At 45.1% G+C, this 71,590-nt stretch overlaps 4 protein-coding genes across 15 annotated transcripts; 3 read left to right on the top strand and 1 right to left on the bottom strand.

The window, feature by feature from the left end:
- The first annotated feature begins 26,620 nt into the window (after positions 1 to 26,620).
- LOC135707112 (uncharacterized) lies at positions 26,621 to 29,395 on the top strand. The gene is made up of 3 exons (XM_065228843.1): positions 26,621 to 27,595; positions 28,193 to 28,669; positions 28,832 to 29,395. Exons 1-3 carry the CDS (start codon positions 26,621 to 26,623, stop codon positions 29,393 to 29,395), a joined length of 2,016 nt encoding a protein of 671 aa, XP_065084915.1.
- Positions 29,396 to 41,540: 12,145 nt separating this feature from the next.
- On the bottom strand, positions 41,541 to 46,141 carry LOC135707190 (uncharacterized). The gene is made up of 2 exons (XM_065228940.1): positions 46,055 to 46,141; positions 41,541 to 42,684 (listed from the first exon to the last, which is right to left on the bottom strand). The coding sequence occupies exons 1-2, from the start codon at positions 46,116 to 46,118 to the stop codon at positions 41,555 to 41,557; spliced, it is 1,194 nt and encodes a 397-aa protein (XP_065085012.1). The 5' UTR covers positions 46,119 to 46,141; the 3' UTR covers positions 41,541 to 41,554.
- A 280-nt stretch (positions 46,142 to 46,421) lies between these two features.
- On the top strand, positions 46,422 to 48,060 carry LOC135707189 (UDP-N-acetylglucosamine transporter-like). Its single transcript, XM_065228939.1, has 3 exons — positions 46,422 to 46,721; positions 46,802 to 47,320; positions 47,385 to 48,060. The coding sequence occupies exons 1-3, from the start codon at positions 46,706 to 46,708 to the stop codon at positions 47,906 to 47,908; spliced, it is 1,059 nt and encodes a 352-aa protein (XP_065085011.1). The 5' UTR covers positions 46,422 to 46,705; the 3' UTR covers positions 47,909 to 48,060.
- A 185-nt stretch (positions 48,061 to 48,245) lies between these two features.
- Positions 48,246 to 64,073, top strand: LOC135707191 (NALCN channel auxiliary factor 1-like). Of its 12 annotated transcripts, none has more exons than XM_065228947.1 (3): positions 48,572 to 48,735; positions 61,771 to 62,170; positions 62,883 to 64,073. In XM_065228947.1, the coding sequence occupies exon 3, from the start codon at positions 63,560 to 63,562 to the stop codon at positions 64,040 to 64,042; it is 483 nt and encodes a 160-aa protein (XP_065085019.1). In that variant the 5' UTR covers positions 48,572 to 48,735; positions 61,771 to 62,170; positions 62,883 to 63,559; the 3' UTR covers positions 64,043 to 64,073. The 12 variants fall into 12 exon arrangements, with proteins under 12 accessions (XP_065085021.1, XP_065085022.1, XP_065085019.1 ...); XM_065228944.1 differs by having other exon boundaries at positions 61,771 to 62,209; XM_065228942.1 differs by having other exon boundaries at positions 61,771 to 62,271.
- The last annotated feature ends 7,517 nt before the right edge of the window (positions 64,074 to 71,590 follow it).

Below are 71,590 nucleotides of genomic sequence, written 5' to 3'. Positions count from 1 at the left end.
AAAAAACCCTAGCCAAGGATACAGAACAGAACAAACCGAAAACTGCGAAACCAAGGAATGCCCTCCCTCTGACCCTCCCCCCCGACGCCGCTTTAAGGATTCTACGCTCACCTCCTCCTCCGGCACGGGAACGGCGTCGGTCACTCATTCCGAGGCGTGTGTGATTCCGTCGTGTACCGTGTTGCGAGAGCGAGATAGAGTTTATGTGTGCGAGTGTGCGAGGGAGGATTCAAACGTTCAAATCCGGTTCAGTCCGGTTTACTGAGTTTTCGATCTGTTCCGTTCCGTTCCCCGGATTCCTGGTTCCTGAGGTGTCTGTTGTCTGTTCCTAGAAAAAAAAAGAGGGAAAAATGGGAACATCAGGTCTGTCAGGTCAGCTGATCGAGATGGAAAAAAAAGCGTTGCTATAAACATCAACAATTACCGCACAGTAGCAGCAATGAGCAATGTGATGACGCATTGTTGGTTTCGGTTCGAAAATAAGCGTACAGCAAAGTGGCCCGCAAATGGCCAATTGCAACGTTCGCGGTAGAATAGCGGAAAAACAATGCTCTCTTTCCCCCGATGGATGCGCTAAAAATAGTGAGGTTACAAGTTGGGAAAATATGATCGGCCGGTCGAAAAATAGAACCGAAAGTGCCAATTTGAGGGAGTTGAATAATCCGCGCGCAATGTGTTCTGTGCGAGTGGGAGGTGTGAAAATAATTGCTTTTCGCTACTGGTTCGATTTTTGTTGATGATTGGTTGTTGAATTCTCATCTTATTTCAAGACTCCGAATATTAAATGTTGTTGCGACACACTCTTGATGGTGAATACAGATTTTATTGCTTCAAGCTAAATTTCGATAGTTGTGAAGTTCAGGTTCAATTAGTTCAAATTTGAGTAATCACATTTCAAAAGGTCCATTCTGCATTCATCGACTTTCTCTTTTGATAACGACGGCTATACAAACAGATTTCACGCTATTTTTGCAACATTGTAGTTGAGATCCTCCAGCCTGCTTTCCCAGGACACTATTTGTAGCAATAGCCCTTCATCACTTTTCAACGCTCCATCTTCACGCCACTCTTCAACACAACCAAGCTCATCGTCATCTGACCCGATACATAGCAGTACGGAAGCGCCTGACCCCCGCCTAGCTCAATCGAGCCCGCAGTCAAGCCACCCAAGTCGTCCCGGCCCTGAGTCTAGTGCTGGCGATGGGGTCTTCCAAGCTGCCTATCATCGAAGACAACAAATCAAGAAGACTGGCAACTCTTCTATTTTCTCATACGAACGCTATGAGACAGGTACAATCGCGTCATCTGCTGCTCAAAGGTAAATGCTTCCAACGAATTTGATAGCAAAGATTACATACTTAGAAGAAAGGTTTGTGTATTTGCTAATTTTTCTATGCGTTGCTTCCACCTTCACTCAAGCGCAGCGCAATTGTATCAGTCGCTTGGATTCTGGCAAAGTTGCCAGTCTTCTTGATTTGATGTCTTCGCTATCATCCTTGCAGTAACACGGCAATTCTCGCTCTGAAGAACTCTCGTTCCCTAGGAGTTCCAGTACATTCGATGCCTGGATTTATTATCAAACCGCGTTATTATTATGCTAACGGAGACAGAATTAGACGACAGCATCAATTCCCTGCAGATTGTTGGAAATTCATTCAACGTTTTCCGTTGTGATCGTTCTCCTTTGCGCTGCTTTGGTGGTGCGCTCATAGCCGTTGCCGAACGACATGGAACGTGCCAATATTCGTGGTCGTCGATTCCTGATGTGCATTATTTACATTCCACCGGACAAAAGCCGCCGTATGAAGCTAGAAATCCTGGGACTTAGTGAAGTCTGCTGGCCGACCTTTGGAGAACACAAGCTGCCTTCGGTATGCGAGGTGAAAACGCTCCACGACATCGTGGAGTTGGCTTTCTGCTTAGCGCCCAAGCACAGGCTGCGCTCATCAAGTGGGAACCTATCAATGAGAGAATAATCGTTGTCAGATTCAGAAGACCGGTCCGAAACCTTACCATAATCCAATGTTATGCGCCAACCGATGCTGCCGAATTGCAGGACAAAGAGAATTTTTACAGTCAACTGAATGCTGTCGTGGATAAGACTCCAAGAGGTGATATCAAGATCTACACAGGCGACTGCAATGCGAAGATCGGCTCCGACAACTCGGACTATGAGCGCATTATGGGACGTCATGGTCTCGGAGATATGAGCGAGAACGGCGAGCAACAACGACATGGTGATCGGGGGTTCGCTCTTCCCCCATCGCCCGGTGCATAAAGTCACATGGGTCTCCCGTGATGGACATACAGAGAACCAAATCGACCACATCTGCATCAGCCGAAAATGGAGACGGAGCCTTCTTGATGTTCGGAATAAACGCAGCGCTGACATCGCGTCTGACCATCATATCCTGGTCGGTGAGATCCGCCTACGCATTGCGCGGGTTCAACGGCGGGAGGAGAGACTCGGGCGGCGATTCAACACACGCCGACTGGAAAACCCAGCAGTGAAGAGATCGTTCGTCGAAGAACTCAAGGCTCGCGCAGCTAATATTCCGGAAGGTGGCAGCGTAGAAAAACAGTGGACGAGCATCAAGAATGCCTTTATTGAAACAAGCGAGAACAACCTGGGTGAGCTGCGCACTCAGAGGAAGGAGTGGATCACCGATGAAACCTGGAGGAAGATCGAGGAGCGGAGAGAAGCAAAAGCCGCGATAGAGCGAGCAAGGACCCGAGGAACCAAGAACGAGGCCCGTCAGCGGTATTCGTCTCTAGAGAGGGAAGTTAAGCGTTCCTGTATACGGGAAAAGCGAGCCTGGGTGGACTCCCTGGCTGATGAAGGGGAGAAATCTGCAGCAACTGGCCCTCTATGATGCTTCACGACGCCTGAGCGGGGCAAGGATGAACCCAAGGATGCCTGTGAAAGACGCGACTGGACAGTTGCTCACCGACCCCACTGACCAGTTGAAACATTTGTTTGAGCACTTTGAACAACTTCTCGAAGTTTCAACGGTAAACCAACCATCAACATCTCGGCATGATCCGCCAAGGGTGAGGCGCGTTACTCGCGTCAACACTGAACCTCCATCATTGCAGGAGATAGAAGCAGCCATCCGAAGCATGAAGTCCAACAAGGCCCCGGGGGTCGATCGCATATCAGCAGAGATGCTCAAAGCTGACCCCATGCTATCCTCACAAATGTTGCATCAACTATTCGTCAATATCTGGGACACCGCGACTTTTCCGGCCGACTGGATGCAGGGCGTCTTGGTGAAAGTCCCCAAGAAGGCATCATGTTACTGTGTATTGTTCTCAAAGTTCTGTGTAAAGTTATCCTCAATCGGATACAGGAGAAGATCGACGCGACTCTCCGACGACAGCAGGCAGGATGCCGTGCTGGAAAATCCTGTGTGGACCATATTGTCACGCTCCGCATCATCTTGGAGCAGGTCAATGAGTTCCAAGAGTCCCTGTACTTGGTATTGATTGACTACGAAAATGCTTTCGACCGACTAAATCACGAAAACTTGTGGGGCGCTTTGAGACGCAAGGGAGTCCCTGATAAGATCGTCAATCTCATCGAAGCGCAGCACGAGGCTTTCTCATGCAGAGTGTTGCACAACGGAGCTTTGTCTGACCCGATTCGGGTAATCGCGGGGCAAGGATGTATATTATCACCGCTACTGTTCCTCATCAGAATCGACGAGATCATGGTTGGAGCCGTTGACCGTGTACCGAACCGTGGGTTACTGTGGCAGCCTATTACCATGGAGCATCTGAACGACTTCGATTTGGCTGATGATGTTGCTCTACTAGCACAACGGCGCTCTGACATGCAGAGTAAGCTCGACGACCTTGTGGAACGCTCCTCTGAAGCAGGTCTAACCATCAACGTCAACAAGGCCAAATCGTTGGATGTCAACACGGAAAACCGTTCCAATTTCACGGTAGCTGGGCAGGCAGTGGAGAAAGTCGCAAGCTTCCAATATCTTGGCAGCCAGATAGCGTCGGACGGTGGCACCAAGAGCGACATAGGTGCATGGAGACGAGGGCTGCTTTTGCCAGTTTGCGAAATATATGGAGAGCGTATCAGATCAGTCGACGCACCAAAATCCGAATGTTTAACTCGAACGTGAAGTCTGTGCTGTTATACGCCAGTGAAACATGGTGTGTATCAACGGAGAACACTCAGAGGCTGCATGTGTTTATCAACCGATGCCTGCGGTACATAATTCGTGCCTGGTGACCCACAATTGGATCTCAAATTTCGAGCTTCATCGTTTGTACCATCAGAAGCCGATAGAGACAGAAATTCGTGAACGGAAGTGGAGGTGGGTCAGCCACACACTACGACGGAGCGGACACGAAATCTGCAAACAAGCACTGGACTGGAATCCAGCAGGAAATCGCAGCAGACCCAGAGGCTCGTGGCGGCGGAGCCTAAACAGTGAACGTTGACCGAAATTTGACTTGGGCACAGGTCAAGGCCAAAGCTAGTATTCTCCCAGGATGTAAATCTTTCACAAAGGCCCTTTGCACCCCTGGAGGTAAGTAAGTAAGGACAAAAGCCGCAATGTCGATCTGATTGAAGAACACATCGCTACCGTTCGTGAACTCTGCGACAACGCTTCTCTGGATGACATTGTACTCGTCTGCGGCGATTACAATCAACCTCGTACTGCCTGGTCTGAGGATGAAAATTGCATTCGTCTTGCTTCTTCGACGCTTTTGACTTCGGTGAATAGAATTGCATAGTGAAGTGAAGGTTAAACTTAACCTAACTTATGCTAAATCATGCAGGAATAGCGTGAAAATAATTGTCTAGGTTTTGGATTGTCCGTAAAGCTACACATGCAAACCGATTTTTGTGAGTAAAACCTAATGAATTACTCTAAAACCAACCTAATAATAAACTTCCAGCAAAAGCTACATTACAACAAAGAAAAGGACGTTGTGATTTGCTTAAAGAAATCGAACCTGCTTAACAAACGTTTGAAAAATCGTCAGCAGATCGATTTACTTTCATCGTGCAATCGATTCCAGAGATGTACGAAGACCAAACACTACATCACGCTTAGACGCTCGACGAAAATCGGTCAGACTGCACGAGCTGTGACCGCCCCAATAGTGCGGAAGATATGGTTGTCAAATGTGGAGGCACTTCTCGTGCGCCGGTGTATCGGATTCGGTTGAAACCCGTTTATGATCTTGCCCACATTGTTAGGTGGACGACTTGGCCAGTAATGGCTCTGCATCTCGTATATCCCGTGTATCACGTGCATACGGGAGATTGGCGCAGTCCGCTAAGTTGAATCTGCAATTAGAAAAACTAGAAGAGCTCCAGGCCATCCAGAATAAGTTTGTAGAGGATAAATATAAGCTGCTTGAATCCCAGCTAGAGTCCGGAGTAAACGCAGTCGAGTTAGTAGGCAGTCCAGCATCGCCAAGGTAAAGAGGTGGGTAGACAAATGTGCAGAGCAGGCAGGAGCCACTCCAGGTCCAAATTCGTTGGCCGGAGATCCCTCATCGCTGCCGCCAGTGCCCACCAACCTGGAAGAGCCAAATCTTACTACCTCTAGTGGCAATATTGCATCTCAAGGACAGCAAGTAGCACCAGGTACTCAACGCCAACAGAGTCCCCTCAAACATCCTTCATTGCCCAACCAACGTTCTACACAACATTTATGTCGCCTTAATCAAGTGACGATGAAGCTGTAAACCATCACTTTCAATTGAAACCCATCCTGTCTTCTCTTCGAGCAGATCCCCGTCAACATCAACAGAACCACTTTCGATCAGTTTCCATGCTTTTTGTTTTGGCTCGACTTCGTGTTTATTTCTTCTTTCATTGTCAAATGAACTTACTTTTGCATTGAAGCGAAGCTGTTCGATCTAAATTCGCGCAGTTTTTATGCCTTTTGTTGATTGTTCACTCGGTTCATTTAAGCGTATGCGCATAGATCTGTGCAGGTGGATGTCAAATTTATCATTGTCGGGGGGTTTGTTTACCCATCAATATGGGTATTTTTTTAATCGGGATGACGTCTAGAGATCGAAAATTGATATGTGACACCGTTTTGAAGCCCAAGATGGCGGCTATCAAATACCTATCAATAAAGGTATTTTTAGAATCGGGATGATGTCTAGAGGATGAAAATCGATATCCGGCGACATTCTGAAATCGAAGATGGCAACTTCCGACTTAATAAAAAGTGGAAATACGTACAGTGAAATGCACATCAATAAGATATTTTTGTAATCAGTATGAAGTCTACAGATTGAAAATTGATATGTGACGCCATTTAGAAATCTAAGATGGCGACTTCCGATTTGCGGAAAAGTGTCAAATACCCTAATATATGGTTATTTTCAGAATGAATGAAATTGATGTCACGCCGTCTTTAAATCCAAGATGGCGGCTTTGGTTCAGAAAAATACTGGGAAATGCTGTCAAATACCGATCAATGTGGGTATTTTTTGAATCGGGGTGACATCTAGAAGACAGAAATCGATGTCCGATGCCATCTTGAAATTCAAGATGGTGGCTTCCGATTTCGGAAGAAGTTTCAAATGGTCTGCAGATGGCATCGAATATCGATTTTCAGCATCTACGCGTCGTGGGAATCGGAAAGGTCCAAAAAATACCCTGATATTACGGTATTTGACACTTTTTATGAAACCTGATACATCTATACCGCCATATTGGATTCCAAAATGGCATCGGATATCGATTTTCGGCATCTACGCATTGTCCCCGTTCCGAGAATAACCATATTGTAGGGTATTTGACACTTTTTCTGAAACCCGATGGCCACCATATTGGAGTCCAACATAGCGTCGGATATCGATTTTCGGCATTCACGCGTTATCCCCGTTCCGAAAATATTCATATCTTAGGGGAATTTGACTCGTTTAATGAAACTTGATGGCATCTACGCGCCATCCTGTTCCGAAAATACCCATATTATAGGGTATTTGACACTTTTTCTGAATCCCGATGGCCGCCATTTTTTGATTCCAAAAGCAGTTTTCGAGCCATTCATTGCGTCAATTGGAACAAGTTTTTGCTACAAATGAAATGAACTGAAGCACTTGACGAACGAAACAAGCGACAGTCAAGTCAGGTTTGAAAGGAGGAATGTTCATCGTGACTCGATAACCAGAAACACAATGGCTTACACGAAAATGATATTGCTCGAAATGAAGCGATTCTGCGGAGAGTTCAGTTTTCTTTTCTTTGTTTCGAAAATGCATAGCCCTGCCTTCAACGATGCTTAAAAGGTGCAGCATACGCAGCCGTAAAAGCCCTGAATCGGTGCCTCATGTATTGGAAACACTTAATATGCTTTATGGAAGGCCTGATGTGCTAATTTCTGCCTTCCTAGACAAAGTGCGTTCAGCTCCAGCTCCGAAAGTCGAGAAATTCCAAACCACCATCGATTTCGGAATGTCCATTCAGAGCCTCCGCGGGACAAACCGCGCACCTGTCGAATCCATCACTGCTAGTGGAACTGGTCGCTAAACTTCCTCCACATTTACAAATGGAGTGGGGAACGTATCTGCAGAGTTTTACAGAAGTAAATCTTAAAACTTTCGGATGCTTTACGTCTAGCGTAGTGAGATCAGTGAGTAAAGTAACAATGTATTGCGGTAGCAGTGGTAACAGTGGAAGATCAAATGTCATCGAGAAGAATGAAGCAAAAACAAAAGGAAATGTCAACACCCATCTGAGCATCCAGAAACCCAGTTCCGGAACGAGTTCGTCTACCAATTTGGAAGAAGAAAAGCTGTGTCCAGCTTGTAAGACCACGGGTCACCGCATCCAGGATTGTCGAATGTTCAAGGCACTGGATCGCTGTAAATCAGTTCAGTCCAATGCCTTAACTCGCACGGAAGAAGAAGCTGCAGGAAAAGAAGACTGGGTTGGTGCATCTATGGCGGTGAAGGAGCCAACGAAGCGACAGCTACGGTCAACTGCCATTCCTGTGTTTGCGCGTCAGATCAAGCTCTGCACGATCTTGTCAAAGATTTTTCACACCACGGATGTCGTCGGGACGCAACCAAAGGTGCATCTGTCATCCGAGGAAGACAAACGGGCTCAACGGATCCAGGAGGAAACAACGGTTCGAATCAGTGGCCACTATGAAACCGCTCTTCTGTGGAAATATGACCACATAGAGCTTCCTGACAGCTACAATATGGCTCTCCGACGACTTGAATGCTTGGAGAGGAGAGTGGAACGAAGCCCAGTACTCAAGCAAGCTTTGCAGAAACAACTAGAAGACTACCAACTCAAGGGCTACGCGCACCGCGCAACTGAGGAGGAGCTAGCTACTGCCGATCCAAGACGAGTACGGTATTTGCCTCTAGGAGCGGTAATCCTTTCGCATGATTTGGGACGCTAAAGCTTCTGTTAACGGGATTTCTCTCAACTCGGTACTTCTGAAAGGTCCAGATCAACTGACGTCACTTCCTGGCGTTCTAGTTCGCTTTCGCCAATTCAGCGTGGGCGTTTCAGGACATTTAAAAGAAATGTTCCATCAGATATACGTGCGCAAGAAAGATCGCCATTCTCAACGATTTCTGTTTCGCAGAGACCCTTCCAGCACTCCGGACATCTATCTCATGGACGTCGCAACATTTGGTTCAACGTGCTCCCCGGCGTCAGCCCAGAGAGTTATGAAAGCATTGAGGAGGCAATCAAAGAATCCCGAGAAATGCGCTTTATTCACGAGTATGGTGGTTTCGAGTTGAGGAGTTGCTTGTCGAATAGTAGCGAGGTATTGAGCGGCCTGAAGAACCACAGTCCAAAGAAGACAAGCAGCTGGCAGCAGACAAGTCAAACGACTGTGAACGTGTCCTCGGACTGTTCTATGGTTGACACAAGAGGACGCCTTCAGTTTCTCAACCCAAATGAAGCAAGAAATTTGTGATCTGATTCGCACCGGCGAACGTCCGACCAAAAGACAAATGCTGAAGTGCCTGAAGTTCCTGCATAGAAAGATCCTGTGTGAAGTGTGGAGAGCAGGAATTCAGTGAGACGAGAAAGTGAACGAGGACTTGCACGGAAGGTGGATCAATTGGACGAGCCTGTTCGAGGAGATTCGAAAGCTCAAAATTCCTCGCTGCTATTTCCCGGGTGCTACTGGCGAACGCTACAGAGATCTACAGCTTCATATATTCGTTGACACAAGCGAATCAGCGTACTGTGCAGCAGCCTACTATCGTCCGTTAAACTCCGAAGGAATCCCTGAGTGCATGTTTGTTGCAGCGAAGACTAAGGTGACCTCTCTGAAGACGCACTCGGTGCCACGACTGGAACTGCAGGCCGCAGTGTTAGGAACACGTCTGATGCAGTTTGTGGAACAAAATCACACACTGTCCATCACGAGGAAGGTGCTTTGGAGAGATTCTGCTACGGTGCTTTCCTGGATACGAGCTGATCATCGCCGGTACAAACAGTTCGTTGCGTGTGGAATAGGCGAGTTACTTACTGTCACCGAAGTAGAAAACTGGCGTTGGGTTCCATCCAAGCAGAATCCGGCAGATATTGCGACAAAGTGGGGGAAAAGGTCTTCACCTACAGAAGAAGAGTTGCGTCCTTGTTACGCTCATAAAGAGGTGCAATCCCAGAACGTCTGGTAGATCTTCAACGTTTTTCCCAGTTGAAAAAGGCCAATCGTACAGTCGCTTACGTCTTGAGATTCATGGAAAACCTGAAGCGGAAGGCCACAGGTAGGCAACGCTCCGTAAGCCCTTTAACGTCAGAAGAACTACAGAAGGCGGAGAAACTTCTTATTCGCGAGAACCAGAGGCAGAGCTTTCCGGACGAGATGGTGGTGTTAACACGCAACAAATCGATCCCGGAAGGGGAGCATATACCTTGGATGAAGACGGAATTCTTCGTGCGGATAGCAGAATAGGAGCAGCCCCAAACGTTGAAAATGATGTGAAATTCCCGGTGATTCTCCCTGTAAGTCATAGGTTCACAAATCTGGTACTCGACGGCGGTGGACGGCGGTGAACAAAATAATGAAGGCGTGTCAATGCCATACGTGCAGTACATGTTGAAGTCGCTCACAACTTCGCTCCAAGAGTCCGGTGAACTTTCTCCAAAAGTTCGGTGGACTTTCTCTAAAAGTCCTGTGGACTTTTTTCAAAATTCCGGTGGAATTTCTCCAAAAGTTCGGTGGACTTTCTCCACAAGTCCAGAGAACTTTCTCTAAAAGTCTGGTAGACTGTCTTTAACAGTCCGGTGGACTTTCTGCAAAAGTTCAGCGGACTTTCTCCAAAAGTCTGGTTGAATTTTGTCCAAAACGCCCGGTGCACTTTCTCCAAAAGTCTGGTGGACATTCTGCGAAATTCCGGTAAGCTTTCTCCAAAAGTCCGGTATAATTTCTTTAAAAGACCGGTGGACTTTCTGCAAAAGTTCGGCGGACTTTCTCCAAAAGTCTGGTTGAATTTTGTCTAAAAGCCCTGTGCAGTTTCTCCAAACGCCTGGTGAACATTCTGCAAAAGTTCGGTAAACTTTCTGCAAAAAATCGATGCTGCAAAATTCCGGTGAGCTTTCTGCTAAAATTCGGTGGCCTTTCTCCTTAAGTCCGGTAGACTGTCTATACAAGCTCTGTCAACCTTCTGCAAAAGTCCGGTGGACTTTCTGTAAAAAACTTTCTACAAAACCCCGGTGGATTTTTTTTAAAGCCCAATGAACTTTCTCCAAAAATCAGGCAGATCTCTTTAAAAGTCCGGTGGACAATCTGCAAAAGTTCAACGGACTTTCTCTTAAAGTCTGGTGGACCTTTTTTAAACGCCCGGTGCATTTGCTCTAAAAGTCCGGAGGATTTTCTCCAAAAGGGCAGTGAACATTCTCAATTTGACCGGTGGAGTTTCTGCAAAATTCCGGAGGATTTTCTTCAAAAGACCCATGGACATTCTCCTTTTGGACTTTTTGCAAAAGTTCGGTGGACTTGCTCCAAAAATCCGGTGGACTTGTTCCAAAAGCCGGTGGATTTTCTTCAACATTCCAGAGGATTCCTCCTGGTGAACTTTATTCCAAAAGGACAACGGGATTTCTCCAAAAATACTGTGGACATTTTCCAAAAATTCAGTGGAATTTTTGTTAGTTCAAGAAACTGTCTCAAAATTCTGTAGAACTTCCTACAAGCGTCCGATGAATATTATCCAGATGTTCGATATACTGAATAGTTCGGTGAACGTTTTCAAGAAGTCCGGTGAATTTCTTCCAGCAGTCCGGTGAACGTTTCAGAAGCCCAGTAGACTTTCGCCAGAAGTGCTGTGGACTTGATGCGGAAATTCGGTGGACTATTTCAGAATTCGGAAATACTTCCTTCAACCGACCTGTGGATTTCCTCCAGAAGGGTGGTAGACTTGTTCCAGAAGCCCAGTAGACTTCCTGCAGACGTTTGGAAGGTTTCCTCCAGAATTCCGGTGAACTTCCTAAAGATGTTCTGTGCATTTCCTCCAGAAGTTGGCATCGGTGTGTATCGGCGCAAACAGCTCCAATGACGGCAAAAATTCTAAATGTTGTTAACATTGAAGACGCACCCAGAAAAAGCTGCAAAACGAATTTCCTAGCAGAGTGGGCCAGTCAGCTCCAACAAAGATCTAGGGATTTAAATTGAGGATGGATTCAATGTACTACGTTAGCTAAAGTACTGGAGAACTGAGAATACAGCAGTTTAGTTCAGGAGCATTTTGTATCCAGAATCAGAATCCTACGTTCGGCTCAGAGAACTTCAGAAATTGATTCAGAAGGCCCTTCAGGCTATTCACTGGACCGATCGGTTGTACTCCAGAAGCCGGTTCGAAGGGTCAGTGACAGGAAGGAACTTTATTTGCTGTTAGTCAGAAGAATCTTGGTCTGGTAAATTTGGAATCCAGAAGCGAGTTCAGGAGATAGCTATTCATTTCTTGATTTGGTCCACGGTCATTGTGGATGAGAGAAATTGGGAAAGGGAAGAATCTGATGAATTGTGGGACCGGGGATAGTTTCAACGATCTTGAAAGACAATCCTGTGGGAGTTCAACATTGGATTTGGTAGACGTCCAGGATAAGACTGACTAAGCTAGTTCAGGTGCTTTTGGGAACAGTTTTGGCAGGTAATATTTTACATGACTTCAAGGGTAGGTGGTTTAGGATGACTGCCCGAATTTTGGTCACGTGGTTCTGGGACAGGTAATTTTTAGTACAAAGACCTTTAAACTGGAACATATCCCTTAAACTTTACGAGCTGGCCCAACGGTCTTCGAGGATAGGAACATCAAGAGCGACAAATCTGGTTGACTTGTGGGAGTGGTTAAGCAAGATTCCAATTGAAGAACTCTTCGTGGGTTAGTCCCCAGATGTTTTCGGCTGTGGGACTAAACTGTCAGGACTTACTATATTACAAAAAAATTTCTAAGTAATGAGTAGAGAATTCACACTAAAGGTTGAAGAGCAGCTTTTAGAAATTCAGAAGACATCAAGCTTTCACCGGAGTCCAACAAGAGAGATAATATGAACATGTTTAAAGATCACCAAGACATTCAAAGCACTCCAGAAACAATTTCAAAATTTTCCATGAATTAATAACAGTTCCAGATCTAGCGAAATTCTAGATAACGTTTAGAGCAATACGAAAGAAATTCAAACACGATTTTATGCGTTTACAAGGGTAATTTAAGAGAATTTTTGGAGCTAGAGGTCTGCAAAGGGAAATCTAGAGAACTTCTATGGCTTATCCAGAGGTATCAAAAGACAGAGCCAAATTATACCCCGAAGACGTTCAACGGTTCAACGGTCTTCGAGAATCTGTCCAGAGGAGTTCCATCAATGCTTGTAGCCCAGAGGTCTTCGAAAATAAGTCCAAAGAGCCCCCGGGCAAGTTTGTAAGCCTATGGTCAAATAATCGTAGCATGCTGTCTAGGAGGCTTCCAAGACATTTGCAAAGGTCTTCAAAGGTAAATCAAGGAGATTTTTGGGTCAGTCCAAAGACTTCCCGATACCATCGACGGACATGACTGTACTTGCGCTGTACTCCTTTATGCTAGTACCCCGATTCAGGTAGAATATACAAGGAGTGTGACCATGTCGGCCATAGGTTTAAGCCAAATTCAAATCATTTCAAGGTAATGTTTAAGGTTCAATTCAGAGGACGTTCAAAATTCTTTGAGAATAATTTTAAAGGACTTTTAATAGTTTCAAGGATCAGTTTTGAAGATTTCAGTCAATGTTTACTCCAAAGGTCTTCAAAGACAACTCCAGAGAGATTTTAGATCGAGTCCAGAGGTCTTCGGAAGCACCTCCGAGTCAACTTCAAAAGTCTTCAAAGATAATTTCAGAAGATTTTAAGAGTTCTAAGAGGTCTGCAAAGGCAAATTCAGAAAAATCTCGCGGCTTTTTGTATAATTCGTTTATTTGTTTAGGCTCATTCGCGTTAGCTTCACGGATCCGAAGTTCAGTTTAACAGTTGTTTAACCAAGTTTTCTTAAAACAAATGTTAGTCGAACATGGACCGATTACTCGCGGCTTTCTTGAGGTGGTAACAGGTGGAAGTGGGGCAAAGGACAAGAAATAGAACCATTTTTTCAACCAATTTTTTCCAAAAATCCGGGGGACTTTCTCCAAAAGTTCTGGGGTTTCCTCCTGGTGGTATTTATTTCAAAATTGCAATGGATTTTCTCCAAAAGTCCCGTGGGCATTCTTAAAGTCAAATAATTTCAAGAAGTAGTACAATGGTCTTCAAGGATGAGGCCTGAGCGGTTCAATCTATGACTTCAAAGGCATATACTGAGGGCAATTGGGTCAAGTTTAGAGATCTTCAAAGTCTTCGAAGAGGATTGTAAGATCTAGTCTTGGGGGATTTCGATGGTCAAAGGCGAGCCTTGACTTTCTAGAAATCATCGTAAGAAGTAATTGTGTACTAAAGCTGTTAAGCCGTAATTCCAGCTATATCTAGAAATCAGAAAGTCCCAGGAAATCTCTAGGATCAGTTCAAAAGCCTTCAAAGACAAGTCGTTAAAATCAGTCCAAGGAAAGACAAGAGGGTTTTCATGAATATAGGTTCTCAAAAAAAAAACGGGCCATAAGGAATATAATTAATTGAAAGTTCAGAGGCCTTTGAAGACAGAGGACTTTGGTCAAGTCTTGAGTACTACAATGAGTATGACCCGAGGATTTGAAAGCTATTTTAGACCGGTTCGCAAGTAAAAAAAACCGTCAAGGAGAAGGGCAGTGATCTTCAAAAATCAGTTTAGAAGATCTATTAACTCAAGTCTTAAGGTATTCCTGGTTGTAATCAAAAGGCTCAATCGCGTTAGCCTTACGGAGCTGATATAATTTTTGGTGTTTAAGTATAACTTAATACTACGTCTAGTAAGGGTGGACCTATTACTAGAGGTTGGCATTTTTGTGGGAGGATGGGAAACATCACAAGTTTTTAAATATAAGTTTTAGTACAGTTGAAGAGCTAATTTTGAGAACTTCCAAGACAACTGAAGAGGTTATCAAAGATAAGTCAAGGAAACACCACAGAGGCCTTCAATGAAAAGTCCAAATCACTCTCAGGGAAAGCCTAGCGGTCTTCAATCATTAGTCTTGAGGGATTTTCAAACTTGCCCTCCCCACGCCTATGCTGGAGAAACTTCAGGCGACACTCACCAGCAAAAGCCGACGTGCGATGTTTTATATTATTAAAATAAATGCACCCCCCATTCTCTCCTTCAAGTCCCTCCCCGTTCCCATTTCACATCCAAAAGAATGTTCTCCCATCCTAAAAAGAAAACCCATAAAAGAAACTTTCCAAATTCTTCTGCAGGTTTTGCCTACTGCTCCGCCACCGCCACATTTATTTAAGATAAGACATAATCAACAATAGTACGCCACAATACTCGGTTTGCGGCTGCCGCTCTCCATCCTAGGTCATGCCCAATGCTCGCTAGATCACGCTCTACCTGGTCCGCCCATCGTGCTCTCTGCGCTCCACGCCTTCTTGTGCCAACCGAATCAGTAGCGAACACCAACTTTGCAGGGTTGTTGTCCGGCATTCTTGCAACATGCCCTGCCCACCGCATCCTTCCGGCTTTGGCCACCTTCTGGATGCTGGGTTCGCCGTAGAGTGCAGCGAGCTCGTGGTTCATTCTTCGCCGCCACTCACCGTTCTCCTGCACACCGCCGAAGGTCGTCCTTAGCACACGAAAACTCCGAGTGCTTGCAGGTCCTCCTCGAGCATAGTCCATGTCTCGTGTCCATAGAGGACCACCGGTCTTATTAGCGTTCTGTACATGGTACATTTGGTGCGGGGGTGAATCTTTTTTGACCGTAGTTTCTTCTGGAGCCCGTAGTAGGCACGACTTCCACTGATGATGCGCCTTCGTATTTCACGACTCACATTGTTGTCAGCCGTCATTAAGGATCCAAGGTAAACGAATTCCTCCACTACCTCGAAAGTATCCCCGTCTATCGTGACATTACTTCCAAGACGAATCATGTCATGTTCGGTTCCGCCTACTAGCATGTACTTTGTTTTTGACGCACTCACCACCAGTCCAACCTTTGCTGCTTCGTGTTTCAGGCGGGTGTATAGTTCTGCCACCGTTCCAAATGTTCTTGCGATAATGTCCATGTCGTCCGCATAGCACACAAATTGACCGGATTTCGTGAAAATCTTACCCCGGTTGTTGAGCCCGGCTCGTCGCATTTCACCTTCTAGAGCAATGTTGAAGAGTAGGCATGAGAGTCCGTCACCTTGTGGATAGTTCACCCGAAACCCTTACGCAGTTTTGCACACCGTCCATCGTTGCTTTGATCAGTCTGATCAGCTTCCCAGGAAAGCCGTTCTCGTCCATGATTTTCCATAGCTCTGTGCGGTCGATACCGTCGTATGCCGCCTTAAAGTCGATGAACAAATGATGCGTTGGGACCTAGTATTCACGGCATTTCTAGAGGATTTGCCGTACGGTGAAGATTTGCCGGTCAGTGAAGCCGGCTTGATAACTTCCCACGAACTCGGTCATTTTAGGTGATACGACGGAAAATGATCTGGGATAGCACTTTGTAGGCGGCATTCAAAATGGTGATCGCTCTGAAGTTCTCACATTCCAAATGGTCGCCTTTCTTGTGAATGGGGCAGATCCCAGATCCTGACTATCATCCGGTGCAGGCAGGTGGCCAACTTTTCTGGGCCCATCTTGATGAGTTCGGCTGCGATACCATCCTTACCAGCTGCTTTGTTGTTTTTGAGCTGCTGAATGGAGTCCTTAACTTCCCTCAGCGTGGGAGTTGGGTCAGTTCTGTCCTCTGCTGCACTGACGTAGTCGTTTCCTCCATTGCGCTGGTCTCCCGTGCCTACGTTCTCCTCGCCATTCAGGTGCGCATCGAAGTATTGCTTCTACCTTTCAATCACCTCACGTCCGTCCTTCAAGAGGCTCCCGTCCTTATCCTTGCACATTTCGGCTCGCGGCACGAAGCCGTTGCGGGATGCGTTGAGCTTCTGGTAGAACTTCCGTGTTTCTTGGGAACGGCACAACAGTTCCATTTCCTCGCACTCCGCTTCTTCCAGGTGGCGTTTTTTCTCCCGAAAGATGCGGGTCTGCTGTTTCCGCTTCTGTTTATACCGTTCCACGTTCTGTCGGGTTCCATGCTGCAGCATTACCGTCCGCGCTGCGTTCTTCTCCTCCAAAATCGCTCTGCACTCCTCGTCGAACCATTCATTCCGTCGACTTCTTTCCACGTACCCGATGGTGCTCTCGGCTGCGTCGGTGATGACTGCTTTTACTGTACTCCAGCAGTCCTCTAGAGGGGGCACATCAAGCTCGCCCTCCTCTGGCAACGCTGCCTCGCTCACAATCTCACCACCGAACCCTGTGTGAAGTGCATACGGCGGTTCATCTGCCGTCTAGGTTCTCCGGCCGAAATCTATTCGAACAACGGCACCAACTTTCAAGGCGCCGATAGACTGCTGAAGGAGCAGTCTATCTATAAAATCTAGTTAATTCTGTTGCCGATACAAACACTAATTGGAGACAAATTTTTTTGAAGGTAAATTGCAAACAAAGGCAATATCTAATAAATTCCACATTTACAGCTTCGAGCAAACTCATATAAAAATAACGAGTTTTGCTGCACAGAATCTCCGAAAATTACTTCGTCAACAATCAGCTTCCGTGTTCCAGTGCAACGCCTCAAGCATCTGCCGGCTGTTTCCAGTTGAGAAGCACTTCTGATACTGCTGGTTCATAAAATCTCCGGGACGCACAATAGACCGCTCTTTGGAAGCTCCTGGTTCCTCCAGTCCAGTCTTGCCGATTCCTGCCAGCGTTCAGCATAGTCGCCCTGAACGTGTGGCTGGATATGAATCAGGAGTCTTCCACCTTATATTGACTAGTCACTGTCTGATGCCGATCAAATTTTCAGCAATTCGTACTATGTTAGCCATTGTGATGATGCCTCTGTAACTCCCAATCCTGGGAACCCGCAACGCGCCGTAGAAAGCCCCAATCCCTCCGTCACAGTCCTGCCATCAGCAGCCTTCGTTCATCATAGTCGTTCCGGACCTGCTGTCGGATGTGCAGAGGGGGCCTTCCAACCCACTCACTATGGTGAGTATTCAATCAGACTTGATGATGGTCAGTTATTGCCTGATGTATCTGTGATTTCCAGGGAGAGTAGTCGTTCGATTCTTTGCCGCAAGAAACGTGGTTCGATTATCGAACGCTTTCCAGTCAAGTCTTCGGTCCTGACTACGAGGTCTTCCGTTGCGATCGGAATCCTAACATCAGCCGTAAATCTACTGGTGGAGGAGTCCTTGTAGCTGTCCGTGGCGGGCTGAAGGCAAATGCCATCGAGAACGGCGACCCCGGCGTAGTGGTTAACATCCATACCTCTCACGCCAAAGTCACGAGTTCAAATCTCACCCCCGGACAAGTCACGAATGACCCAAGAGTGTTAAAGTGACTATAATAAAAAAAAAGATTCATGGAGCTATGTGGAGCAGGTTTGGACAGCCATCAATCTGGGTGATCGCCCACTATTTCTATGCGCTCTGTACATTCCACCTGATCGAGTGTTGACAAAGACAAAGCTTATGGTATTGTTTGTATGGTGTTTTTGCGCTGGTTTGATTAATGGTTTTTTATCATACGGGTTAGCAAAAAATTATTTTCTCCGTTGTGTATCGTTGCATAAACACGTCAGCAATCATCGAGAAGTGAAGTTCGTCGTGGAAATATCGTCTATAGTGTATATTTCGAGTTGTGAAATTAGTGCTGAATCAATTTCATATCGGAAATCTTGTGTTTACTGCTGTGTTATTGTTATCAAGATCAGAACTGCTGAATCCACCTCCACCGTTCGAGTGACGAGCGTATTAGAGCATCTCCACACGCGTGTTCAGTTGCTATCATATTCATCATGAGTTCTGCTTGTGACAAATGCGCAAAACCTGTTAAAGGCGATGAAGAGTCCGTTTCCTGCATGGCTTTCTGTGATAGGATAATACACATGAGGTGCGCGAACACGAAGCTGAACAAGGCTTTTCTAAACATTATCCACTCAAGTCCGAACTTGTACTGGATGTGTGACGAGTGCGTAACTTTGATGAAATGTGCCAGATTTAAAACAACAGTCTCGTCGTTTGGAAGCGCAATCAACTCTATTACCGAGGGGCAAGACATTGCACATGCTGAGATCAGACAGGAAATGGCCAAACAAGGACAGCAAATTGCTCAGTTGACGGGACGAATCGCGTCATCCTCTCCGACAAATCTGGATTCCGGAAATATCACCCATCAACCCCCATTGAAACGTCGCCGTGATGAAGCCCTACTGACTAGCAAACCACTTGGTGGTACTAAAGCGGTGACTGATGCTGATGTTCGGACTGTTCCTGAGCCTGCTGAGTTGTTCTGGCTGTACCTCTCCCGTATTCACCCTAGCGTGAAACCGGAATCAATTGAGAAGCTAGTCAAAACTAGCGTTCAGTGCGAAGATCCGGTAAAGGTTGTGCCGCTTGTGAAAAAGGGATCCGATACGAGTCGAATGAGCTTTATTTCGTACAAGGTCGGAATGGTTACAAAACTACGCGAAATTGCTTTGAGTTCGGATACTTGGCCAGAGGGGATTTTGTTCCGCGAATTCGAGGACACAAGTTCAAAAAACATGTGGTTGCCTCGTTTGAACACGCCGACCATCTCAATCTCTCCTGTTCCGGGTTCTTCGCATTATTCCACTCCCGTCGCCGGAATGGATGGCATTTAACTCCGAGATACATGCAGTGTTGCACAATCGAAGCTGCAGCATCACTTGATGAAGTCGATTTTATTCCCAATTCCTGTATACCAGAACGCACTGCCTGTCGCACTATGGGGGACCTCGTTCCGCTCGATCCGGTCGCGCACGCTGTTTCCAGTCATCATAGTCGTTCTGGCCCTGCGGTCGAGTATGGCGGTGAGGTCCCCCAACCTTCATGTTCAGGTAAGTATGCTTCCAGTAGCAACAGGTATTTGTCTGATCAGTTTTCGAGTTCCAGTGTTACGCCTTTAGATACCAAATCCTTCACCGACTTCCTCCTGTTGAGTAGCATTTCTGTTGCAAACGGCATTAAACAACCACTGTACAGCATGAGTCACCAAACTTCACGCCCGGGTCGCACTATGGACTGCATTTTGGAAGCCCCTGGTTCCTCTAGTCCAGTCCCGCTGATTCCTGCCAGCGCTCATCACAGTCGTCCCGCTCCTGTGACTAGATGTAGATCAGGGGTCCACAGGCAAGTACAAATGTGATCAAGACAATTCTTCGCCTGATATGCCTTCAATTTACAGCACGTCTTGCATTTCCAATGTTGCTTATTTCAATCCTGAACATCACGGTCTGCAGTCCACCACGGCTTCCTTTATAACACCGATTCTGAACATACTGCACCGAATCGTAGCTGTCACGTTTCTGAAACTGTCAGCCCAGAACGCATTGCCTACCGCCCCATGGAAGCCCCTAAGCCTCTCAACGCAGTCGTGTGTACTGATTCCTGTCAACGTAGTCGTGAGAACGGTGAAGGGGTCTTCCAACATTCGATTTCAGGCAAGTATGCGTTTATTGAAACCAATTCTTCGCCTGATCAGCCTCCACGTTTCAGCGCAACGTCTTCTTTACCACCGACTGAACCTTGCCTTTCCGAAGGCCAACCTATGTTATCCGATGGACTTGTGGTGTATTATCAAAATGTTCGTGTCTTGCGAACTAAAATTGACGACTTATTCTTGACTGCTGTTGAGTCCAACTACGATGCAATAGTTCTTACCGAGACCTGGCTAGATGATCGAATTCACTCAGCACAATTATTTGGCAGTAGGTTCTCAGTTTTTCGTAATGACCGTAACCGGATGAACAGTGCCAAATCACGCGGTGGTGGCGTCTTGATTGCGGTTTCCAAACGACTGAACTGTTGCCTCGATCCTGCTCCGGTTAGTACTTCTCTTGAGCAGTTATGGGTGAAGATTACGACGTTACACAACATGATAAGCATCGGCGTTATGTACCTTCCTCCTGACCGTAAATCTAATTTGAGCTGCGTTGAGAACCATATCAGTTCCATTGGTGCTGTATTGTCCCGATCACATCACAACGATCTAGCTCTGCTATTTGGCGACTATATTTCCGCGAATGATCATCCAACCATTGACATTCTTCGGTCGTACATACCTGCTTCCAACTGGTTTCCTTTTTTGTATGGTTTTAGCCTGCATGGTTTAATGCAAATTAATTATGTACCAAACAGAAACTCTCGGCTGCTTGATCTTGTGTTGGTGAACGAAGCCGCCGCAATAGAGTGCAGTGTCGCTGAGGCATCCAAGCCTCTGATACATCGAGACGCCGATCATCCAGCGTTGGAAGCATTCATCAATCGATCAGTTTCTGTTCTCTATGAAAACATCGTTGATGTACAAAGCCTGGACTTTCGTACAACTGACTACGTCGCATTGAATCACTCACTGGCCCAGGTAGATTGGCAGTCGCTTGACTTGTGTTCGTCCATTGATGAAGCCGTTAACTATTTCGACGAAGTTGTTAGCCGATTAATAATGGATTGTGTGCCTCTGAGGAGACCAGCATTGGACCTGCATGGTCCAATGCTCGATTACAACACTTGAAGCGTGTGAGATCGAAGGCTCTTCGAAAATACAGCCAGTCCCGTAATCCATTCACCAAGCGATTATTTTCGTTAGCAAGTAATTGCTACCGAATGTACAACCGTTTTCTATACAAGAAGTACTCAAGACGTATGCAGACCAATCTCCGGCGTAATCCTAAGCTATTCTGGACGTTTGTGAAGACAAAAAGGAAAGAGGATGGGCTACCGGTTGAGATTCATCTAAGCGATAAAAGAGCCAACACTTCTTTAGAGAAATGTAACCTCCTGGCTGAGCATTTCAAGAGTGTTTTCAACGATTCAACGGCATCGTTAAGCCAAGTTGCTGAAGGGATCAGAGATACTCCCAGTGACGCGTTCAGCTTTGATGTTTTCACGGTCACATTGGACCTCGTCGACTCTGCCATCCAGAAGCTGAAATTCTCGAACGCTGTTGGGCCTGACGGCATTCCATCGTCCATACTCAAAAGATGCTCAACAGAGCTTTCCTCTCCGCTTTCAAAGCTGTTCAATATTTCGTTACAACAAGGTGTATTTCCCTCTCGTTGGCAATCTACGTTCATGTTCCCGATTTTCAAGAAAGGAGACAAACAAAATGTGGAGAATTACCGAGGAATTACTTCACTTTGTGCCTGCTCGAAAGTATTCGAGATAATTATCAACGACGCTTTATTTGCCAGCTGTACCAACTACATTTCTCCTGACCAACATGGTTTCCACCCCAAACGTTCGGTCTCAACAAACCTCGCTCCTTTCATTTCCCTTTGCCTACGGAATATGGAGGCAGGGGCACAGGTGGACGTCGTATACACAGATCTCAAGGCTGCTTTCGACCGGGTTGATCATGCCATTCTAATTACCAAACTCGAGAAGCTTGGTGTTTCTCATGGACTCACAACGTTTGTTTGAATCGTATCTTACCAATCGAGAGCTTTGTGTGAAAATCGGGTCTGATCAATCGGAATATTTTTCTAACAACTCAGGCGTTCCTCAAGGCAGCAATTTGGGACCGCTGCTATTCTCCATATTCATTAACGAAATCGGTTTGATACTTCCAACTGGCTCCCGGTCATTCTATGAAGACGATGTCAAGATGTACGTGGTTGTGCAATGCTTCACTGACTGCCTGCGGTTGCAGCACCTGATCGATAGTTTCGAAGAGTGGTGCTCTAGGAATTTTCTCACGTTGAGTGTTCAAAAATGCAATATCATCACTTTCCATCGCAAGCTAAAACCTATTGCATTCAATTATACGATCGATAACCAACCTCTGCAGCGTGTGGACAACGTTCGTAATCTAGGAATTACACTTGATTCTGCGTTGACATTTAAGCTACATTACACGGATATCATAGCCAAAGCTAACAGGCAACTCGGATGCATCTTTAAGATCTCTTATGAGTTTCGGGATCCTACCTGCCTGACAGCTCTATATTGTTCTCTAGTGCGATCGATCTTGGAATTTGGTGTAGTAGTATGGTGTCCGTATGAAACAGTTTGGATAGCGAGGATCGAGTCTGTTCAGAGTAAATTCGTTCGTTACGCTCTTCGCCCTACCCTACGAAGATCGTTGCCAACTACTGGGTATTGAAACTCTTGAACGTAGGCGGAAGATTAACCAGGCAGTTTTTGCAGCAAAAGTGCTGATAAGCGAAATCGACTCTCCCGGGATTTTGGCTGAACTCGAAATCTATGCACCTGAACGAGTTCTACGATCGAGAAGTTTCCTGCATCTCGGACCCCGTGCAGCTAATTACGGATTACATGATCCAATAAGGTCTGCCCGTTTCAATGAATTCTATGTTTTTTTTTTTTGATTTCAACTGCACAGTGGAAACATTTCGTCAACGGATTCAACGTAGTCTGCTGGATAGGTGACGATACGGTTCGACACATGCAACTGCTTTCAAGCAGCAAATTGTTGCAAGACGGTGAGTAGCTATCCATTAATGTACATCTGATGAATTTTGCTACCTGTTTAATTTTTTGTTCCCGATCAACTCTGCGATGACGGCCTCGACTGATCCAAGGACAACTCCATGCCATAGGACGAGGTTATTTTTTTTATGATGAAGACCATAGTATTTGTTGCGAACGCCCCTCGTTTGTGAGCCTACCTCCAAATCAACACTTCGGTACCAACTGAACAAGCGAAAGCTGACAAAACGAGATAATGGAGAAGAACAAAGAGTGCTGATAACAAAGCTGAATTGGTGTGACACGATGTCGAAAAAGATTATCTAAATTTATTTGCCTAATTTTCGCGTATATATTTACATTTAAACCTAAATTTGTTTGCATTTAAACCTAAATTTGTTATTCTACACATGCAGTGAGTTGAACAAATAACAGTTTTGTTTATTGAAGTGCTAATTAAAATGAAATTTATTATCCTAGAAATTGTTATAGGTTAAATTGATTTGCACTCTGCCTTGAGCCGCCTCTAGACAGAAAAGAAAACTAAAGTTATTCTGCACAAACCGGATTCCCTAAGCCTAGCGTTACATAGATCCCATTCCGGGTTAAACAATGAAAGAAGATTACAAAACGTAAGTTATAAGATCATAGTAATTATTGTATTCTAAAACGCATATTTTTTTTAGGAAACTTTAACGCAACACATAATAAATACGTTTAAAATTTCGGAGCTGACTTCTCTATTAGTTGCATAAGCAACATCTTAAAGTTTCGTTTTTCCCGGATCAAGTATCTATAGCGATGCCACGTCGGCCGCAACCACTGGAAGAAGACAGCCTGGAACAGAATTGTCCTCTCTGTGGGTTGCCTGATTCTAGCCAGATGGTCAGCTGCGAAGAGTGCCAACGGTGGTTTCATTTTGTATGCGCTAATGTGAGTGACGATTACGATTGGAGCTGTCAGAGATGCCGTAGCGCCAGATTCCCTGCTCCAGTACCAACTGCGTCATTCTCGATGCCGCCAGTACATATACCAGCCGTTGAATCCGAAACGCAGTCATTAGTACCACCTCTAGTCTCGCTTCCACCAGGAGGACCAAGTACGTCCTATGAAGCGCTCCCGTTTGTGAATGCCCAACAAGTCAAGCATACATTCCACCAGTCAGCCAGACGACATCGACCTATAATAGGGCGTACGATCCTAGGTATACCTGTGGTAGTCACGTATACTTTCCGCAGATTGAACCAATCATGACAACTGCTCCGTCCGTACCAACATTACAGCCGAATCATGTTTCTCAGATGCCTATGGATTTGAGGCTCCGTTACCTGGAAGAAGAACAGGCTCTCGAAAGGAGACATCTGCTACAACGGTACCGTTTATTGATGGACGCACCACAAGTTGAGCCGCCGATTACAACAATTCCACTGGTTGGATTACACAGCAGTGATTCAGCACACCCAACCAGTCAGCATCAGTCATTCCCGGATTTTCCACGAGTGCATATTGTGCAATCACCTCCCGCTCCAGTTTTTCCAAACCCACAGTACCATTCTTCCCCGGTTCAAAACCCACGAAGGTCTAGCAGGCCGCTTCAGACTGGTATCAGTTCGCAATTCCAACCTTCACCAGTACAACAAACTCGTCCGAGCATTCCAGGATTCCGTAATGAAGATCATCTGCAAGCAACTGGATTCGGGAACGAATCGGCTTTACTCAACAGAAGTCAAATGGCTGCGCGCCAAGCCGTATCTAAGGACCTCCCGGAGTACAACGGTGATCCGGAACAGTGGCCGTTATTTATTGCTACATTTGACAGTACAACACGTATTTGTGGCTACACCCCGGAAGAAAATATGATACGGTTACAGAAATGTCTCAAGGGCAAGGCACTCAAAGCAGTGAGGTGTCAGTTGTTACACCCGAGGAACCTAGAAAACGTTTTGACAACCCTCAAAATGTTGTTTGGCCGTCCCGAGATTATAGTTCATTCCCTCATACAGAAGATTCAGCTCCTGCCAGCACCGAAAGCTGAGAAACTTGGCACACTGGTCGACTTTGCTATCGCCGTGAGGAACATGGTAGCGACAGTGCAAAACTGTGATTTGGAAGAGCATCTCTGCAACATCTCTCTTCTACAAAGTCTTGTGGATCGCCTACCACCAATGATCCGCCTCAACTGGGCAACTCACCGCCAGAATCTGTACCGAGTTACACTCTCACAGTTCAGCGACTGGCTGTATAATCTCGCTGAGGCGGCTAGTAGTGTAACGATCCCACAAATTCAGAGTGTTCCTGAAAAGCCCCGGCATGCACGAAAGGATGACGGTTTTTTGAATGCTCACACTGAAACTGCTCCGAAACCAGAGGTGGATTCAAATGGTTTAATCAATTCAAGCACTTGTGCCGTTTGTCAAGGAAAGTGTGAAGCCGTAGAATACTGCAAACAGTTTTTGATTCTCGACCATCCTTCGCGGTGGAATACGATACGTGAGTATAAGCTATGCCGGTGTTGTTTAGGAAAGCACCAGGGTCCGTGTAAGTTTACTAAAATGTGTGGGAAAAACGGATGCACGTTCAAACACCACCGGTTGCTGCATAATGATGCCAAGGATAAGCACTATTCCCCTACTTCTACTGCAGAGTCGAAAAGCGGTCCAAGCCATCAAAACGCCGCCGAGCATACCTGCAACACTCATCGAGGAAACAGCAATTCCGTACTTTTTCAGTACATTCCCGTCACGCTTCACAATAAAGGAGCACGAATCTACACCTTTGCCTTCCTCGATTGTGGGTCTTCGTTAACGTTGCTAGAAGAGGGGCTAGCGTCGGAGTTACAGCTGCAAGGTGAGAAGCATCCGCTATGTCTCCGGTGGACCGCTGATACATGCCGATACGAGGACGCGGCCATGAGGGTATCACTCGAAATTTCTGGGACACGTAATGAAAAAGTCAAACATCGACTCGCTGACGTTTACACCGTGAAGGAATTGAAGCTACCTTCTCAGTCCCTACCATTTGAGGAGCTTTCCACGAAACATGCGTACTTGCAAGGGATACCCGTGGACTCTTACACAAACATGCAGCCTCGTATCCTAATTGGTATGAACAACATACGAGTAGTTCATCCGTTGGAAAGCCGTGAGGGTGCAGAACACGAACCCATAGCAGCCAAGACCAGATTGGGATGGATGGTGTACGGAACGTGCCCTTCTGGAGGCAGAGCGTGCTCAAATACCGCACCGCATAGTTTCCATATGTGTCATCACTCTTCAGAAGCTGACGTCGAACTGAATTCAGTGGTCAAGGACCATTTTGCACTCGAAAACCTGGGCATTGCGAAACTGGAAAAGCTGCTTTTGTCAACGGAAGATGAACGCTCTGCAAAGATGATGCGTTCAGTGACGAAGTTCGAGAATGGAAGATTTCGAACAGGACTGCTGTGGAAATTCGACGACATTCGGCTACCTGACAGTAGGCCGATGGCATTGAGACGTCACCATTGCCTGATGAAAAGAATGGAACGTGATTCGAGCTTGGCTGAAACACTTAGAGCCAAGATGGACGATTACATGCAGAAGGGTTACGTTCGCAAATTGTCTCCAGAGGAATTACGAGAACCCAAGGATCGCATATGGTACTTGCCAATATTCCCTGTATTCAACCCGAACAAGCCAAACAAAGTTCGGATCGTTTGGGATGCAGCGGCGACTGTGGGTGGAGTCTCCTTCAACTCTGTCCTCATGAAAGGACCAGATCTTCTGACAGCGTTGCCGTTTGTGCTGTACAGATTCCGGGAGCGGCCGATTGCAGTTTCTGGGGACATCGCTGAGATGTTCCTCCGTATGCTGATGAACCCACTTGACCAGCACTGTCAACGGATTTTCTGGTGCAACCGGGATGGTACGACTGGCGAATACGTCGTTACGGTGATGACGTTTGGCGCTAAGTGCTCACCGAGCTGCGCCCAGTTCATTATCAACGAAAACGCAGCACGATTCGCAGTACAGTTTCCAGAGGCTGTTGAAATCATCAAGAAAGGCCACTACGTCGACGACATGTTGGTAAGCGTCGACACCGAAGAAGAAGCAATAAAGCTAGCGAAGGATATCCATTACATCCATCTACAGGGCGGGTTCACCATGAGGAACTGGATTTCAAATTCTCCATCAGTTGTGCAAGCGCTAGGTGAAACTGGAACAGCTGAGAAAAGTTTGGACGTGAACAACGAAGCAGTACTGGAGAAGGTCCTCGGAATGTGGTGGGACACCAAGACGGATACCTTTCGGTACAAACTTTCCACTGAACGGAACCAAGAGCTTATTTCTGGCCTCAAACATCCCACGAAACGAGACGTACTACGCGTAATGATGTCGGTGTACGACCCTCTCGGCTTGATATCCCACTACATGGTATACTTGAAATTGCTGTTCCAAGAGATTTGGAGAGAGGGATCTTCATGGGATGACGAAATCGGCGTGAGGCAGTTGATGAAGTGGAAGAACTGGCTGCAACTTCTACCGGAAGCGGAATCGGTGCGAGTTCCACGATGTTACCATCTATCTTATTCGCGTGGCAGAGAACGTACAGTAGAATTGCATACGTTTGTGGATGCCAGTGAACTTGGATACGCTGCGGTTTGCTATTTTCGGTTCATTGAAGGAGATAAAATCTCTTGTTCGTTAGTCGGATCGAAAAGTAGAGTTGCCCCGATCAAATTTCTATCAATTCCACGGCTTGAACTCCAGGCAGCGGTGATAGGCACCCGTTTAGCACGAAGCGTTGAGGATGGACATTCGATCAAGATTGATCGACGGATTTTTTGGACGGACGCCCGTGATGTAATTTGTTGGCTCAAGTCGGATCACCGAAAATACTCCCAGTTCGTCGCCTTTCGTGTCGGGGAAATATTAGAAGCTACAGATATCGGAGAGTGGAGGTGGATACGAGGAAAAATCAATGTTGCCGATGAAGGTACGAAATGGGATCGTTTACCGAGTTTCGACATCAGCTGCCGCTGGTTTGCGGGTCCACCATTCTTGTCGAAGCCGAGATAGGAATGGCCCGAAGCATCAATCAACGAAGAAACTGCAGAAGAACTCCGGCCGCGATTGCTACATCACCACACCCAGATAGCCGGAGATTTTCTGCGTCCGGAAAACTATTCCAATTTGAGCCACCTACAGCGACTTACCGCTCTCGTGCAGCGATTTCCTGTCAATCTTCAGCGGAAACTGAAGGGTGAGAAACTTCTTCGAGGACCACTGACCAGCGAAGAACTGCTAGCGGCGGACAATTATCTGTATAAGCGCGCTCAATGGGCATGTTACCAGGATGAGATGGCGACATTGTCCGCAGGTAAGCCAAATTTACCCAAAACTAGTTCTTTGTTCAAGGTCAGCCCGTTTATTGATAATGCGGGCGTGATGCGCATACGTAGTCGTATCGACGTTTGCGATTTTGCTGACGAAAAGACGCAGTTCCCGATTGTACTACCACGTCGTAACCCGCTCACAAATTTAGTGCTTCAGAACGTCCACGAAAAGTACCACCACCAGTGCAACGAAACCTTCGTTAACGAAGCTCGGAAGAAGTTCAACATTCCAAGAGTACGTGTGGAGTGTGACAGAGTCCGTAGAGAGTGTTCCCGTTGTAAAATCCGACGGGCTGAGCCTGATCCTCCTATGATGGCGAACCTCCCGAAAGAGCGACTAGCAGCCTTTGTTCGACCCTTTTCTTACGTAAGGGTTGACTATTTCGACCCGTACCAGGTCACCGTTGGGCGGCGGTCCGAGAAACGTTATGGAGTGTTAGTTACTTGCTTGACTACACGGGCGATCCATATCGAGATAGCCCACTCTCTCTCAACGGACTCGTGCATAATGGCCCTACGCAATTGCTTCTCCAGACGGGGAACTCCACTGCAAATAATAAGCGACCGAGGGACCAACTTCGTGGGCGCATCAAAGGAACTCATGGAGGCATTAGCGAACGTCGACAATAACAAAATAATGGCTGAGTTCACTACGGCGTCTACTTCGTGGAGCTTCAACCCACCTGCGTCGCCACATATGGGTGGCATATGGGAGAGGATGATACAGACGGTCAAAAAGGTTCTAGCCGAAATCAAACCGAAACGTTTACCAACCGACGAAGTCCTAAAGAACCTGATGGCTGAAATAGAAAACGTTGTAAACAGCAGACCATTGACTCATGTTCCTGTCGACGATGAATCGTCTCCCGCATTGACACCGAACCACTTTTTAGTTGGATCATCGAATGGTTCTGTGGTGGCGCTAATTAATCAGTCACCCTATCATCTGGCTACCCTGTGAGGGAGCTGTCAGTTGCGAACTGAATCAAAAAGTGTAAACCACGTGAAGAGGAATAAAGTTGGATTTTATTGATTAATTCCGTCGCGTTATTACTTTCTCGTCATTTCCGTCCCACATTTGGTGACCCCGACGTGCTGTCCTGGAATACAAAATACCAACAATGGTGAAAGATTTGCGTCGTTTTCTGGCATTGATTAACGTCTACAAACGATTCGTACCTCACGCTGTGGAAATTCAGGAACGATTACGAAAGCTTATTCCTGACAATCGAAAAAACGATAGCAGAAAAATTTCATGGGACGAAGAAGCATCTCGTTGTTTCGAACGTTGTAAGCAGTCACTAGCTGAGGCAACATTGCTTCACTATCCTGACGCCTCAAAGCCTCTTGGACTTATGGTAGACGCGTCTAACTGCGCAGCGGGTGCCGTTTTGCAGCAATTCGATAGTGGAAGCTGGAAACCCATCGGATTCTTTTCTCAAAAATTTTCTTCGAGCCAACAGAAGTACTCAACCTTCGGAAGAGAACTTACAGCTGCAAAAGAAGCGGTGAAATACTTTCGACATCTTGTCGAAGGGCGACAATTCACAATTTTCACTGACCACTTTCCACTCACTTATGCCTTAACCACGAATCCGAGCAGTCGGCTTCCCCACGAAGAACGGTATCTGGCATTTATAGCAGAATTCACGAGTGATATTCGCCACATAAGTGGAAAGGATAATATCGTTGCAGACGCTCTTTCAAGAGTTGATGCTGTAACAGCCGGGATTGATTTTGATGTGATCGCCAAGGACCAACAAAATGATCAGCAACTGAAGAAACTTTTGTCGTCCAAAGATACTTCCTTGAAGCTCGAATCTCGGACATTCCCTCATTTGCGTTCACCGTTAATTGTTGATGTATCCACTAACAACAATATTCGTCCTTACGTTCCAGAGAACCACCGGGCCAGCATAATGTCACAACTTCATGGGTTAGCTCATCCCGGTGCACGTGCTACAAGGCGATTGATCGTAGATCGGTTTGTTTGGCCCTGCATGAATAAGGATATCTGTCAATTTGTCAGGACATGCCAGCAGTGTCAACGTTCAAAGATAACTAGACATACCGTAGCACCATTCTCAAGCTTCGACATACCTAAGGCACGCTTCCGGAACATCCACATAGACCTCGTTGGACCACTTACGCCTTCTTGTGGACATCGTTACTTGCTGACGATCATTGATCGTTTTTCACGATGGGCTGAAGCAATTCCACTGAGCGAAATGACTGCGCCAACCGTCGCCAAGGCTTTATACGCGGGTTGGATATCTCGTTTTGGGACTCCAGAGACAATCACATCCGACCAAGGGCGGCAGTTTGAGTCGGAGGTATTCAAGGAACTCACGCGTTTGCTTGGCGTACACCATATTCACACCACTGCATATCATCCGCAGTCAAACGGAATCATCGAACGATTTCACCGTACACTAAAAGCATCTCTTATGTGTGCAGGTGGGCGTGATTGGCACGACCGCCTTCCTTTGGTTCTGCTAGGACTTCGATCGGCTTATCGAGAGGACTTAAAGTGTTCATCTGCAGAACTAGTATATGGTCAAGCACTCAGGATTCCGGGAGAATTTTATGATCCTCCTACAGCAAACGTCGATCGTACTGAACTATCCAGTTTTCTGCACAAAACATTCAGCGAACTAAATGCGCCTACTCCGACTCACCATGCAAAGGAAAGGCCGTTTGTGCATCAAAAATTGAAGGATTGCAGTCATGTCTTCATTCGGGTGGACTCAGTCAAGAAACCGTTCCAGCAACCTTACGAGGGACCCTACCAGGTTTTAAAAAAAACTGACAAATTTTTTGAAATCTCAATTGGAGGAAAACAGCGCACCATATCAATCGACCGTATTAAACCTGCTTTCTTATGTAATAGCAGCTTCTCCAATCACCCCCAGGACGATAAGAAAACTGTAGTTACACAATCAGGACACAGGGTTCGTTTCCTAGTGTAACTGGAGGGGCATATGTGGTGGCGCTAATTAATCAGTCACCCTATCATCTGGCTACCCTGTGAGGGAGCTGTCAGTTGCGAACTGAATCAAAAAGTGTAAACCACGTGAAGAGGAATAAAGTTGGATTTTATTGATTAATTCCGTCGCGTTATTACTTTCTCGTCATTTCCGTCCCACATTTTAAACCTTTAGTGCCATATGATGATAGTGCTTTGGCTATGCGGCAGTCCTGGAAAACATCACAAATTCTGGCCAACTATTTTTGGAAACGCTGGGTTCTTGAATACACTCCTGTAATCACCCGCCGAGCTAGGTGGTTCAACCCTGTAAAACCGATTGCTGTTGGAAACATTGTAATTGTCGTCGATCCCAGCTTCCCAAGGAACTGCTGGCCTAAAGGCAGAGTAGTCGCAGTCAAGACTTCGAAAGATGGGCAAACCGGCGACATGATTCCATTGAAATCCATGCGTTAGAGTTTGATTCTCCGAGCCCCTTTTGGCGATGAACGTTTTCCAGTTGTTTGGAGGTGATAGCAACCAATGCAACGTGACAGTCGAGTCGCACCAGTAGAAAGAGTCTCAGCTGCAGTTCAGGAGGCATAGTTCTTGCATCAGCATTTTCCTCGGACGACGATCGGCGCTGCAAGCCCTAGTGAACATTGGTTTAGTCCTTGGAGCACCTCTAGCCTATTCGAAGCCCACTTTCGTAAAACGAAGCCACCTTTCCTAAGAAGATCGTCTAGTTCTTTTCGCAGCTTGATGGCTTCTTCGACGGTTTGAGCACCTGCAACGCAATCGACTTAGAATCGGACTACTTCGGAGCAGGCAAGATGCCTCTTGGAGGCAATACATTTTATTCGTGCTACGTACGAATTTCCACCGTTCGTCAACTAGATCACAACATAGGACGATACATCCTGGCCGAAACCGTTGGTATTATAAAATGTTTTGAAATTCTTGAGAAGGTTCCTTGCTTGATGCTTGATACTAGGATTTCATAATTCCCGTACTATTCCAGTTTTTCCAGGAAAAATAAAACTCCCTGAAGATTCCAGGGATTGCTCAGCGCGTGGTTTCTCCTGGGCCGCGTTTTCCTAGATTCGTCGTTCCTCTTCCAATCGCTGCAAATCTAGCTCGATCCTAGCTGCTCGATAGCTCGAAGCTGTAGATCTTTATTTTTATTAAGAAAGACACAATTGACACCGTCTTCAACCAGAGGTTTCACAGACTTAATACTAGACGACGGGCAACACCCCGTAGACCAGTACTAAGTAGAGAAATTTTCTTTTACGAAATGTACCACCGGCAGGAGCAGAAATCGAACCAACCAGTTATGGCAACTCCAGAATTTCTCAAGGTCGTAATCATAAGTTGGTCCGTTCGTCGCCGATTCCGTGTACTCAATGTAGACACCGCCCGAAGATCCTTCAGTTCAACCACTGACTGGTTCGAATGTTCCTCTCTATAGAAAGAAGACATAAGGGTCCGCCAGTCTGAGCCAACTTGGGAAACACTCGGTTGGATCACGAGCTTGTACTCATGTTTCTAGATTCTTTTAATGCGGCAGGCCCATAACCTGTAGAGAGCAGCTGAAGAGGTCTGTCTTTGGTGTCTTTGGCAATCGTTGGAAAAGAATCTTATGAGCTTATGGAGGGGTGGAGCCTCAAACTTTAACCTAGGTTAAAGTGAAAAACACTATGGAGCTTAGACTAGTGCTTGGGCCTCCTGCAATCCAAACATTGCGATTTGTTCTAATCCAATTATATGAATGGACCTCGGTGTTATCCCAATTCTATTATATTTAATTGGTAAGGACAGTACCAAAATGTCGCTGGAAATTGTTTGTTTGATGTTGCAGTGCTATTTTTCGCACGAATTGATGTCAAGTAAGCAAATTTGGAATTATGTCATGATTTAGCCCATCACAAAAAGACTCCTGGGTTGCACACAACCGTCAAAAATATCCAGAGTTGATCATTTCTGGTTTAAGTTCCCATTTGTTTTAACCACATATTCTACTACATACCCAATCAACACTTTGATTTTTTATAGTTCGTTAAAGATGGCAATTCAAACTGCATTCTTATCCTGTGGTTCTAATTGTACCTAAAAAGGGAACTGCACTCTTTAGCACAAGTATTCATACTCACCAACCAAGACATGAAAGGACGATTCTCTTCGTCGCTCTCCAGCTCCCGAATCGATGAATCTGCTACTGTAGATGCTGAACCTTTTCAAGCATTAAAATGACCGCTCCTCACGCACCAAACTTTTTAGAACCAGTCTGACCGCACCAAACTGTTTCTCCTATATTTTTTCCCCCAAACCCAACCTTTGGCACCTTCGTATGATCCGATTCGACCGACCGATGATAGGCAGTGTATGTCACAGCCAGAAGCAGATTAGGCAATTCCTTGCCTTGTCCTATCTCTTCCAACACACGACTTTAAGCTGTTTTCCCCTGATACGCGTCCGCGAAAAAAAACAACAAATAAAAGAACGATGCAACAACTTAAATATGGCTGCCAATTATCTCGCGAGCACTAGCTAATTTATCAAGACGACATCGCCTTTCCCGGAGCGAGATTCACGCAATCTTTTCCCTATCTCCGTGCACGATCGATCCGCGCGGATCGGTAGCATAATAATTCTACCCGAAGACTATGCCCTCTCTCTCTCTCTCTCTCTGCAGGGTTTTACAAATTTCCGCAATTTTTCTTCCGATCAACTTATTCTACCGAACAGCGAAATTTTCCAAATTCCTAATCAATTATTCCTAGCGATTTGATTCGATTAAACATAATTACAGTGATTTTTTTCTAATCGTTTCCCGGTTTTGCACTAGTCGCGTTAATCGCAATGCCAATTCACAATCGAGACTTCCCGGAGGATAAGAAAATCGATCTTTTTCGTATTCCACCAAGTAACCAATAACCGTTCCGAATAGAATAACCCGTGAGGAAAATAATCTTTTTTTCACACCGTCGTCCGATTTTCCGTTTTTCCTCAGACAGTCAGAGCTTCGAGCGAGCCACCACAGGCTGTGTTGATTTTTTGTTTCTTGTTGTTTTTGTTGAGAATCTGCTGCGGAACTTCTTCTTCCGTCGTCTGGCGCACACACACACACACACGCGCGCGCGCTCGGACAATATTTTGACAGTTTGTTCTGCTTTGCTTTACGATTCGTTGTTTTTCATCCTCGCACAACTACAACAGCCATCAAGAGAACCGTCGTCGCCGGCGCACAAGCAACACCAACACGACCACACGACCGAGTGCCCCATGTTGGTGTGATGCGAAAAAGTTCGGAAATTTCACTTTCATTCACAACTTGCGGCTCGATTTTTCGAAATTTTAACGAAATCACAATTTTTGTCTCCGGAGGAACACTTTCCGCCAGGAACGGGCGATGATAGAATCGATTTTTCCTAGGAAAATCTTCGTCCAAAAGGGCACTGAATTTTCGGGTGAACCTACGGTGAGGTACCGTCTTTCGCACACTTGCAAAGTACAACCCATAGGCGGTTACTCGGGTGCTGGAAACCCTATCGGTGAGGGACAGGGAAGTGAGTGAGATCTATACACGCTGATTGAATGTTAACCGTCCGCTGAGTGATACACATACCTATAATTGACCGTTTTGTCAAGCAGTTTTGGCGTGACTTTCTACCAGCGATTTCACAAAATTGGACCAACTAGATTCTATTTTTTTATGAAACGCACACATGTTGGCTACTTTTCTCGTGGTTCTAGAAAAAAAATCTCAAAATAATATTTTATTTCAAAGTTCGAGTGATAGTAAACGTTATTTGAACTGCTTGACAAAGTGGTCAATTCGGCAGCAGGGATTTGTACCTAAATTATCTTGCAACCCTTGCTAGAAGCTAGCATTTCACATTACTTTTATTTTTGATTCGATTTACGTGCAAAATGATAATTGATTGCATCGCAGTATTTTGCCCATTTCTTGGTGCCATTAATTAACCAACTAAGATCAATTAACCACTTCATTCGAGCAGTTAAAATGACGTTTACTACCACTCGAGCTTTGAAATAAAACATTATTTTGAGATTTTTTCTTCTAGAACCACGAGAAAAGTAGCCATCATTTGTGCGTTTCATAAAAAAAATAGAAGTTAGTTGGTCCAGTTTTGTGGAATCGCTGGTAGAAAGTCACGCCAAAACTGCTTGACAAAGTGGTCAATTAATCAATAGAGTTAGAATCGAGGTTAGAATATTGTTTTTGATTCCAAAAACTAGTTGAATTTGGGAAGCACACGAAACATAAAGGTGATTGCATTTCTGTTCGATTGGAAGTTCATTTGGCTCAAAACATTCTCTCCGCCCACCTCTTCCTCTGAGTATTTCCAACAATCAATACGAAACTAACGATTTCAAATTGGCTCACTACTTGACTAGCCTATTGGTCCCAAGCAAATCGATTAACGTACCCCATTCTAGTATAAATTCCAGTACTACACTATGTTTGTTTTGATTCGCTATGATAGTTTGACAGATAAAATGAGGGGTTCGAGGATTTTCCTAAGTTTCGAGGGGTGAATCGATTAGCTTGGGACCGAAGATAGTACCAGAGCTGAGCCAAAAAGTTGAGCTCGTTTCTTCGGGACCTTCTGGTCTTAGAGTTACCTCTATGGTATTTCTACCATGATTGGGTTGTTTAGGGGTACTGATATAAAAACATATTAAAATGGAACCGAAATCCAAAATTTCATCAACTTTGGTACACCGCAACTATTTTAAATAAGTACGATTACATTAGCAAAAATCACCATATTAGCACCCCTTGGTGGGACTTTGTGTGGGAGCGAGCTGTCAACGAATAGATTTAGCAACCGGTGAACACTCGTGTTTATTTCAGTTACCATGGAGACGTAATTTGTGATTAGTCCCGGTCCCTTTCAAATTGTATCATTATTTATGAACGGCCTTATATTTGAAATGACGTTTCATATTCATCTAGTGATGTCCGATTTTCATTCGAATAATCGTTTAATCGATTAACGAACCGAAAAGTAAACTATTTATAGTCGGTTAGATCATGGCGATATAAGCATTAACATCTCCACAGGATCATCACCGATCGTTTCAAACATGTGCTGCACTCTCATTGGTGGAAAAATGGCAGCACAGCGAACAAAAAATAATCGATTAGTTGTTAATCGAGTAATTAAAAAATGGGACATCTCTGATTTTGGTGGGATTGTTTTGATAAAAATGAGCGCAAAATTTCATCTCTTCCGAGGGGGCAGCAAAACCACAAAATTACCTTGAATACGGGGGGTTCTCATTGGATGAAAGGGACCGTGAAAGAAGACACTAAAATAGAAAGTTTTTCTTCCGACAGTTTCATCTTAGTATTCATCTTTGGTTTCATCTTAGTATTCATCTTTGGATTTAGTGTCAACGATCAAAAATTTAAATCTTGATTTAAAAATCGAGGTGAATGTCTACGGGATCGATAAAAATATCATTGTGCTCAGAAAACGAAGCTCTATCGGGTGATGTATAAACATCTGTATATTTTTCGAAGTTAAACAACCCAATTAACCACTTTATTCGAGCACTTAAAATGACGTTTACTACCACTCGAACTTTGAAATAAAACATTATTTTGAGATTTTTTCTTCTAGAACCTCGATAATAGTAGCCAACATTTGTGCGTTTTATAAAAAAATAGAAATTATTTGGTCCAGTTTTGTGAAATAGCTGGTAGAAAGTCACGCTAAAACCATAGAGGTAACTCTAAGACCACTGGGTCCCGAAGAAAATCATTATTATTTTTGGCTCACTCAGTACCAGAACAACGGTCCCAAGCAGTCCCAAGCTATTTCACTCACCCCTGCATGTTCTGCATGAATCCACACACCCCTGATGTTATCTGTCAAACTTTCATAGCGAATCAAAACAAACATAGTGTAGTAATAGAATTTCAACTAGAATAGGGTACGTTAATCGTTTGCTTGGGACCAATAGGCTACTAAAGTGGTGAGCCAATTTAAAATCGTTAGTTTCGTATTGATTGTTGCTAAAACTGCTTGACAAAGTGGTCAATTGAGCTCTCCGAGCAGAATCTCACGAAGCGTGTATAAATTCATATGATTTTGAAAGTTCTCAAAGCACCAAATGCAATTTTTATACAATGCGTACACGCTATTTCAAAACTACCCAAATTTGGGTAGAATCCACCCAGATCGGTCAAAACTGAACCTACCCAAAAATGGGTGAACTGTGTTGGGAGTGACAAGTAGACAAACGAACAACGTTGATCGGATTCATTGACGAGTGCACGGATGGATTTGAGTTCACTCACTCGACAAAAAGTGACACAACAGCGGGGCCCTGTTTACTAAAAATGAACACATATGTGTTCATTTTTAGTAAACAGGACCCCGCTGTTGTGTCACTTTTTGTCGAGTGAGTGAACTCAAATCCATCCGTGCACTCGTCAATGTCGATGTTGATCATTTGACAACTTATCAGTCCCAACACAGTTTACCCATTTTCGGGGTAGGTTCAGTTTGGACCGATCTGGATGTATTCTACCCAACTTTGGGCAGTTTTGAAAAGCCTGTATGCAGCTGGAGAAGATTGTATAAACAAAACTACCCAAAAATTGGGTAGAATCCACCGAGATAGGTCAAACTGAACAACATTGATATGATTTCGACGGACATTTTTTGGGTAGGTTAGGTTTTGACCGAAGGGAAAGACATTGTAATCTCTATACTAACTTAATATATTTAAAAGATTAGGAAAGATTAGGCGGGATTAAAAAGATAAACGATGTTTATGATGCCATCTTTCAGAAAGCACTACGGGAGACTTTTAGCTTCAGTGTATATTTGAATATGTACAAAAATGGCAAATAATCAATCACACAACCAACAATCAATACGAAACTAACGATTTTAAATTGGCTCACTACTTGACTAGCCTATTGGTCCTCAGCAAACGATTAACGTATCCCATTCTAGTCGAAATTCTAGTTCTACGCAATGTTTGTTTTGATTCGCTATGAAAGTTTGACAGATAGAATGAGGGGTTATTGGTTTTTCCTATGTTTCAAGGGGTGAATCGATTAGCTTGGGACGGAAGAGAGTACCAGAGCTGAGCCAAAAAGCTGAGCACATTATTTCGGGACCTATTAGTCTTAGAGTTACCTCTATGGTACCAGAGCTGAGCCAAAAAGTTGAGCACGTTTCTTCGGGACCTTCTAGTCTTAGAGTTACCTCTATGGAACAACCGAGGAAGGCTTCAAACGTTCCAGACAATTTTTATGAATTTGCGTTCCCGATGGAGCAGGTTCCGGACGATTGCGGTGAAGATTTCCGATACTGCCTACGAAAGTTCCAGTCGAGGTTGGAAGTGGATTTCCCCGGAGTTTTCAAACGATATCCAAGTAGTGGGTTTCATTCAGTTTCGGTGGATATTTTCGATGCTGTCAATTGGGTTCTTTAAAGGTATTGAGGTAAATGCATATTCGTAATCTGCATTAAAAATGGAACCCAAACCCGAAATTTCATCAACTTTGATACGCTGGAACTATTTTAAATAAGTACGATTGCATTTGCAAAAATCACCTTATTAGCGCCCCTCGGTGTCACTTTGTATAGAGCTTTTTGACGTTTAATCGGCGCACACTACTGTACCATAGAGGTAACTCTAAGACTAGAAGGTCTCGAAATAACGTGCTCAACTTTTTGGCTCAGCTCTGGTACTCTCTTCGGTCCCAAGCTAATCGATCCACCCCTCGAAACATAGGACAAACCAATAACCCCTCATTTTATCTGTCAAACTTTCATAGCGAATCAAAACAAACATTGCGTAGTACTAGAATTTCGACTAGAATAGGGTACGTTAATCGTTTGCTTGGGACCAATAGGCTACTAAAGTGGTGAGCCAATTTAAAATCGTTAGTTTCGTATTGATTGTTGACTGTACCATTTAAAACGAACGAGTGCGAGCAAGAGGGAAACAGATTAGTGGGAAAACAAACCGTCCATTCATCCATGTGTGCTAAATAGAGAAAGATGATAAAACGTCAAAAAGGTCTATGCGAGCGAGCTGTCAGTTTGTCAATTTAGTGTCAAACAGTGTAGTTATTATTTTGCTTCAAATCTTGATTTAAAAATCGAGATGAATGTGTGTGGGTTTGAAAAATAAATATCGTTCTGCTCAGAAAACGAAGTTCTTTTATATATCATATGAAACCGATATATTTTTCAAAATTTAAGAACCCAATTAAGGTTCCGGTGGATTTTTCGGAAATCCTTACGAAACAGGTTCCAGAAGATTCCGTCGGAGCTTTTAAATGCTGCCAACGAATGTTTCACTGGATGGCACATCCAGCTCCGTAAAGGATTCAGAAAATCTCCTTCAAAATCGACTTGAGCCTCCTTCGTCGACCTCGTCAGGCACTGATGGAGATTTGCAATGGTGCCAACGAAAGTTCCGGTGGATTTTTCGGAATTCTCAACGGAGCAGGATCCGTTTCTATTCCGGTGGAGATTTTCGATGCTGCCAAGTAAAGTTCCAAAGGATTTTTTCAAACGTTGTCGACGGAGGAGGTTCAAGTCGATTTCGGTGAAGATGTTCGATTCTGCCAACGAAAATTCCGGTGGATTTCTATGCATACTCGATGGAGGAGGTTCCAGTTAGTGGAGGTTCTTTGATGCTTCCAACGGAAGTTCCGATGTTTTTTTTTCTGAATTCTCGATGAAGCAGATTTCAGTTGATTTATGTTGGAATTTCGCGATGCTGACAACGAAAGTTTCGGTGGATTTTTCTGGAGTTCTTGCAGAAAAATCCAACAGAACTTTCGTTGGCAGCATCGAAAATCTTGACCGGAATCGACTAGAACCTTCTTCGTCGATGTCAGAAAAATCCACTGGAACTTTCGTCAGTAGCATCGAAAATCTTGACCGGAATCGACTTGAACCTGCTCCATCAAGAATTCAGAGAAAAAATACCGGAACTTTCGTTGACAGCATCGAAAACCTCCAGTTGTTCGACTTGAACCTGCTCCAATAAATAAAGAAATGAATCGTTATAGCATCCGGTGGAAACTAACGATTTTAAATTGCCTCACTACTTGACTAGGCTTCTACCAACAATCAATACGAAACTAACGATTTTAAATTGGCTCACCACTTTAGTAGCCTATTGGTCCCAAGCAAACGATTAACGTACCCTATTCTAGTTGAAATTCTATTACTACACTATGTTTGTTTTGATTCGCTATGAAAGTTTGACAGATAACATCAGGGGTGTGTGGATTCATGCAGAACATGCAGGGGTGAGTGAAATAGCTTGGGACTGCTTGGGACCGTTGTTCTGGTACTGAGTGAGCCAAAAATAATAATGATTTTCTTCGGGACCCAGTGGTCTTAGAGTTACCTCTATGCTTCTACCGTAGAGGTAACTCCATAGAGGTAACTCTAAGACCAGAAGGTCCCGAAGAAACGAGCTCAACTTTTTGGCTCAGCTCTGGTACTATCTTCGGTCCCAAGCTAATCGATACACCCCTCGAAACATAGGAAAATCTTCGAACCCCTCATTTTATCTATCAAACATTCATAGCGAATCAAAACAAACATTGTGTAGTACTAGAATTTTGACTAGAATGGGGTACGTTAATCGATTTGCTTGGGACCAATTGGGTCAAGTAGTGAGCCAATTTAAAATCGCTTGTTTCCACCGGTTGCTTCTACTCCTGTTCTGTTCGCTCAGCGAACCCTAAAGGGCCACCCACATTAGATCCTTTTGCGTTGCGTTGGCCTTAATTTGACAGTTAGACAATAGATCTAGCTATCACTTTGCAGCAATGTGTCAGTTCCGGATCTAATGTGGGTGGCCGTTAAAGGACAGCATTTCTGAGACAGCTTCTACGCGATTTGATCTCGTGTGGTGTGACATTTTAAAAAGCGAGAGTATGAAATGCTTCAACGGGTTTAGAGAGAAATACAAACATCAACAATTATGCGTTGGATTTCGGAAAAGAAATACGAACAATCTGTTAAATATAATCCATGTATTTTTGCCATTACACAGAAATCACCTTATGGTGCAAAAATTACATATATGATACATCTGCATGAATTAAGTTGTTCAAGTTGTTGTTTGCTCTGATCACTAGTTCCTCTTTCCGTACCGCTTTCTGTTGACGAACGGCCTCCCAGTGCTAGCCTCCCCTCCGGTCATCCGTAGCGTCAACACATTCTTCACCGAATTGTACGACCCGCCTATAAACGCGGCAAACTTCAACAGTTCGTTCTTGTTTATGTTCAATCCACCGTGAAGTTGATCCACATTCAGCACTCCATTGTCCAACACAAATGCCATTGCCAGATAGTGAGTCAGAGCCTTGTGTTTCGAATATTTTGTCTTCAACGGTTTATGATGGTGGACTTCGGAAAACTTTCGTCTTATTTCAAAGTACAACTCTTTTGAATATGTCGACAGTGTCATTTTTTCAAAGTTACTAGCGTTCGTTTGCAGCAGCAGAGATAAGGCATCCATGTACAGGCAAATCTGTAGCGTGCGAACATTTTCATCAGAGTCTGGTTCCTTCGACTGCAGAGCCGCCTTTACCTTGTTCGTCAGATAGACATTGGACAGTTCTAGCGTTTCCGGATCCTTTTGCATTAGCCCCAATCCGGCGGTCTTCATGCTGTTGAGAACCGGCTCCGACAACAAGTCTTCCAAACGATACAGTTCGATTGGCGTTTTCGCTTCCGGATTTCTCGGTGGCTTTATGCTGGCCAAGATCAACTCTCCTTCCACTTTGGTCTTCAAAAACGCATTTTCTTCGGTGAACTGCTCGTCGTCGTACGCCCGGACCGTCTGCTGAATGCTATCATTCATCACATCGATGTTGCTACCGGACCGTTCGATACGCTCCAGAGCTCGAATGGCCACCTTACCGCCGAACTTCCGCATCACCGTTAGCGAACTCTCCTGCTCCTGGAATTTGTTCTTGTTGTCGTCGTAGCAGGCGTTCAGCATGGTGCATTCCTCCAGCTGGATGAGACGCATTTTGCCGGTCTTTTTGCTCCGGATGGCCACGTAGGTGTCCATCAGGTCCGACGGGAGTCCCTCGCCCAGATAGCCACGGTACGCTTGCTGACCGCTGATGACTACCGCCATCCGGGAAGGCTTGGCGCCCGGGTCACCTTCGCGGGTTGCCCGATCGACGTCCTCGGCACGGAAGCACTGAATCTGGCTGTCGTTCTTGTAGCCCATTTCGGCGTTCTGGAAGTTTACTGTGGAAGGGAGATGAAGAAAAGAAATTTTTTTGTTAGTTTGAGGTTAGAATTGATTGGCCTTTCAAGGAAGTGCGAGCGGAAAGTTTAAGGAACTTCCAGCGGAAAGTTCAAGGAAGTTCGAGCGGAAAGTTCAAGGAACTTCCAGCGGAAAGTTCAAGGAACTTCCAGCGGAAGGTTCAAGGAACTTCCTACGGTAAGTTCAAGGAACTTTCTACGGAAAGTTCAAGGAACTTCCAGAGGAAAGTTTAAGGAACTTCCAGCCGAAAGTTCAAGGAATTTCCACAGGAAAGTTTAAGGAACTTCCAGCCGAAAGTTCAAGGAACTTCCAGCGGAAAGTTCAAGGATCTTTCTACGGAAAGTTCAAGGAACTTCCAGCGAAAATTTCAAGCAACTTCCAACGGAAAGTTCAAGGAACTTCTAGCGGAAAGCTCAAGGAACTTCTAGCCGAAAGTTCAAGGAACTTCCAGCGAAAAGTTCAAGGAACTTCCAGCGGAAATTTCAAGCGGAAAGTTCAAGGAACTTCTAGCCGAAAGTTCAAGGAACTTCCTACGGAAAGTTCAGGGAACTTCCTACGGACTACGGAAAGTTCAGGGAACTTCCTAAGAAAAGTATGGGAAATTTCAGCGAAAAGTTCAAGGAACTTTCTAGGGAAAGTTCAAGGAACTTCCAGTGGAAATTTCAAGGAACTTCCAGCCGAAAGTTCAAGGAACTTCCAGCCGAAAGTTCAAGGAACTTCCAGCGGAAAGTTCAACGAACTTCCTACGGAAAGTTCAAGGAACTTCCTACGGAAAGTTTAAGGAACTTCCTACGGAAAGTTCAAGGTACTTCCTACGGAAAGTTCAAGAAACTTCCTACGGAAAGTTCAAGGAACTTCTAGAGTAAAGTTCAACGAACTTCCAGCGGAAAGTTCAAGGAACTTCCAGCAGAAAGTTCAACGAACATCCTACGGAAAGTTCAACGAACTTCCTACGGAAAGTTCAACGAGCTTCTTACGAAAAGTTCAACGACTTTCTATGGTTCAAGTTCAAGGAAGTTCTGAAAAAAGGTCAAAACTAGATTCAAGAAATTTCGTAGTACTTCCAAAAGGATGTTTTAATAATATGAACGTTACAAGATTCTTAATGAATTTCAAGGAACAAGGAAGCTCCTAGAATTTCCAAATATAATAGTACTTCTGGATCGAATCTGGAGGAAGTACACAGGAAAATCTAGAAGCGGACCACTGAAAGATCTGGAGCAAGCCCACATTAAGATCTAAAATAAATCCACAGGAAGATCTGAAAGAAGCAAACATGAAGATCTGGAGAAAGTTCACTGAAAACTCTGAAGGCAGTCCACAGGAATAACGCAAGAAAATTCACAGAAAGAACGGTAAAAAGTCCACTAGAAGATGTGGGGGAAATCCACAGGTAGATCTGGAGTAAGTCCGCAGGAAAGTCTGAAGGAATTCCACAGAACAATCTGGAGAAAGTTCACAGGAAGATCTGGAGGAAGACCTCAGGAAGGCCTGGAGTAGGTCGACAAGAAGATGTGGAAAAAGTTCACAGAAAGGTCTGGAGGAAGACCGCAGGAAGACCTAGAGGAAGTCTACAAGAAGATCTGGAGAAAGTCCACAGCATGCAGATCTATTTATTTATTTGTCGTAAATCAGAGTAGACCGTTTTGATACAATCATAATTACATTTTATGTCGTACGGAGGAAGATCTGGAAGAAGTCACCAGGAAGATCTGGAGAAGGTCCACAGGAAGCCCGTAGGAACATCTGGAGGAAGTCCGCAGATAGATCTGAAGGAAGTCCACAGGAGGATCCGAAGCAGGATCTGGAAGAAGTTCACAGGAAGACCTGGAGGAAGTTTGCTGGAAGACCTGGAGGAAGGGCACAGGAAGACCTTGAGAAAGTCCACAAAAAGACCTGCAGGTAGTCTATAGGAAAATTCTGGATAGAGCTGGAATTAGGGCGTAACAGCTTTTGTAAACAATGATTTCTCTCGATGATATCTAGAAAGCCAAGGCTCGCCTACTCAAATCAACGTCACCATCGAGTAGGGGAAGACTTCCCCTTCCCGTTGGTTATGTTGGTTGGCGTGGGCGTGCCTTGAGTTTCGAGAAATCATCGAGAGAAGTCATTGTTTACAAAAGCTGTTTCGCCCTAATTCCAGCTCTATCAAGAATTATGTCCACATGAATATGTAGAGGATGTCAACAGGAGGATCCGAAAGAAGTTCTTCGGAAGACTTGGAGGAAGTCCGCAGAAAGATTTGAAGGGAGTCTACAAGAAGATCTGCAGAAAGTCCACAGTAGTCTTGTAGTCTTGAAGAAGATTAGGAAGAAGTCCACTTCTGGAGCTCAGGAAGATCTGGATTAATTCCACTAAAAGATTCAGGAAGCTTACAGGAACAACTGGATGAAGTCCACATGAAGATCTCGAAGAAGCCCGCAAGAAGATCTGAAGGAAGTCCACTGTAAAAGCTGGAAGCAAATCTCAATTTTAGATGGTCGAAAAATCTCCAGAATAAATCTACGAAAATTCTTTTTTCATCTCTTGCATCTCAATCTACTGTAAATCGCTCTCAATTTTTTTGCAGGAAATCTTCAAAATCTTCATCAATCTTCTTTCTATGGACTAAGCGTGCGCACATCTCACAACAGCAAAAAGAAAGTTCTAGATAGAGCTGCAATGAGGGCGTAACAGCTTTTGTAAACAATGACTTCTCTCGATGATGTTTCGAAAGTCATGACACTCGCTGGCAAATCGACATCACCATCGGGTAGAAGAATACGTGATGGATATGTTGGTTTGTGTAGGCGTGGCTTGAATTCATAGAAATCACCGAGAGAAGTCATTGTTTACAATGGCTGTTACGTCCTAATTCCAGCTCTATCTAGAGTTTTTCTGCATCAGCTAAACACAATCTTTTGTGCATCGTAGATAGAGTCGTCCCCCTCGGACTACCCAATAATTGAGTCACTATTACCATAGAGGTAACTCTAAGACTAGAAGGTCCCGAAATAACGTGCTCGACTTTTTGGCTCAGCTCTGGTACTATCTTCGGTCCCAAGCTAATCGATTCACCCCTCGAAACATAGGAAAACTCACTAACCCCTCATTTTATCTGTCAAACTTTCATAGCGAATCAAAACAAACATAGTGTAATACTGGAATTTATACTATAATGGGGTACGTTAGTCGATGTTCTTGGGACTAATAGGCTAGTCAAGTAGTGAGCCAATCGTTAGTTTCGTATTGATTGATTGATTGTTGCTATTACTAAATAAATGAGTAACAGTTCCCTTTAAAATGCATTGTTTCGTCATTATTGAGTATTTTTCGTTTACCGTGTACAACATCCCCAAAAACTTTACTTACACAAAACGGGATTATCCCGTTTATCTTCCATCATGGCGACATCGGTAATTTTTGTTGTTTTCATAGCACGGCACTTCGGAAATTTCCTCCAATTTTTCGTATTGATACAATCGCGATTTTATAAAGAAATACTAAATTTTATTTCACAATTCACACGAGCGTTTCGCACCCGCACGCGTTATTTATTTACAATTACTATGGCTCTTCTTTATCGCTTGGGACAGTTCAAGCTTCGGGCTAACCTCACCCCCGATCAAACTGTCATCATCACTAATCATCGACCATAAAAAAAAAACTGTAAACAAACCGCATCCGCGGTGCATTTCTGTCAACGTAATCAAAAAATGTCTGCCCTGGCTGCCTGCAGATCGTCGAGACTGCGAGACGGAGAACAAGCACCAGCGAACAAGCACTATTAAACACATCATCACAAATTCGAGTATCGCATCAGATAGCATCACCCACGCATGCTGGTTAGTTCACTGAATTCGGCTTCCGGTTAATTTTTTATGTTAAAAGTTTCAGCGAAAATGGTTTTAGTTTAACCATTGCTGATAGTGCTGCTGCTGCTGCCAAGAGAATAAAGAAAAATAAACAAAAACTGGTTTCCGTGACCTCTTTTGCCATCATCCGTCAGCAAGTAACTCTCGCATGAAGATGGCTCCAAGTAAGTGCTGCTCGAGTTCCTTTCTAAAAACAGAATTAGTGTTTTCAATTTAAATGAAACGTTTCCCCCTTTCATGCCAGAATCGACCAGCAACAACCTGAAGTACCTCAGCCTGATCACCCTTACGTTGCAGAATGCCATCCTGGGGCTGAGTATGCGGTACGCCCGGACCCGACCGGGTGATATGTTCCTCAGTTCGACGGCCGTCGTGATGGCCGAGGTGGCCAAACTGGTCACCAGTCTGGTGCTGGTGTTTCTGGAAGAAGGTAAGAATGTCCACCGGCTGAAGGCCGCTCTGCACAATACGATCGTGAAGCAACCGATGGATACGCTCAAAATTTGCGTGCCCTCGTTCCTGTACATTCTGCAGAACAATCTCCTGTACGTTTCGGCGTCCCACCTGGACGCGGCGACCTACCAGGTGACGTATCAGTTGAAGATTCTGACGACGGCTGTATTTGCGGTGATTATCCTCCGGAAGAAACTGTTCCCAACCCAGTGGGGTGCCCTAGTGGCGCTGGTGGTCGGAGTGGCCACTGTACAGCTGGCGCAGACGGATTCCAGTGGGACGGCCGCCTCCCGGCAGCAGCAGATGCCAGGTGGGTTGTAGCCGGGATGACACGCTGCCGGCAGCATTCTACAACTTCCTGTCTTTTGTTTTAGGTGAACCGGATCAGAATCGGCTGCTCGGTTTCAGTGCCGCCTTGGGTGCGTGCTTCCTGTCCGGCTTCGCCGGAATCTACTTCGAAAAGATGCTCAAAGGTGCGGACATCTCCGTTTGGATGCGAAACATCCAGCTCAGTTTGCTGAGTCTGCCCTTCGGCCTGTTGACTTGCTTCGCAAATGATGGCGCGAAACTCACCTCCGGCGGGTTCTTCTACGGCTACGATGGCTTCATTTGGTACTTGATCCTGCTGCAGGCCGGTGGCGGTCTGATCGTGGCCGTCGTCGTCAAGTATGCCGACAACATCCTGAAGGGCTTTGCCACCTCGTTGGCCATCATCATTTCCTGCGTGGCGTCGATGTATCTGTTCGATTTCAATTTGACGCTGCAGTTCACCTTCGGAGCGGCGCTGGTAATCGGGTCGATCTTCCTGTACGGCTACGACCCGAACCAGGCGGCGAAGCAGAAGATCATCAAGCTGAATCCCGACAGCCAGGAACGGCTGCTGGCGGAAAAGGTTTGAACACTCAGTATTCGATTGAGTAAACTGAATCGTAGTTTTTTTTTAAGTTATCTATGACGTATTTTTGACGAGAATGCAATGTAAGCTTAAGTTACTTAAATTTGGATGAGACGTAACGCTTTTAAGTTCAAAATAAAGATTTTTATCATCAATGGCCCCTAGAATGCTAATTTCTCCCCCCACGTTCCCTATGATTGCAATCATCTGCTGATCGTTTATCTGTCAAATCGCACACACATTCCCACATCATTGTGTGAAGGATGATGCGCACTCAAAATACCGCTACTTTTTCCATCGACCAGTCGTCAGCAGTCAGTCTTTCGTTTGACTTGCTTCCGTTTGGTTGGTTATTATGATTGATGTCGGGTTGTTGAACGTACGTGTGCGTGTCTGGTTGGTCAATTTTCGGCCGAATTTTTGTTTGATTCGTCGTGAGTGCAACGAAAAAAAAAAACAATAACATCACCATTTTTCGCACAAAACAATTTGAATTTTGTTTTCCCGCTTGATAATTGAATATACATTTTTGAAAGGGGCAGGTGGTTTTTGGAAATCGGTAAAATTTTGCACAACGTATCATTGAAGGCGGTCGACGGTCGTACGTGTGTGCGTTTGTGGGTTCTGTCAACGGAGAAAGCGGTGTGTGAGAATTTAATTTAATGACTGAAGGGTGCAATTGGTACAATAATTAGCTTGTTTAGTATGTAGAGTTGGATGAACAGTATTTAGAAATATCCGTTTGAAAGATTGTCGTGTACATTTCTCATTGGGCTGTTTTGATCTCGTGTTTACTCGTTTTGGGCGAGTTGGCAGGAAAGAGACGGAAGGTAAGTTTTGTGATTGTTGTGCAATGTATTTTTGTGTGGGTAGATGCAGTGCAGGGCAGCCAGATGAAATCAAAAAAAGTATGACACGAGCGTAGATTTGACGTAGGAGTTTTTGCTCGGTATTAATATTCGGCGACTGTGTTAGGGAAACCACTTTTCCCATCACGGAAACGCCTCGTTTTCTGATGGCGCAAATGACGTATTTTCCAGCACAAAATGCACGGAATTTTTAGTTGATTCTATAGAAAATTTATTGGAGGAATTTCTTGCTAAAATTTTCCGCGAGATATTCGCGATCAATCATATAAATTCGAGATTTTTTTTGCTTTTTTCTAACGTCCTGGAGAAAACTTTACCTTAATTCGAAGTGTTTCTGGTTAAGTGACAAGGTCACTTGTATTTACCACTTCAATACTGTTACGCATTTGACCTCAAATGTTTGATCAAAGAGCTTTGGGGGTGATGTGGCTGGCAGCAAGGCGAGCGAACGTTCAATGAAAGTGTAGTAGGCCTAGATGTAGTAGGTCTTGCCTGACTGTCATAAGTTAGAGATCGATTCTTTATCCGACCTCTTAACAACAGCTTGTTTTACTTGCTGGCCTTGGTTACGGATATACCAATTGGCGACGAGGAAAATTTTGGAAGCACCTCGAACCTCGAAGCAAGAAAATGTCTGACGAGGATCTTCGGAACGCCATCCTGCAGCTAACGAATCTCATCACGAGGCAGCAGCAGCAGATTGAAAACCTGGAAACTCGGGGAAATCCGACTGCTGGCAGTGAGAATATTATTGAGTCCTTGGCAAGCGGGATCCAGGATTTCCAGTACGATCCGTACGGAGGAGTTTTCTTCGATGGCTGGTATGCGAGGTACGAGGATGGCTTTACAAAGGACGGCCAATCCCTGGACGCAAGTTAAGCACGCCTCTGCATGAGAAGTACGTCAACACCATTCTTCCCAAGCATCCCCGGGACTTCACCCTGGACGAAACCGTCACGAAACTGAAGAAACTGTTCGGTCGACAGAAGTCGGTTTTTCATTCCCGTTACCAGTGCCTCCAGTATGCAAAAAGTGACGCGGATGACTTCACATCGTATGCTGCCATGGTGAACAAACACTGTGAAGCGTTTCAGCTGTCCAAGCTCACACCGGATCAATTCAAAGCTCTCCGTTTCGTCTGTGGACTCCAATCGCCACGGGATGCGGACATAAAGGGTGTCCACGATGAAATTGCCACACTATGAAATTGCTCTAAATTTTTAACCGTTGGGTAGAATTTAATGAAAATTTGGGTGGATTTAGTTCATAGTGCATTATTTACATCCTGCAAGTTTTAAAGTCCTGTGATCAAAACTCGCGGAAATGGAGTCGAAAGAACAGCTCGTGCGTGATAAAATCTTGCGCATTCATCACGAGAACAAGGATCTCTCGCATCGTTCCATCGCTAAAACGTTGGGAATCGCGAATTCCACGGTGTCGCGAGTGATTAAGCTTCGAGGAACGGTTGACCACCGATCGGAAGCCCAGAAGTGAAGGAAAAAGTATTCCGTACAACACCAAAAATCACAACCGCGTAGTTGGGGCCTTCAACCGAAATCCGAACGCCTCCGTTAGGGATGTGGTTAAGAAGCTGCACCTAAGCCGAAGTTTTGTCCAGAAGGCCAAAACTAAGGCTGGGCTTCGAACGTTCAAGGTACAAAAGGCCCCTACTCGCGACGAGAAGCAGAACAAGTCCGCCAAAACCCGTGCCAGGAAGTTGTACCTCAACATGCTGACGAAAGTTGAATGCTGCATCATGGACGACGAAACATATGTGAAGGCCGACTTCAAACAGATCCCCGGCAACCTGTTTTTCACGGCCAAGGATAAGTTCAGCGTTCCGGAGCATGTCCGCACTCAGAAGATGTCCAAATTTGCGAAGAAATTCCTGGTTTGGCAAGCCATCTGCACGTGCGGGAAGCGGAGTGCACCTTTCGTGACCCAGGACACGATGAACGGACAGGTGTACATAAAAGAGTGCCTCCAGAAGCGGCTGCTTCCTCTCCTGAAGGCCCACAACGTCCCAACAATCTTCTGGCCGGATTTGGCCTCATGCCACTACTCCAAGGACGTGCTGAAATGGTATGCGGACAATAAGGTCAATTTCGTGCCGAAAATGTTCAACCCTCCCAACACTCCGGAGCTCCGCCCCATCGAGAAGTACTGGGTGATTATGAAGCAGCACCTTCTTAAACGACCTAAGATAGTGAAGACAGTCGAGGAACTGAAGAAAGTATGGGTTTACATGCAAAAAAACGGTTGATTCACAGGTTGTGCAGAATCTTATGGCCGGGGTTAAGGCCAAGGTGCGGGCATTTGCGTATGGACTGTAAATAAAATACGAGTAAAATGGTAAAATGAAGTTTAATAGTTATTTCTCAATCCCTGAAAATTTGATGGCAATCGGATGAAAACTCGAATTTTGCGAATCAATTTTGTGTGTGGCAATTTCATCGTGGACACCCTTTACGAGCTAGGTTGATCTCGAAATTGGAAGCCGACGAAACCGCAGTGAACGAATTGGGAGAAGCCACCAGCAAGGTAACCCTGGAGAACCTCGTGGAAGAATGCCATCGCGTGGCCAATCTCAAGCAGGACACATTGATGGTGGAGAACAAAGAAGCACGCAACGTCAACATTGTTTCTCGCAATCAGAATAATCCTGCCTCAAAAAAGAACCAAGAAGTGCCGAAAACGCCATGTTGGAAGTGTGGCGACCAGCACTATGTTCGTGAGTGTCCGTTCGTTTCGCACACCTGTTCCAGATGCAAGCAACAAGGACACAAGGAAGGTTATTGCAACAGCAACAAGAATGCTCCGTCGAAACCGTTCAAACAGGCCAAATCCAAAGAGAACGTGAAGACAAAAAGCATCTACACGGTTCGCAACATCGGAAGCAAGCGGAAATTCATCCCGGTCGAGCTCAATGGTGTAGCAGTCAAACTTCAACACGACTCGGCGTCCGACATCACCATAATCTCAGAAGAAACATGGATCAGCATCGGACAGCCGACCCACTAAACCGACGGAAGAATCTGCAGTTACAGCTTCTGGTGGCAATCTCAACCTTTTCGCTGAGTTCCAGACCGAGATCACCATCAAGAATGTTACCAAGACTGGTCGCATTTTCATCTCAAGCAGCGCTGAACTCAACGTTCTAGGAATCGAGACTATGGATCTGTACACCAACGTTCTGATCAGTTCACCAATCAACTCAAGCAACAGTTTCCGGAAGTTTTTCGAAGCACGCTGGGTAGATGCACAAAAGCGCAAGTGAAGTTGTACCTCAAGCCTGACGCACGTCCTGCATATTGCCCGAAACGACCAGTAGCGTACGCTGCACTCGCCAAGGTGGACGCAGAACTTGAGAGGCTCCAGCAAAACGGTATAATTTCTCCAGTTCAATTCTCGGACTGGGCAGCACCAATAGTCGTCGTACGCAAGTCGGACAATGTATCAGTCCGTGTATGTGGCGATTATTCGACGGGGCTGAACAACGCGCTAGAATGTGACCATCATCCACTGCCTCATCCTGACGACCTCTTTGCGGAACTAGCTGGAGCACGTTACTTCACTCATCTCGATTTGTCTGACGCTTACCTACAGGTCAAGGTCGAGGAGGAATCGCGAAAGCTACTCACGGTCAACACGCATCGTGGACTGTTCCAGTATAACCGACTACCCCCCGGAGTCAAGTCGGCACCCGGCGCTTTCCAGCGCATCATCGACAGCATGGTGGCCGGCATCCCTGGAGTCAAGCCGTATTTGGACGACATCCTCATCGCTGGTCGCACCAAGCAGGAACACGATCGCAGTCTCTACGCTGTTCTCGAGCAGATCCGTGAGTATGGCTTTCACCTACGCCTCGAAAAATGTCATTTCGCACTCTCCCAGATCAAGTTTCTCGGACACATCGTGGATAAGGACGGTATTCGGCCTGACCCTTCAAAAACAGAAGCCATTTCCAAGATGCAGTCTCCGAAGGATGTCCAGCCACTCCGTTCCTACCTCGGTGCTGTCAACTACTATGGTAGATTCGTTAAGCAGATGAAGCAACTCAGGGCTCCTCTGGACAGCCTCCTCAAGAAAGATGCACGCTGGAACTGGACCAAGGATTTCCAGAAGTCTTTCGAGCAGCTCAAGGCCATTCTACTTTCCGACCTGCTGCTTACACACTACGACCCGTCCAAGGAAATCGTTGTTGCAGCAGATGCATCGAAGTGAAGGCAATTGCGCACGCCTCGCGCTCACTGACCCCAGCAGAGATGAACTACGGACAAGTGGAGAAGGAAGCATTAGCCCTGATATTCGCTGTCACCCGTTTCCACAAAATGCTGTATGAACGACACTTCCTCCTGCAAACCGATCATCAACCGATACTCAAGGTTTTCGGCTCAAAGAAAGGTATTCCTGTTTACACAGCAAACCGTTTGCAGCGCTGGACCTTGACACCTCTGCTGTACGATGTCGACATCCAACACGTTTAATCGATGAATTTTGGCTATGCAGATTTTCTATCCCGGCTAATGTCATCGCAGCATAGACCAGATGAGGATTACGTCATAGCCGCCGTGTGCGTCGAATCTGAAGCAAAAGCAATTCTCGACGACACCATCAGCAACCTTCCAGTCACGCACCACACCAGATGATTGTGGCTGAGACGCGAAAGGATCCAGTTCTTCAGCAAGTGGTGAATTTCCTTAACGAAGGTTGGCCAGCAAATGCGAAGCAAGTTGCTGATTCTGATGTCAAGAAGTTCTTCGCCAGACGAGATGGACTTCAAGTTGTCGACAACTGTGTTATGTTCGGCGATCGAATCGTCGTCCCATCAAAGTTTCGAAAGCGGATCGTTCGTCAACTGCATCGTGGACACCCAGGAATGGACCGAATGAAGTCTCTGGCCTAACGTTGACGACGATGTGGAGCAATTTGTCCGTCAGTGCACTGCATGTGCTGAAGCAGCAAAGTCCCCGACAAAAGCAACCTTGGAGTCATGGCCTCTCCCGGACAAGCCATGGCAACGTGTCCATATCGATTTTGCTGGTCCGATCCATGGATACTACTATTTCGTCATGGTAGATGCTTTCTATAAGTGGCCCGAAATTTTTCGCACTCAAGCCATTACCACAACTGCAACCCTGAATATGGTGCGTGAAACGTTTTCTCGTTACGGCAACCCAGACACATTGGTCTCAGACAACGGAACGCAATTCACCAGCGAGCAGTTTCAACAGTATTGCCGTGCAAATGGTATCACCCATCTCCGCACTGCTCCCTACCACCTGCAGTCCAACGGCCAAGCGGAGCGATTCGTTGATTCACTCAAGCGTGGCCTCAAGAAGCTAGCCAAGGGGGAAGGATCACCCACACTGGAGCACCTGCAGACATTCCTTTCGGTGTATCGTTCAATCCCAAACCGAAACACACCGCAGTCGACGTCTCCAGCAGAAGCATTCCTCGGAAGACCAGTGCGCACCACTTTGGACCTACTGAAGAAACCTGTTCCTGTAACTGAAGCTGTCAAGAACCACAAACAAAACGAACAGTTCAATTGGTGGCATGGAGCAGTCAAGCGCGAGTTTGAAAAAGATGACCTGGTCTACGTTGAACAGCATCGCAGAAACGCCATGTCCTGGATTCCTGGTCGAGTCATCGAACGGAAAGGTTCCGTCAACTATATCGTTGCACCAAAGCTGGTGAGGTCGCACGTAAACCAAATGCGCCCTCGTCACACTTCTGATGATCCAGAGCAAGCGACGCAGCAACTACCATGGGAAATCCTGCTTGATGAAATTCAAGATGAAGCTGTACCGTTGGATCCAGAAGTGCCATTCAATCACGATGTCCCTATTCCTGTTGGTTCCGTATCACTCGAAGCTGACGGTCAAGTGGCAAGTACGTCTGGCGAAAATCCTTTTTCGACAATCGATCATGAACCTGCTGCTCAAGATGGAGAACTTCAGTCCGCACAAAAGCCCGTGTCATCTGAAGCAGTTGGAGACTTTATTCGACGTTCTGTACGAGAATCAAGAATTCCAAGATGGCTCTCTTCCTATGACATTTTCTAAAAGGGGGAGATGTAGTAGGCCTTGCCTGACTGTCATAAGTTAGAGATCGATTCTTTATCCGACCACCAACCAAGATAGACGTAATAAATAGTAGCTCTTAACAACAGCTTGTTTTACTTGTTGGCCTTGGTTACGGATATAACAGAAAGTTAACTTTTAAACAGAATTAATTTATGGTGGTCCTGAAAAGAACCGTTTTGTCGTGATGGTTGAGTAATGCTGAGCAATTAGGGTTTTCAACACGGATGAGGCTGGCGAGCTGTATGTTGTTTGGAACCAGGGTGACGCGCTGCAACTGAATCCGATCAGTAGCGGTGCGGCTTCTTCCTCCTTCTTTGCTGAATCGAGGGCTCTTGAATCGGGCATCTCTGCTAAAGGTGATTTTGGCAGTCTCTAGGTCAACGAACCTGTACCCCTTGTGTTCCATGGAGTACCACACGAATGTGACTTTACGAGCCTTTCCATCGAGTTTGCTCCTCTTCATGTTTGGCACGTGTACATACGCAACACTACCGAAAATCCTAAGGTGTCCCAGATTCGGCTTTCGTCCCCATCAGACCTCGTAGGGATTCTTCAGCACAATCTTAGATGGCAATCGGTTCTGAAGATACGTTGCGGTAAGAACAGCTTCGCCCCAGTATCGCTTCTCAAGACCAAAATCAAGGAGCATGCATGTTGCCATTTCCATGATCGATCTATTGTTCCTTTTACGGTTTACGTCCTAAATTGTTCTCTGCCCAACGCACATAGTCGACAATGTTCTGCATTGCTTCCGACTTGTTCTCCAGCAGGTTAGTGACGGTAAACCTAATATACTCGTCGATGATGTGTATCAAGTATCTATTTCCGCTAGGAGTGACGGTTTTCATCGGGTCGCAAAGGTCCGTGTGGACGATATCAAGGGCTTGAAACGACTTCCTTTCAGTTACTTTAGAGAATGGGGCTCGGGATGCCTTCCCTTATAGATCACATTCACACACAAGTTTCAAGCTAAAGTCACTCACCTGCATTCCGGTCGCAAGCTGTTCCTTACCGATGTGCTCAGCAGCCGCCCAGTCGCAGTGTCCTGTCCGCCGATGCCGCGGATGATGACAGTTCTTCTTGTGCTGTCCCGATGTTGCCTGCAACGATGATTCAGCAACTCTAAGGTGATACAGACCACCATGATGGAAACCCATCGCCACGAAAGTCCCAGAGTTCACGATTCTGCAGCCTTCATTGTTGAAATGCATTTCCAAGTGATTCAAAGTCAGCCGATCCTCAGAGATTAGGCTGGTAGACGCTACCGGCACATATTTCACATTTTCCATGCTTGGTCACTTCATTGTTACTGTCAATACCGTGTACAACATCACTACCTTCTCCAAGGATCTGAGTCCCGCTCCCTTCGGCCATGGTAATCCAGCCAGCAGGAAACTCATTCAGTTAGGTAAAAAACGAGGGGGGTGACACATCTAAATCTCAAGTTTAGATGGTCAACAAATCTCACACTAGCGAATCAATCTTCGAACAATCTTCTTTCATTTGTCGCATCAGCGATGCATCATCAATTTTTTGCAGGAAATCTTCAGAATCGTCATCAATCTTCTTTCTAACTACTCAGCGTGCGCGCTGCTAGCCACAACAAAACACAATCTTTTTTGCATCGTAGATAGAGTCGTCCCCCTCGGTAAAAAACGACTTATTGTTCGTCATATATACACTGTCTATGATTCAAGATTGACGGTTTCCATTCAAACTAGAGGTACAAATATGAGGTACCTAAGCTCGTTGACGGCATTCTTATGACGGACTGTGGAGAGAGCGGGCGACCAGCATAGGACCACCAGCAGAAGGGGTAGTGGCACTAGCGGACCAACAGAGGTAGCAGCAGATTCGTGGAACCGTGACCGATGCTGGAAACCGCGAAAATGGCGCAACTCTTTCTTGCGAGCATGCTACTGGCGCTCCCGGAGAGGGTAGATGAAATTTCCCCGACAGGGTAGAAGAAATTCCCCCGAGAGGGTCGAAAAAATTTCTCCGAGAGGGAAGATATTTCTCCAAGTATTTAGAACAAATTCCTCCGATAAGGTAGAAAACATTCCTCCGAGAGAGTTGAAGAAATTCCCTCGAGAGGGTTGATAAAATGCCCCGAGAGGGTTGATAAATTGCCCCCGATCTTCAATTAAGGAGAATAATAAAGTCCATAGCAACCCGGAACAAACACTCGAGGCCTTGGCAACGAACATCAAGAAGAGACCAAGGTCCGATTGCTGCTGAGGAAGTCGGATACACCGTCACACACCCGGTACACCAACTACATCCTGCCGAAGTTTCCAAAAGACTTCAATTTTGCTGACACAATCGAAACCCTCAAGAAGATCTTCGGATCACAAACCTCCATCTTCAGCAAGCGATATCAGTGCCTGCAGCTGGTGAAATCTGAAGCAGAAGACATCATCATATGGAGGCAAAGTCAACCGTGCTTGCGAGGATTTCGATTTCAAGAACGTGAAGATTGACCAATTCAAATGCTTGGTGTTTGTCTGCGGTCTCAAAAGCCATTGCTATGCAGACATACGAGGCAGGCTAGGTACTCTCCCGGATCGAAGCTAAAACACCAGAAGCTCCCGTAACTCTCCGGTGGACACATCCATGATCGAGCGTCAGTCAAGCTCGAAACCAACGGTGCACGCAGTTCAGGAGAAGAAGGGAACCTCTCGACAACAACAGTCTTCGCAGACGGAAGGTAATTCGCCTCGCACACCTTGTTGGTAATGCGGCCAGATGCACTATGTTCGGGATTGTCCATTCTCGAATCATCAGTGCAACCGTATCGGCCACAAGGAAGGCTACTGTGGCTGCTTCTCCAAAAAATCCGTTTAAGCAGCATCACTCAACCAGCTTTTCCTACGTCTTCAGGAGTATGGATTCCACGTCAAGGCAGAGAAGTGTAGTTTCTTCCAGTCGCAAATCCGCTACTTGGGACACATCGTGGACCGACAAGGTATCCGTCCAGACCCCGAGAAAATCAAAACCATCACTGCAATGCCACCTCCAACCAACATCACTGAGATGCGACCGTTTCTGGGCACGGTCAACTTCTACGGAAGATTTGTGCGCAACCTACAAGAATTGCGCTATCCCATGGACAAGCTTCTCAAGAAAGAAACGAAGTGGAAATGGACATCGAAGTGTCAGCAAGCTTTCGAAAAGTTCAAGACAGTTCTTCAATCAAACTTGTTGTTGATTATCGTGGCAGCAGACGCATCAAGCACTGGCATCGGTGCAGTAATCTTTCACCAGTTTCTCGATGGCATCATGAAGGTTGTGACGTGCACCCGCAGAACGTAATTATGGACAACCTGAAAAGGAAGGACTTGCGTTAGTCTACGCATTGACGAAGTTCCATAAGTATTTGCTCGGACGACATTTCACATTGTTGACCGACCACAAGCAATTGCTGTCTATTTTCGGTTCAAAAAAGAGCATTCCACTCCACACTGCGAACAGACTGCAACGCTGGACACTCACGCTGCTCAATTACGACTTCGAAATTCAACATGTGTCCACCAACGACTTTGGATGTGCAGATTTGTTATCCCAGCTCATCGGCCGAACCAATCCACCAGAGGAAAAATTTGTGATTGCATCACTAACCATGGAAGAAGATTTGGTAAGCATCCTGGCAGACACAACGGAAATAGTACCAGTTTCTTTCGCAGCACTTCGAAAGGCTACAGCAACAAACAGCACTCTTCAAACCGTTGCCAAGCATATCCATGTTGGTTGGCCCAACAAAACTCTCTTCGATGCTGAAGCTCAACCCTACTACAACAGACGAGAATCGCTCAGTGTAATCGACGGCTGCGTGATGTTCGGCGATAGAGACGTCGTTCCCAACATGTTTCGACGAAGGATCCTGCAACAATTCCACCGTGGTCATCCAGGAATGGTTCGTATGAAGGCAATTGCAAGAAGCTTTGTATACTGGCCCGGTATGGATAACGAGATCGTGGAATTCGTCAAACGCTTCGCACCATGTTCCACAGCTGGTAAAGCTCCGACGAAAACGACACTAGAATCGTGGCCCATTCCAAGTAAACCCTGGTCCCGGATTCTCATCGACTATGCAGGACCTGTAGATGATGGTCGACCCGCACTCCAAGTGGTCTGAGGTGCACGTAACCAAATCGGCAACAGCGAAAGCCACCATCAAACTATTGAACAAGTCATTCGCTACATTTGATGTACCCGAGATAATCGTATCCGACAATGGCACTCAGTTTTCAGGACACGAATTCCAAGTATTCTGCACCAATATTGGTATTCGGCACATCCGCACCCCACCTTACCATCCACAATCCAACGGTTTGGCTGAAAGATTTGTGGACACCGTGAAAAGAAGCCTTCGGAAAATTCGTTCGGATGGAGTAGAAACGCTTGAGGAAGCGCTGCAAACATTCCTGCAAGTATATCGCTCAACTCCAACCAGCGATCTTGGCGGAAAATCCCCTGCTGATATGAAGGTATTGACGATCCAGAACCAACAGATGCAATTGAGGAGGCAGCCCATCCGGGAACTCCACTCTTGGAAAGAGGATGGCGTATGATTCAAATTCCGGCCCGTTTCAAACCCTACTGGATGACAAAACCTTAGGGGGAAATTTTGGATCATAGCAATCACTGGAACACTATATAAACGGTGAAATTGACAAGTATTGATGCATGATACGTTAAACCTTCTTCTTCTCTGAAGGACAAAAATAGCTTGGATTTTCGATTCGGCTGGTCTGATTCCCCTATGGGAGATTCTGTGCCCCTTGAAGCACTAATTATGTTACCCTGAACAGACATTTGTCTTTCCTGAAGGAACAACGTGGACAGAACGGGGCCATAATGAACAGGCCGAGACTTAACGAACAAAAGAATGTTTTATTAAAGCAAACTTGAATTGCTCACATCGAGCTCTTGAATTGGATTGACTGCAAAAAATAACAGGAGTGACCAGGTCAGGTAATCCAACGACTACTTTGATTTCATTTCCCTTCGATGATGACATCGTTCAAATACCAGTAAGTTCCATCGCAGCCTAGCAAAACCCCGTTCATGGTATTTTGGAACAGTTCTGGCGTGGTCACCAGGCCAAATGGTAGACGGTTAAGTTGGAACAAACCACGATTCGTGATGAATGCAGTGGCATTGGCATCACGTGACTCCTTCTCCTTCGCCAACTCGATTTGTAGGAATGCCTCCCTTATGTCTAGTTTGCTCTAAACTCCTCCTTTTCCCAAGCGCATGTAGTCATTGACAATCGGCATAGGATGATGCTTCCTCAAGACAGCCTCGTTGACTCGACGAAGGTCAAGACAGAGACGCGGCTCGCCATTTTCCTTACCCCTACAACCACTAACGGAGTCACCCAGCTAGTGGGCCCCGACTTGACCTCAATAATGTCACGCTGTAATAGTTGATCATTTTTTCGGTTGACAGCTTCTTCAAGAGGAATGGGAATCCTTCTCATCGGTTGGAATACTGGAACTGGCATTTGGGTCCATGTGAATATAAGGCATACATTATTTTAGTGAACGGCTTCAATGCTTCGACTGGTCTGTATCCCCACACGTAGGACACTTAGCCCTTTAGCAGTGACGTCTCCTAATATGCAACGTTATACCATAGAGGTAACTCTAAGACCACTGGGTCCCGAAGAAAATCATTATTATTTTTGGCTCACTCAGTACCAGAACAACGGTCCCAAGCAGTCCCAAGCTATTTCACTCACCCCTGCATGTTCTGCATGAATCCACACACCCCTGATGTTATCTGTCAAACTTTCATAGCGAATCAAAACAAACATAGTGTAGTGATAGAATTTCAACTAGAATAGGGTACGTTAATCGTTTGCTTGGGACCAATAGGCTACTAAAGTGGTGAGCCAATTTAAAATCGTTAGTTTCGTATTGATTGTTGGTTATACCCTGGACAGACTAGACTATGGCTTATATAATTTAATATAGGCTGTCTTGCAATGAGCACTCATACATAGGATTTCAAGTGAAAACTAGATGTATGAGTGCTCATTGCAAGACAGATACATTACATGATACAAGCCATATTGACGAGTGCACGGATGGATTTGAGTTCACTCACTCGACAAAAAGTGACACAACAGCGGGGCCCTGTTTACTAAAAATGAACACATGTGTTCATTTTTAGTAAACAGGGCCCCGCTGTTGTGTCACTTTTTGTCGAGTGAGTGAACTCAAATTCATCCGTGCACTCGTCAATTCTGTCCAGGGTATTAGCCACCTTTCACAACAAGAAACTCTGCAGGTGTTTCACGTTCGCCTACTGCAATGAGTGATACGAACGATCCCAATATACACCAACAGCCTCAGTACCGTATGTTTTCAAGATTCGAGAGGATCCCTTTTGCCGCGGATACACTTGTATGACCTACTATGAGCATGAGCATTATTTGTATAATAATTATGAGTTTGGCATTTGGATGACACAATATTAGCATGAGCATTATTTGTATAATAAATTATCAGCACATCCATGGTCACACTTGTACGTTAGCATACGCTACATGAACATCAAAAAATTTTAAATGTAGTCAAAACAGACACATTTTGAAGACTTTGAACGCAGAACCATAGTCAAGATCCAAGAAAAATGTTGCTGTCTTAGTAATGACCCATTTAACCTAGTGATTGCATCGGCTGTCGGCTTTATATGTACTTAATTAAAATGTATATCGCACAACCGGGAAACTGCTAATCGGAATTCACTGACTCCTGCCAACACTGCATCTACCGTGTTTGTGTGTAAAAATCGTAAAAAACAACCACCCACAGCAATTTGTACAAACAACACTGTTACTTTTCGCATTACCCGCACACAACCAACAACTTATCGTTTTTCTGCCACTATATACTTTCAGGAACCATCTCGGCTGATGACGACGGTGCCCGAGCGAGAGAGCCGTCGCAAACATCAGTCGGAAAACAGAATCCTACTCCCATTGAGGCACCCCAGCGTGAGCGAGCGAAACGAACGGCTGGGCGATTGGGTGCGCCGCGACGCAACCGAACAGTGTTTATGACAGCTGCTTTTGACATACCGTCTCACCACGAGCTGACTTGCTGACCGATCCACCACCAAAACAGCCCCACACGAGCAAGCAGCCCACCAACCATCGTTAAAAGAACATTATTTACGTATTTAATTATTGCTGCTGCTCAAGCAAACTGGCTGCGCTTCTACTATTAGCAGCAAGTTCGTTCGTTCGTTCGCTCGAATCGTCGGAACGGATGGTCATTACTTTATACGCCGCGCCGCGAGTGAGTTCGATTCCGAGTGTGTGTCACCAGCAGCTTTAGGTGAATCGAAAGCGAGGAAAAAATTTATTGTTGTGTGATCGTCTTTCAATCATCCTAATACAGTACGTGCTCGAAAAAAAAAAGAAGTGTTAATACAAAGGCCTCTGCTGAGTGCTGATAGAGATGATCATCGTTTGTCTATAGGTAGTGGCTTGTAGTAGGACGTGCATTCTGAGGAACTATCCGAACGAAGGAAGATCGTCAGTCATTGCAGCAGTGCGCGCTGTGTGTAACGAGATTCGGGTGTGTATTTGTGGGTGGCCACCGAAAACGGAGACGAAAAACTACTGAGTACATAGCAAAAGGTGGTGACGACGACGACGACGGAGGAAGAATATTGTCACACTACAGGTTCACCTCTCGTTCTGGAGGACAGGGGAAGAAAATTTGCAAAAATTCGACGATCACGCGGGAACCAGTGCGGGAGTGATTTCGCGGAAGAAGCTTGCTCGGGACTGTTGCAGCCGCAGGGTCGAGAAGGTCGAGTCCGGGAGTGCAACGTGTGTGTGTGTGTATGTGTGTGAGTGTGTGTATCTCGCGAAAGATCAGATGGAAAAAAGTCTTATTTTTAGGTGTAATTTTCCGATACATTTTTTCTCCCGTCGACCGACCGTCTCGTCCCGTATGGGATTTTTTCGCATCATTTTCAATTGTGTATTGTGTGTTGTCGTAGGACTGTTGTAGGAAGAGGAAAATTTGCATGTGTTGTGAGAAACGAGCATCGTCTTGTCGTCGGAGTGAAGAGTGAATAGTGCGCTGCAGCAGCAGTCGACGGAGATCTCCGGGAGTCAATTAATTGGGGTACCTAAGTGGAAGCTAGCTCTTCGGTAGGGCCAAGCTACATATCTGCGTTTACAAAGTGTGCCATCAAATAGCAGTTCGTTGTCTAGTACCGAGTCGACGGCGACGACGACGAGAGGAAGGTGAAGGTCGTACGTCCAACTGAGAATCGTCAGTTTCTGGAAGCGAAAAAGGCAAACGTCGAAGCTAGTAGTTCTAGTTGAGCGTGATTACGGAAGTTCGATCGCGCGCGAGAGACAGAGAGCAACCCGTTCAAGATCAATGCCAAAGGCGGAGCAGCAGTACTAGACGCAGAAACGGGACGGCAGTAAAGTACAACTACAACTATCAATCACCTCGAAGAGAGTAGCACATAATGAGACTCGCTCGATGATAGTGAATCGGTTTTGGCTTTTTAGTTTTGATTTTCCGTCTGGAATCTTCCGGGGTACAAGTCGGTTCGGTTCTAAAACATCCTAAATCTTAGTGTTCCGACGTGTCGTGGACGTACACCGACCTTGTGTGAGAGTGCGTGCGTGTGTGTGGCGTGGCAGCAGAGGGCGCGAGGAAATGAAACCTCCCCAATTCGTACGAGCAATCGGAAGCTGGCTTCCCGTGACTTTACTGCTGCTGCTAGTCGTGTTTGTGTCGTGCTTCGGCGCTGCCGATGACATACAACCCAACTCAAGGCAAACCTATTCAGCACAACAGCATCAACATCAACAGCAACAGCATCAGCAGCACAAAGTTCCCTCACATCAGCAGCAGCAGCATCATGATCAGCGTGGCAGCAGCAGCAGCAACAGCGGATCTCGAGGTGATTCGGTAGGATCACCTGCTGCCAGCTCTGCTGCCAAGGCAGACGGTGCCGGTGCAGACAGTTCAAAATCGTCACCTTCCGGTGGAGGAGGAGGCGGTGGCGGCAGCAGCAATCGGATGCTGGAGACCCGCAACTCCTACGCCGTGCTCAGCCAGGCTATGTCCCAAGCCGTTCATCATGAATTCGGTATGTATCACGAGAAGCGTTCGCAGCTCTCCCCCTTATTTCAATAAATAACTAAACGATTGAGCACACCGCATGCACACTAATCTAATCACACATTGAATGTAGTAAATAGGCGTAGGTAGATACAATCTTGCAGCTTAGCTCTGCTGAAGGTTGCTGAAATCTGACACCTCTCTCTCTCTGTGTGCCCGGATCTCTGGAAAACAAACAAACAAACAATAAAACAAACAGCAACCGCACACGGGGAACGAACGCACTCACTTTGGGAGGGTGTTGATGGCTTCATTGCACCCTGCAACAACTCGTTTGTTGACTTGACAAAACTTGCTACATATTGAATGGAATTGCGTGACCTTGCGGGTGCACAGCTAGCAGTAAATATTTTCCCACTTCCCGCTTGTCAACGCCGATGTCAGATCAATGGATGATAGAGTACCGAGCAGGCTCCAAAATTGGACTGTACCGATTTACGATGCGTGTGTGTGTTTACCGCAACGGAATAGCGCTATATTTGGACACCGGCTGGATATTAGGCAGAAGCGAATTGCGACTGATGGGAATGAATTTGTTGATTCAAATTGGGAGATTGATTTACTTTAATTGTGGGGTTCGCGGAACTTTGGATGTTGTCCAACACGGTTCTGGAAACCACCAACTGCAGGTGATGTTCAGTGGAATTGTATAGTTTTAAATCTTCCAAGAGGCATAGCAGTTTGGTTTTATGAAAAAGCTAAGAACATATTGAAGTCAGCTGAGAATAAAAAAAAATGCAACAAACTCGCAGGAGTCCTTCTGATTTCTTTTGTCAATTTTCTACTACAAATCTGCGTGCGTACTAACCTTCACATTATTAGTTCTTAGAAGATCTTCAGGGTTTTTCGAAAATATTTTAAACATTCTCAGAAGAGCAGTTCCACGCCAACTGACGAATCGATTTTATTTTTTTCCCCTTTCCGAATTCCACGGAACTTCGCATAATTGTTCGCTGGGGGCAATGAACCAAGTTTGTGCCGGAATTCGGCCGTTTTGACTAACGCCCAAGGGGTAATCAACTCTGCACACTGATGCTGAAACACAACATGGCACACTGTTCGGTACGTTAGGGCACACTTTGACAAGTAGGACTCAAGCAATATAATATAAAACGGCATCACTGTTGCGAGTTGACGTTTTGTCAATCGTTGACTACTCGGTTGAATACTTTGTTTACTCAAAAGTGAAGAGAGAGAATGTGTTGTCTTTATGTATGGTAAAACAACGATTCAATCAAGAATTCAACCGGCGTCTCGTAATTTCATCCAGAACAGCTTATATTCGGGCTTCTCTTTAAACGAGAAATTGTATGTACACCTGACAAGTTTTGACTACGCTGGGGTTGGGTAATGCTATGACAATAAAGGCCCACGCACATTAGCTCGGATCGGACGCGTTGCGGCAAAGTGACAGCTAAATCTATTGTCTAACTGTCAAATTTACGTCAACGGAACGCAAACGGATCTAATGTGGGTGGCCATTAAGAAGCTTGTCAAACTGGGGCTTACCGACCGACACGTTTTCGATTGAGGATGTAATCATTGGGAAAAATGCCAGCCGGTTGCCATTGATGATAAATTTAGAATGCCACACAAACAATGTCATCAATATCAAGCAAATGACTTACTTACTAATCAGACTAAGGCCTTGTTGTCATCTGCTGTCCGCAGGTCTCCTTCTACTTGGTCGATCCACCTTGCCCGCTGCGCGCCTCTTCTTTTTGTTTCTGTTGGGTCGCTTTCGAGAACCATCTTCACTGGGTCGTCGTGCGGCATTCCTACGACGACCAGCCCACCGTAGTCGCCGAATTTTTGCAATGTGGGCAATGGATGGTTCTCCCAGCAGCTGGTGCAATTCGTGGTTCGTTCGCCTCCTCTACGTTCCGTCATCCATCTGCACTCCACCGTAGATGGTACGCAACACCTTCCTCCGTTCGAAAACACCTCCATGAGCATAGTCTAGGTCTCGTGGCCGTAGAGGACCACCGGTCAAATCAGCGTCTTGTAGATGGTCAACTTCGTGCGGCGGCGAATTTTATTCGACCGGAGCGTCCTCCGGAGTCCAAAGTAGGCACGATTCCCTGCCATAATGCGTCTTTGAATTTCTCTGCTGGTATCATTTTCGGCGGTCACCAGTGAGCCCAAATACACGAACTCATCGACCACCTCGATTTCGTCACCGTCAATCTGAACTCGGGGTGGGAGGCTAACATTGTCTTCCCTAGAACCTCTTCCTTTCATGTATTTTGTCTTTGATGCGTTGATGGCAAGTCCAATTCGCCTAGCTTCAGTCTGATGTACGTTTCCGCCATCGTCTCAAAGTTCCGTGCCATGATGTTGATGTCTTCGGCGAAGCCAAGAAACTTGATGAACTTCCTGAAGATCGTGCCACTCGTGTCTATCCCAGCTCTTCTGACACCTTTTAACCCTATGTTGAATAGCAGACACGAAAGTCCATCATCTTGCCGTAACTCCCTTCGAGATTCAAAGGACTCGAACAACGCACATCACTCGATTCATCGTCGCCTTTGCGCGAACTACTTAGCTTCTCGTATAACTTCCGTGTGTCGTTTACGCTTCTTCCTTCGGAAAACCGAGTTTTGTCTGTTCCGCGCTTGGCGCTTCCATTCGCCATCAAACCAGTCATTTCTTCGGTCCGGGATCGCAGTACCTAGTGCCGCTGCCGGATGTCCCTTTAGCCATCTTCAAGAGTAGCTACGCCAAGGTGCTCTTCCTGGGGTAGTGCAACTTCCAGCTGCTGCGCGTAGTCCTGGGCAACTCCGGTGTCCCGTAGTTGCTCAATGTTGGGTCGTGGCGTTCGACTTCGACGGGTGTTATGCACCGTAGAGAGTTTTGAGCGCATGCATACTGCAACTAGGTAGTGGTCCGAATCTATGTTCGCACTGCGGTACGTGCGGACGTTGATAATGTCGGAGAAGAGTTTCCCGTCGATTAGAACGTGATTAGAAAGTGATCTCCAGGTGGCTTTGTGGATATCCTTGCGGAGGAAAAAGATACTTCGGAGTACCATACCCCGAGAGGCTGCAAAGTTCACGCATCGTTGGCCGTTGTCGTTCGATACGGCATGCAGGCTGTTTGGCCCAATTGCCGGTCTGTACATTGCCTCCCGTCCTACCTGAGCGTTCATGTCGCCAATGACGATTTTGACGTCCCGTTGCGAACAGCCGTCGTACACTTGCTCCAGCTGCGCATAGAACGTCCTTTCTTGTCGTCGGGTCTCCCTTCGTGTGGGCAGTGCACGTTGATGATGCTGTAGTTGAAGAAACGGCCCTTAATCCTCAACTTGCACATCCTCGCGTTGATTGGCTGCCAACCAATCACGCGTTGGCGCATCTTACCCAGCACTACAAAGCCGCTTCCCAACTCGTTGGTGGTGCCACAGCTCTGGTAGAAAGTAGCCGCTCGATGCCCGCTTTTCCATACCTTTTGTCCCGTCCAGCAAAGTTCCTGCAGTACTACGACTTCGAAGTTGCGTGGTTGAAGTTCGTCATAGATTAACCTATCGCAGCCCGGGAAGCCGAGTGATTTGCAATTCCATGTTCCGAGTTCCAACCCCCTGTCTCGCTTGGGGACCATCGCGCACAGCTCTGTTTAGAGTCCCACGCTGGCACTAGGACTAGCCGCTCCTAACATGGAGAACAGACGCTCGGGTTTGATGAAGCATTTCCTCTATCACCGTACTATGGTTACCGCGCCAGTGCGCGTGTCGCACCTCTTCACTTTGCTATTGCTGGACATTGTCCAGGCTACGCCACCCAGCTGTGTCCATGTTTCAGCTGGTAGTTTTTTGTTATCATATGACTCGGGGAGACGTGAGATAGGAATTTGTGAGGACCAGAGCTAGGTATTCCGCTACTTCCAGGTTGTCAACTCACCATATTGTAGCCCAACTGCACGATAGCTGATAGGATCGTGTTGCTAAAACCGGGGAAGAACTGCACCTGGATTATTTTTGAAAAATTATTGGAAAATCAGAGAAATCAGGAAATTTGGTTTTATTCATTGAGTCGACACCCTGTAATAAATTTGAAGGGTAACTGTTCTTTACACACGACACGACATGAAAAATATTTTCAGAATATCACAGAATCCTGCTTAAACTTACAAAAAAAGTAAGAGGTTGTATCCAAGACACGACCGTAGATTTGACGTAGGATTACGTGGTCGGTATCAATATTCGGCGGCTGTGATAGGGAAAGCACTTTTTCCCATCACGGAAGCGCCTCGTTTTCTGAAGACAAAATTACGCATTTTCGTGCGCAAAACGAAGATGATGATGATGATGACGGTCCCACCTCTTACCCCTACAAAGGTATGAGCAGGACGATTTATCTTTAAGATAATTAAATGTAAACATTTTAACCAGGTTAGCAAAAAAACGAACTGGTTACAGTTACAAATATAAATTTCATCTAGAGTTTACAGTTACTTCACAGCGATATAAATGTGAAAAAGCTTAGGCGTTCACCTCTTAGTTCGGCTTTTTGTCCACCGAAAATATTCATAAGTATTACAAGCGATCAAGAGTTAATGAACAATCACAAAGCATCCTATTACACTAGCAACCACGCAATCTGTTGCTATCATAATTTTCAGCAATGTCAGGAATGCTCACGAGCCCCCACCATTTGCCAGAAAACTTACTACTAACTCAAGGTATCTTCCAAATAAGCTTCAAAATTACATTTTTTTATCAAATGTTAAATTCAGTTCTTCATATCCGTAATACGCGTGCGAGGCTCAAACCTACTACTAAGACTACTTTTACTTTTTTTTTTTAAATTAATCTACTATAAAATCAAATATTAAAAATCCATCATCACCCGCGAGGCGAACAGAAATAGTTTTTGCAGTGCTACAATAATTATTAAAAAAAATTTATGACAGCTATCCATATAAAATAATCCGTTAGAGATAACTTCGTGAAGATACATAATTTGTCAATTCATAAAAAAAAATCACTGGATAACTGTTCAAAAGGCAATTTTAACGTGTGAAATGCAGTGTCTTTTAAATTCTGTAAGTGTTGCTGAACGTTTGATATGTCTAGGCATCGAATTGAAAACATTTATTTCTTTATAATATAATGAATTTTGTGTAGCTCAAGTCAAGAAATGTGGTGTTCTTATTTCAGCCACGTTTCTAGTATTATTTCTATAAAAGTCACTTCCTCTTTCAATTCGATCACACAAATATCGAGGCAGCAAACCGTTAACTACTTTAAAAATGAACACCATAGTCAAATATACAATTCTTTGCTTCACCGACAACCATTGTAAGGCGTCTAGCATCAAAGATTAGGAAGTGAAACGCATTATTTTATTCTGAAAGCGCTGCAATCTCGATATTTGTGTTACATTGGCCAGAAATAAAATGGAAGGGCAAAAGTCTAGAACATCTCTGATCACGCCTTCCTTCGGAAGGGAGGTAAAGCCGTTGGTCCCCGGTTCATGAGTTGATGGGTCGATAGGTAGGGTCCAGGTGTGGGAGCTGCCTCCCTGGCGTCGGTAGCATTGATGCTCAGCACGGAAAACAAGATCGACGGAAAACAAATCAAAAAAAAAAAAAAGTCTAGATGAGGAGAGATGATTGATTTGTATAGCTGTATTTTACTGGCAATAGTTAAATCATTTTTCAGTCGACATAGAATTCCATACTTCTTGGCAATTTTCTTGATGACATTGTCAATGTGAGAGTTGAAGTTGAGTTTGTCATCAATAATCACGCCATGATATTTAATCTCCCGAACGCGATCAATAGTCTCATCATCAATTACAACAGAAACGTTCTCATTTAATCGATTCCGCGAAATTACCATAAATTTAGTTTTACTTGTATTCAATTTTAACTGCTTACTCTTCAACCATATACTTAGAGAACGCAAATCTTCAGTCAAGTGTAAAACGGCATCATCTAAATCCTTAGCTGCAATGAATAACACAGTATCCTCTGCAAAAATATTAATATCGCAAAATCGTAAAACACGTCGCAAGTCATTAATATACAAAATAAATAACAGGGGTCCTAATACACTTCCCTGGGGCACTCCAAAGTAATTCCCCACGGGACTGGAAACAAAATCATTAAAAACGCTCCGTTAAGTTCTGTCAGACAAATAGCTTTCAAACCATTTATATGCAGTACTCGTAATTCCAAAGCGCTTGACAATAAGGGCCTAAAAATTGTTTCAAAAGCGCGTATAAGATCCAAAAAAAAAAACAGCAACAATCGTATCTTCACACTCCAAGTTATTTTTCCACTTCGCTAATACCAAATTCAACGCGGATTGACAAGAATGAACTTCCCGATATCCCGATTGTTCTGGTATCAACAAATTATTGCTATTTAAGTTCTAAGTTCTAAAATAAATCTGCTTAGTATAAATGTGAAAAAAGTATAGAGCATTTCTAGCTCAAATCGTTAAATAAAATGTCAATTTTGTCTCGACCCCTTCTGATTTGAATGAAACATTGCTCACGTGTTCGCTGCTACTAATGGTTGCATTTTTCATTTAAATATGATTTTTTCCTTAAGAGTAACTTTTGAAAAGGGCGTATAAAAAAATGGATTATTTTTTTTCCAAAAAATCATAACTTGAAAACTATTGATCTGATCAAAACGGCATATGAGAAAAAGTTTTAGGTAATTAAATTATCTTTGCGGAAAAAATACACTGAAAGAAAAAACTTCGTAAATTAGTATTTAAAAAACGTAAAACGATGATTATCTCAAAACACCCCCCCTTCGATCTTTATAAATTTTTTTTTCAAGAAAATTGATGGAATACCCTTAAATTTCGTGAAAAGTGTATGCTGGTAACTTTCTTAAAAAGAAAGCTATAATTTTTTTAATTTTTGTTGATTTTTACAAGTTGATGAAAATGCATATTTTTTTATAAAATAATAATTTATTTGGATTTTACGCATAATTTTCGATAACTTTGCATATAGAAACTTTTTTCCTAAGTCCAGCCGTTCTCAAGTTAATGCGAATTAAAAAAATATAATTATAACAATTTTCAACATATTAGGCCATTTTCAAATGTTCGTTGAGATGTCCAGCAACGAGATTTTATTTCATGATTGTATATTAAAAACCAAACAATTCATTCTCAGATATGGTAGCTGTCAGACTTACCCGTTTCTATCTAGAGGCAGCGGAAGAGGAGCACGTTGATGTGGTCAAATGAAAGATTTGTTGAGATAAGAAACAGTATATGTTTATTATTTTATTTTACAACTCATATTATTTGAATACATTGAATAATTTGGGTGTATCGTTTGAATTAGAGAATATTTTTACTGCAATTTGGTTGTTTGAAACTGGAATATAGCAATGATATTTTCGAGTTCCAGGAATTGGTTTCACTTTCTTAAAAATTGGATCAAATTCCGTGTCAGCCTTTTTGTATTCTTCCGTAGAAACATAACAAAATGACATTTTTGTTTGTTCTTTACGACTATTTTCCCAGTCGAAAAAAATGCCATTCAATTTCTACATTATGCTTATCTTTAAATCCACAAAGGCTAGCAATTTTTTTTT

The sequence above is a fragment of the Ochlerotatus camptorhynchus genome, unplaced genomic scaffold, assembly GCF_037179485.1.
Source record: "Ochlerotatus camptorhynchus isolate MF236.1 unplaced genomic scaffold, CSIRO-AGI_Acam_v1.1 ptg000304l, whole genome shotgun sequence".
Taxonomy (NCBI): Eukaryota; Metazoa; Arthropoda; class Insecta; order Diptera; family Culicidae; genus Ochlerotatus; species Ochlerotatus camptorhynchus.
Note: the sequence above shows the minus strand (reverse complement) of the source record. Positions and strands in the feature narration are given on the sequence as shown.

Coding starts and splice junctions, on each gene's coding strand:
- LOC135707191 (XM_065228949.1), top strand. CDS start 63,560: ATGAAACCTCCCCAATTCGTACGAGCAATCGGAAGCTGGCTTCCCGTG.
- LOC135707112 (XM_065228843.1), top strand. CDS start 26,621: ATGGACGATTACATGCAGAAGGGTTACGTTCGCAAATTGTCTCCAGAG. Junction 27,596..28,192: donor TTCTACCGGAAGCGGAATCG/GTGCGAGTTCCA, acceptor CACCACACCCAG/ATAGCCGGAGATTTTCTGCG. Junction 28,670..28,831: donor AGAAGTTCAACATTCCAAGA/GTACGTGTGGAG, acceptor GACCCGTACCAG/GTCACCGTTGGGCGGCGGTC.
- LOC135707190 (XM_065228940.1), bottom strand. CDS start 46,118: ATGAAAACAACAAAAATTACCGATGTCGCCATGATGGAAGATAAACGG. Junction 42,685..46,054: donor ACGGGATAATCCCGTTTTGT/GTAAGTAAAGTT, acceptor TCCCTTCCACAG/TAAACTTCCAGAACGCCGAA.
- LOC135707189 (XM_065228939.1), top strand. Junction 47,321..47,384: donor CCGGCAGCAGCAGATGCCAG/GTGGGTTGTAGC, acceptor CTTTTGTTTTAG/GTGAACCGGATCAGAATCGG.